Source organism: Chiloscyllium punctatum, chromosome 8 (genome assembly GCF_047496795.1).
Source record: "Chiloscyllium punctatum isolate Juve2018m chromosome 8, sChiPun1.3, whole genome shotgun sequence".
Lineage (NCBI taxonomy): Eukaryota > Metazoa > Chordata > Chondrichthyes > Orectolobiformes > Hemiscylliidae > Chiloscyllium > Chiloscyllium punctatum.
In genome coordinates this window covers 13,987,667-14,059,755 of record NC_092746.1, presented here as the reverse complement: position 1 = coordinate 14,059,755, position 72,089 = coordinate 13,987,667, and the positions used below count along the sequence as shown (strand labels likewise).

General features: G+C 42.0%; 1 protein-coding gene across 1 annotated transcript; it reads left to right on the top strand.

The window, feature by feature from the left end:
• The first annotated feature begins 20,103 nt into the window (after window positions 1–20,103).
• On the top strand, window positions 20,104–57,421 carry ndufs6 (NADH:ubiquinone oxidoreductase subunit S6). The gene is made up of 4 exons (XM_072575167.1): window positions 20,104–20,276; window positions 45,744–45,797; window positions 53,697–53,819; window positions 57,257–57,421. Exons 1-4 carry the CDS (start codon window positions 20,130–20,132, stop codon window positions 57,320–57,322), a joined length of 390 nt encoding a protein of 129 aa, XP_072431268.1. The 5' UTR covers window positions 20,104–20,129; the 3' UTR covers window positions 57,323–57,421.
• The last annotated feature ends 14,668 nt before the right edge of the window (window positions 57,422–72,089 follow it).

The window sequence follows — 72,089 nt, the reverse complement described above, 5'->3', positions numbered from 1 at the left end:
TGATATAAAGGAAGGTGGCACAGTGGTTAGCACTGCTGCCTCACAGTGCCAGAGACCTGGGTTCAATTCCCACCTCAGGCAACTGACTGTGTGGAGTTTGCACATTCTCCCTGTGTTTGCTCCCACAATCCAAAAATGTGCATGTTAGGTGAATTGACCATGTAAATTGCCTGTAGTATTGGGTGCGGGTCGGTGTGGACTTGTTGGGCCAAAGGGCCTGTTTCCACACTTTAAGTAATCTAATCTAGTTAAAAATCACACAACACCAGGTTATAGTTCAACAGGTTTAATTGGAAGCACACTAGCTTTCGGAGCGACGCTTGTTCATCAGGTGACTCCAGTCCAACACCGGCATCTCCAAATCATAATCTAATCTAATTTTTAACATATATTAATTTAAAGATAGTGGATGACAGCAATATGGTCATATATTTGATACTGTCTTTGGAAATCAGAAAAGAATGCATATAGTAGCTTTTATAAGATTGGCCTTTACAGTAGAGAACAGGGATAAAATACCATAATTTCAGTGAGAGCAAATTAAATCAGACAATGGAACTAACAGTTTATAAAAAAAGTAAATAAGAAACTAATGAGATTATAGAAATCCCAAGATTGTAGGTCAGCCATGAGCATTCTGAATTATGGAACAGGTTTGAGTTTAAATGGCTGACTCCTATTCTGATGCTGTAGGACCAAATGGTGCACATGCCAGGAAAAAAAAGGACGAAGAAATTGTTGATGCGTTAGCCATTGCCTTATAAAACATACTGAATTCAGGAATTATCCCCTTGTATAAGAAAACTGCCAATCATGCCAGTAATTAAGGAGGAGAAAACCTAGGAAATGATAGACTTACCAATGTCAATCATGGGAACTTATATAAATCTGCATTATGGACGGAATGACTGAACGTAAGCTATGTCCAATTTGAATGATTGTATTTTTGTAGAAACTGAAATGGTAGATAATTGAGTGGCAGTTAATTATACCCATGAATGTTATGAATATGTACTTCTAAAAGGCACTTAACAAAGGTTTTATGAAAGGGACTTAATAACTTTGGCTCAGCTCTTCCAATTCTCTGCATTTTAGGTGAAAGTGAGGACTGCAGATGCTGGTGAATCAGTCGAAAAGGTTGGCACTGGAAAAGCACAGCAGGTCAGGCAGCATCCGAGGAACAGGACAGTCGACGTTTCAGCGTAAGTCCTTCATCAGGATTCTAGGTGCCCGGGCGTAGACACAATTTAAGCATCAGTACCCCAAGCTGCGGATCTAGGCGGTTCAAACACACAATTGTTCTGCTCTCTGAGACTCTCAGGCCGAGTTGCAGTTGGAGGTATCCCATTGGTTCTGATATATTTATCCAGACAGCACTACCCGGGAAATGCAAGACAGAAAAAATTATATCCTAACGCAGTGGTAACAATACAACTGAAGCCCCAATCATGTACACTGGCACTACTCGCACCCCCTCAACTGATCAGGCTGATCATCCAAGCACTCTGCACCCAAACCCATCTTAACTAGTCCCTGACCTGACCATTCCATCTCATCTACATTATCCAGTTATCCATTTACTTTACCCATCCTACCCATTCACTAATATTGTCATTGGACATTCAAACTAGCTATGTGGCAGCAAGTTCAATGAAAACTCTTCTGCACTGACTTACTTCTCTGCTTTCTTCATGGATTCCTGCAGAGGGAGTATTTCTGCATTACAAATCAGATGTCAGGCCTTTTTAAATTTATTAAGATTCCTATAAGTGAATAGTTTCCTGTCTGATCAGTGGGAGTGCAGCAGTTCTAACGCTCAGTGGAAGATCTGGGTCAGTATTTACCTGGAAACTTTAATGCTGTAAAATATTCCAATATCCTTTATCTCAAAGATGGATTCTAAGGAGCATCTACAAAATACGCTTCAGAAATTCACCAAAGATCTTTAGATAGCACCTTTCAAACCCATAACCACTGCCATCAAGATGTACAAGGGCAGTTGCTGTATGGGAACATCACCAACTGCAAGTTTTCTTCCAAGCTACCTAGCATCCAAACTTGGAAACATATCACATTCCTTCAGTGTCATTGAGTCAAAATTCTGAAATTCCTTCTCTAATGGCATTGTGGGTCTACCTGCAGCTCATCACCATCTTCTCAAGGGCAACTGGAGACAAGCAATAGGTGCTGGCCTAGCCAGAAACACACATATCCCATAGATGAATTTTAAAAAAAACTTAAGTAGGAAATGAGTATATTTCAACAGAGGGTCATGGATGGAATTCCAAAGTTTAGTCACTTGACAGCTGAAAACATAGCCATCAACGGTGTTGCAGTTATAATCCTGGTTGCTCAAGATGACAAATGGAGTAGCACAAATAATGTGGGAGAGTCATGGACTGGAAGAGATTACAGACAGTTTGAGCGTGGGAAAGTCAGCCAGAAAGCATTGTAATCAGCCAAGGAGCGACTGAGGATTAGGGTGCATCGGGTTGAAGACAACCTATTGGCTTAAATAGAGAATTCTTAAGGAAATCAGAGATATAGAGTAGAGGGAATGGAAATTATATTCAAATTAGCACAATGGTTTGAATGGTTTTGCAAGGCATCCAGCTTCTCACTATATTTCTAAAGGGAGAGAGAGTCATTTGTCAACAGCAAGCTTAGATAGCCAGTTAGGTAGCATAGCCCTCGAGATGGAAGTAGAAGTTGCAAAGGAACTTTGAAATAAGGCATAATTGGTAAATAAAACTTGAATACAGTAAACAGATTACCAGTTTGGATCAAATATACATTAAAATAAATAATATTTTCTAAACAGAAGATTACTAAAATGCCACAAGATTAAATGTGCTAAATTATAAGTACAGATTTCATTGGCAAAGTTCAAATCCCCTTGGAATATAGATAGATATGGGGTGAGCTACTTGAAGTGTTTACCATGATAAGAGAGTCAATAGGCAAACCATCTCCTTTCGTGGGGAGGTCAAGAATAAGGCAAAACCATTAGAGCTAAGCCATTCAACAATGAAGAAAAAAAAAAGCATTTTGTCTGCAAGTTGTAATTGAAATCTGGAACACAATTATCCAAAGAGTTGTTGAGGCTAAATTGATTTTTGTTTGCTAGCATACATGTAAAAAACAGAATATTTTTTATAGAGTCTACATTTTCATGTAGACTGGGAAAATCAAATTGACAAATTAAGAATTCATACACTGTATTCAGGGACGTTTCCCTAGGACAATGTTGCGATTTTTTTAGATTAGATTACATTACATTACAGTGTGGAAACAGGCCCTTCGGCCCAACAAGTCCACACCGACCCGCCGAAGCGCAACCCACCCATACCCCGACATTTACCCCTTACCTAACACTACGGGCAATTTAGCATGGGCAATTCACCTAACCTGCACATCTTTGGACTGTGGGAGGAAACCGGAGCACCCGGAGGAAACACACGCAGACACAGGGAGAACATGCAAACTCCACACAGTCAGTCGCCTGAGGTGGGAATTGAACCCGGGTCTCCTGCACTGAGGCAGCAGTGCTAACCACTGTGCCACCGTGCTGCCCACAATTTGGCTATTTTGTATCTGATAATCTGGAATAAGGCCCTAGTTGAATAAATCAGAATAAAAGTTCTCATCGGGAAGTGACCATGATATGGTAAAATTTAGCATTCAGCTGGAGAATGGGAAACTTGGGGTGTAATCTGCTGTGCTATGATCTACAGTGCCATGATGTCATTGAATGGATCAGATCAATAAAGCCAAATAGTCTAGTTCTACTTCTCATTCCTGATGAAGAGCTTTTGCCTGAAACGTCGATTCTCCTGCTCCTCGGATACTGCCTGACCCGCTGTGCTTTTCCAGTGCCACACTCCCGACTCTAATCTCCAGCATCTGGAGTCCTCACTTTCGCCTAGCTCTATTTCTGTCTTATAGTATTAAGCATTACCAATCATGGAAATAACAGGAGACAAAGAAATAGGAGCCAAGGCTATTTGGTTGTCTGTGCATTTGCCGTTTGATAAGATCATGAGCTGATTACAGCCTAATTTCAACTTTCCAATCTAGGTCCTATATAACCTGATTTCCCTTCTCATCAATTATCTTAAACTTTAAAATAATTCAATTTGTGGACCAGAATTCCACAGGCTACTGACCCTCAGAAAAAGACTCCTCTCAATTATAAATGGGAAACCCTTTCTTTCTAAATTGTGTCTCCAGTGCAAATCCATCCTCTTGGCAGTCACCTTTTCACATTCCCTCAGGATCTTTTAGAGATCAATAAGAACACTTCATTCTTTTATACTCTGGCAGTACGAACACAACCGGTCCAATGTTTTCCATAAGTTAACCTTGAAAAGCAACTAAGACACCGCATTTAGTTTCAGAAGCTAATTGATTTCACTCTCTGGCATCCAGAGGAAATTAATCCAACCTTTTTGAATGCTTATTCATTATTAAGCATTTACCGGCCAGAAATAGCACATATTCTCAATATTTCTATAGATGTAAGGTAGAAAAGTGATGATTCCTCCAAACCTAACAACGTCTTGATGTCTTTTGTCTCAACCTATATGCGAAGACTGTATAGTTGGACACTGAACGCATGGTTTTTGAATTGCTGCCTGAGAATTTTTTAAAAATCAATGTCGAGCATAGGGAGACTAGCTGATAGTATTATTGCATCCAGCCAGAAAGTAATAGGTTCAAACAGCCCTGCCATGAATTGAATAAATAAGGAAAGCTAATATTTTCAGAAATGTTGGCTGTGGATGAATCATTAAACTGAAGTCTCACTTACTCCTTCACGTGGAGTAAGTTACAACCTTCCAAATTCGTACATGCTTCATTACTAAGACTGCCTACTTCTACCTTTACACACTGACCCAGACTTGGCTCTTCTGCTGTTGAAGCCCTCTTCCATGCTAATGTTATTTTTTGACTCCTCAATTGCATGGTGTTCAGGGGAGTTACTCTACACAAAACCTTTACATGTAATTCAGCTACTCAAATCTTAACTCGTACCAAGAGTCATTCACACATCATCCCTTCAAGACGTACACTGATTCATTGTCCATCAATATCTCAATTGTAAAATCTGCAAGCTAATTTTTAAATACATCAATCAATGCTCCCTCTAACGTCGCCCCAATGGGAAGCTAACCAATGTGCTGATGAAGGGCTTCCACGTTCAGAAGCCACGGGCACTCAAGGGCCTCGGAGAATCACTTAGAATAAAAAGATTTACAGAAACATTGGGCCTCATCTATTCCTATCTCTCCAGTCTCATCCGCCCACAGAAACCTTACTGGTTTTTGTGCTCCTCTGATCCTGGCCTCATGTCAGACCCAAGTTTTAATCATTCTACCTGTGGCTCCAGGCTTGAGGGTGCCTTGGCTGTAAATACACCCCCTTAGATATCTCCAAATTTCCACGTTGCTTTCTTCAAGATTGTCCTTTTATATAAATGCTATTTCTCGCACTACCTTTTTCCATGACTTAGCGTAATTTTGGTTCATAAAGTTTTTAATCACATCCCTTGGGATGGAAGCAGGCAGTGTTGGTAACGAAACACATGTGAATTTAGAAGGCTGTAAGTTACTCCATGTGAAGGAGGAAATGAGACCTCAGTTTAATGGTTCTTCCACAGACAACACCACTGAAAACATTAGGTTTCCTTATTTGCTCAATTCACGGAGGGGCTACTTGAAACTATGGTTCTCTCGCTGAGGCAATTATACTATCAACTGGCCTCCTTATACTCTACATTTGATTTTTTAAATTCTCAGGCAGACGACTTTTTTTCATTTGCAGCATTTGAAACTCTGCCCCTTTTGCAAAGACATTAATAATAAAGCATTGATAGTTCAGAATTTAACACCCAAAAATGTGAAAATTCTCCATAAAATCAAAATCTGTACATCTAATTGATTCCAAAGAATAATTTTTATTTGTTGATATCATTAATGGCAAGTACTAAATTATACACGTTAGTTTTAATAAATCACAACATGGAAATTAAAGTTCAACTTTTCAGGTTAGCCCTGCCTCTGTTTGTGCCTGGGATGAGACTTGCAGTACACATATAATCGCCCCCGTCTACGCACAAAGAAGCAATCCTTGCATCGCTTCTTTAGAGAAGACTTAGTTTTCATTCCTGCAAGATCCTGTACAGTTTGCAGTTGGCATGGTTGAAGAAATGGCATGACAGCAAATCTCGCTGTGTTGAAGGGATCTGGCCCAATTTTGGGCTTCATGGTGACAACCATACTCAAAGGCTTGTGTGTCACCAAACAGACCGATGGCCTACAGAGGATTGAACACTTGCTCAACTGCCACAGAGGCTTGTTGATCACCTGGAGCAGATTCTTCACAAGAAAGGCCATCCTGTTCACACCTACAATGAAAAAGACATGTTAAGATGATTGAGACATTTTGTTTGATATTAATTTTACTCCAGGAATTACAAATACATTATTAAAGTCAAACAAAATAAGTGAATTGAAAAGCCAAATAATCTAACTAGTCAGTTTGAAAAGAAAGTTTTGGTTTACCTATATATTGATCAATGTGTGGCACAGTAATGCATTATTTGTGCAAAGCGCATTTATATCACTACTTGTTCTGTTATTATTAGCACGCATAAGTTTCTCCCCCCCCCCCCCCCCCCCCCCCACCAAAATGCTACCCAAGCAAGTATAATGCACACTAAATTTGATTTACTTAGCATTAGGTATTGAGTCAAGGGTTAATTACAAATGATATTATTAAAGCATTCACCACTGCAAATGCAGTCAGATGCAAAATACGTCTGCTGTTCTGACAAGGAAGGTACCAGCTTTGATAGTAACAGTCGTCTTAGAATTGGCATCAGCATTTGAGGAGGGTTAAAGATGAAATCTTTTAAGATCTGCAAATGCAAACTACTTTTTTCCCCCTCTTCCCCCAAACACAATGAGGGTTTCTGCCTTTACCAGGCAGTGATTTCCAGCGCCTGCATGGGTGAAAAATTCAACTGCCCTCCAATTCTTCTGTTAATTACTTTAAACTAACTTCCTGGTTATTCACATGTTATAAGTCCCTTAAATTTTATATATCTCCCTCCTCAAATGTGAATAAGCTAGGCTAATTATTTTGTGCTGTTAACATTCTCCACACTTGACAAAATCCTAAGTTTCATCTTTGCATTTTTAATTACAGGTTAAATACATTAAATGACTAGGACTGCATATTGTACTCCAATTGTAGCTCAATTAGTTTTACATAGTTTGAGAAATAACATCCCTGCTCTTCAATCTCACCTCAGCATCATACTGACCAAGTTTCCTCAACTGAACTAAGCCTGCATATGGCCTACATCACACTAAACCTTTCCTTCTCACATACCCATCCAAATGTCTTTTAAAATTGGGAAGTGTACCTGTCTCTACCACTTTCTCTGGCCGTTCGATCCAAACACGCGCCACCTTCTGTATGAAAACATTGCCCTTCAGGTACCAATTAAATCTGTCCCCCCTCACCTTAAACTTATGCCCTCTAGTTTTGGATTCCCCTACCCTGGAACAAAAAACCTTAGCTATTCACCTTATCTATGCCCTTCATGATCTTATAAAGCTGTACGGTCACTCTTCAGGCTCCAAAGTTCCGAGGTAAAAAGTGCCAGCCTCTCCTTATAATTCAAACTCTCCAATTACAGCAGCATCCTTGTAAGTTTTTTTCTGCATCTCTCCAATTTAACAACATCCTTCCTGTAACAGGACAACCAGAATTATCCACAGTATTCCAAGAGTGACATTACCAATGTCTTGGACAGTTGCAACATGATATCCCAAATCCTATGCTCAATATCTAATAAAAGGAAAGTATCCAATGTACCTACTGAACAATGTTATTTACCTGCCTTGATACCTATAGGGACATTGACACCAACTTCAGGATCACTCTATTCCACAGATAGTCGTCAGAGGTTGGAATCAAACCTGGGACCCCGGTGCTGTGAGGCAACAGTGCTAATGATTGAGCCACCGTGCCACCCTTTGTAACTTTATTGTCCTTCAAAACTATTTCCCATAAAGTGACCAACAAAGTTAGGCCAACAGGCTTTTAATTACTCCTCCTTCCTTTTTTAAAGGAAGTAGATTAAAATCTTATTTTACAAAACTATGTTTCTAACTTAGGATTTGAAAAATGAAGGTAAGAGTCTGTTATGTTTTTGCTTATTTCTGTTTGCAGCCTGGAATAGAATTTATTCAGACCTACACTATTCATCCACTTGTAAATACTTATATTCTTAATTGTATTGAAATATACAAGATTCTTAGGGAACTTGACAGGGTCGATGTAAAAATATTGATTCTTCTTGTGAGAAAGTCTAGGGCCACAAGGCATAACCTCAAAATAAGGGCTTAAGGATATAAGAACCAGGAGGAGTAGGCCATTTGGCTCTTTGAGCACACTCTGCCATTCAATGTCATCATGGCTGACCGACCAACCAACCCAACCATCCCGTGGCTGAACACTAACTCCCCCTCCCACTCCGCCAAGGACATGCAGGTCCTTGGCCTCCTCCATCGCCAGACCATGGCAACACAATGCATGGAGGAAGAGCGACTCATCTTCCGCCTAGGAACCCTCCAGCCACACGGGATGAATGCGGATTTCTCCAGCTTCCTCATTTCCCCTCCCCCCAGCTTATCTCAGTCCTAACCCTCGGACTCAGCACCGCTTTCTTGACCTGCAATCTTCTTCCCGACCTCTCCGCCCCCACCACCTCTCCGATCTATCACCCTCACCTTAACCTCCTTCCACCTATCGCATTCCCAACGCCCCACCCCCAAGTCCCTCCTCCCTACCTTTTATCTTAGCCTGCTAGACACACCCTCCTCATTCCTGAAGAAGGGCTTATGCCCAAAACGTCAATTCTCCTGCTCCTTTGACGCTGCCTGACCTGCGCTTTGCATAGAATTCCAGTAGAGTTAGTTAAGGATGACCTGCCTTTCATGAACCCATGTGGTGTCTGTCCTATGGGACGATTTCTATTTAGATGTCTTGCTATTTCTTCCTCCCTAATAAATTCAAACATTTTCTCCACTAGAGAAGTTAAGCTAACCAGCTTATATTTCCCCATGTTTTGTCTACCTAATTTTTTTTTAAAAAAACAGTAGCACCACATTTGCTGTTTTCTGATCTGCTGGAACTGCCAGGGTCCAGCTAATTTTGGAAAATTACTACAAGTGCATTTGCTATTTCTCCTGCTGTCACTTTTAGTATCCTGCAACGCATTCCATCAGGGTCAGCAGACTTGTCTACCTTTAGTTCCATTAGCATGCCCAATGTTACCTCTTTCATGATAATGTCCGTTTCTAGGTCCTCACCTATCTTAGCCTCATCAATTACTCCAAGGAAAAGGCATGTTATTCATGTACTCCACCGTGAATACGGACACAAAATACCTGCACGTTTTAGATCGAGATGAGGAATTTCTTCTCTGAAAGCAGTGAATCTGTGAAATTCTTTACCTCTGAAGGCTGCTGAGGCTGGGTCATTTATTCTATTCAAGGTTGAGATAAACAGATCCTTAATCAGTAAGAAAATCAAGAGAAAGGATAGTAACATGGAGTTATGGACAATGAGATCAGCCATGATTAAATTGAATGGCAGAGCAGACACAATGGGCTGAATGGTCTACTTCTGCTCCTACATCTTATTCCCTCTTTTACATACTTATCCCCTAACACACCTGCCCAGTTACAGTAAGTGTATTCCCCCACTTCTGTAAAAACAGGTGAAATCTATTCATTACAGTACTTTACTTCAGGTATAGCCCCAATGTAGGTAGTTTTGGACTCCTTACCCAAGGAAAAGGTTAATTTGACACGCAATTAAGATGAGAGAAATATCCTACATGTTAAGAATGAGAACAGATAGAATTGAAGCATATAAAACTCAAAATAGCTTTGACAGGCTAGATGCGGAGAAATTGTGCGCCCTGGACATGGAGTCACAGTCTCAAAAATAATGAATTGGATATTTTGACTTTCTTAATTTCCTATTTAAACCTAAACTTTATTTGCCTAGCTTCCTGTAATATTGACCTGTTCCCAAAATAAGCTTTTCCTTTTCTGTATGTCTTTTCAGATCTGGGGTTAGGAATGTGGGTGCAGGTGAGGCGGTTATCATTAGATGATGGTGAGTCTACATTTTAAAAGTAACACACAAATACAGAAATTGCTGGAGAAACTCTTCCCCAAAGGAGAATCCCTGGACTCGAAATGTTAACTGTCTTTGCTCTCCATAGTTGCTAACAGACCTGCTAATTTCTTCAACAATTTCAGTTTTTCTGTTCCAGATTTCCAGCATCTGCAGTCTTTTCTTTTACTTTTATATTTGAAATAAGGTGGACAATTCCGACTGCAACTCCCCAGTTCCATGATCAACAGCATATTTGTGTACTCTGGAAACCGCTGTTTGACAAACTCTATGAAAGCACTGTTACACTCACTATTGTTCCAAACATATTCCAGACCATTACTTTGGATTTTTGTTCCAATATGACAGGATCAATGAATTACTGTAGAGTGAAGGCACCTCGAGATGGATTTGATCAAAATATGTCTAAACTTTACATTGTTTGAAATGGAGAATGGGTGGAAGACTAGTACTTTAAACTTAAGTAAGGGCTGCTCCATGTACATTAAAACTGAGCTAACTGAAGTGAACTGGTGTATTAATCTAAGAGAGAGAGATCAATAGTAAAGCAGGGCTGGTCATTTAAAGTGATATTTAGGAATACTCGCAATAAGTGCATCCCTGCTAAAAAGAAAAATCCCAAAAGGGAGGACTCACTAACTATAGTTAATTGATGAAGTTAAGGAAAGCATCAAACTTAAGGATAAAGATATAATTGTAACAGGAACGACCAGTCAAAACACAGAGTACAGGTCGTTCTTCTATAACATGTGTTTAGTCAACACGATTTGGCTGTAATGCAATTGGTGAATCGGGGAATGAGTTTTTTTTTTAAAAAATGAACTCCAGTTTCCATTCCTTCCCTGGTTACCTTCAGTCCACTCTCCAGTGTTTACTTCTGCAAACTCTTGCGAACCCGTATGTTAACTCATCGCACAATTACCTCCAGTCTCCACAAACGCTCCAGATCAGACCACTGCTCTCTCTGTACTCTCTTCCACTCCCAACCACCTTTCCTATTGGTGTCACTTCCTTCAGAAACCCCTCATCTCCAGCTTCCCGAAACCTCTTCCCACTATTGTAAACCTCCCGATTTCTGCACCATCCTCTTCTGGTTAAATCTTCCTTATCTTGTTAACCTCCTCTAGTCCCTACAACACTCTCAAACTGTGAAACCTCTTCAAGTCCCTCCAATCCTCCCGACCTCCATAACCTCCTCCACCACCATGGACCCTCACAATTACTAAGGCCTTTATTTGGAATTTATTTTTCTCATTACTTTTAAATGCCAGTTTTGAGAGATACAGGAATTGGTTTCCAAGTGGTAAGAATGAAACCTTTATCTTTAACCCTGACCCATGCAAAGGAGTTTCATGGATTCTGTTATTCTCTACAGACCGTCACTCAGACGTTTGCATAACCAAGGATGCGGAGAACAGACAGGCATGACCTGCAACTGTAACTCAGCAAACTCTGAAATCCCCTTAATGATATATTCTAATGAAATAATATAATAAAAATTTATGATTTTAACATTTAGATTAGATTAGATTACTTACAGTGTGGAAACAGGCCCTTCGGCCCAACAAGTCCACACCGACCCGCTGAAGCGCAACCCACCCATTCCCCTACATTTACCCCTTTACTTTAGCATGGCCAATTCACCTGACCTGCACATCTTTGGACTGTGGGAGAATGTGCAAACTCCACACAGTCAGTTGCCTGAGTCGGGAAATGAACCCGGGTCTCTGGCGCTGTGAGGCAGCAGTGCTAACCACTGTGCCACCCACACTTAGCCTAACACAAATGGTAGGACAGTCTAACTACTATTGTCATTTAAATTTTTACTGATAGTTTTGGTGGCTCATCCCAACCCTGTTTTCCACATAGGCTCCATTATTTCTATTGCACGATTTTCTATAACATGCAGTCGCACAAGAACACAAACTACCACATTATAGCAGAACAGACTGTATGACAGAGAACTAAAAGATTATCGGGTCAAAAAGAATGAGCAAGAGAGGAAGCTAGCTAGTAGCGTAAAAATCAATGGCTACAGTTTCTCGAGGTACAAAGGCACCAAAACTGCACCGCTCTGGAGAATAAGAATGAGAGGCTTCAGTTACACAGGGCATTGGTGGCGCTACATCTCAAATATTGTGTGCAGTTTTGGTATCCTTATTGAAGGATGGATGTAAATGCATTAGAGACTGTTCAGAGAAGAAGGTTTATTACATTGACAACTGGAGTGAGCAGGTTGCCTTAGGAAACGTTAGACAGGTTTTTTTTAAAATCACCAGAGTTTACAAGCGAAGGGTATTTGACTGAAGTTTATAAGAACCTGAATAGTCTTGAACAGGTAGATATGCAAAAAAAAAATTTCTCTACAGGGTCAGTCCAGGACTAGGGGAGTCGAAAAGTGTGGTGCTGGAAAAGCACAGCCAGTCAGACAACATGTGAGAAGCAGAAGAGTCGACATTTTAAAATTAGGGGAGTGCCCTTTTAGAAGAGATGAATAGAACAAATTAGGAAGTGTTCCACCTTAGGATAAAACAAAAAATTGCAGGTGCTGGAGATCCAAACAGAAATTGCTGGCAAAACTCAGCATGTCAGGCAGCGTCTATGAGGAAAAAAAGCAGAGTTAAATGTTTTGAGCACAGTGACTCTTCAACAGAAACAGATTCAAAACATTAACTTCCCAAAGATGGTGTCAGACCTGCTGGTTTCACCAGCAGTTTTTGTAGCATTTGAGGATATAATCAGACCTAGTCAAAGCAGGTTCACATGCATCCGGTTTTTGGAGTACAATCTGTTGTTTATACAAATTCAAAATATTAAATCAAACTCCAAACCTGATAACTCAAAATGACTCATTTCTATTTAGCTCTATGTCTGAGAATGAGAATGTATGAGGGTGTGATGATGCAGTGGTTGCGTGGACGAGTAGCCACAGTAGTCCCATGTATATAAAGAATATTCTAAAGAAGTTCAAATCCCATTGTGGAAATTGAAGAATTTGAATGAACTGATTAAGCAGTTGGAAATTAATAAAATTGCAGTATAAGTGATAATGATAAACCAGTTTGATTTCCATGTCTTTTAGTGACAGGTTCCATATGAAAGTGAACTTGATTATAAAGTGGCCTAGCGAGCAAAGGTGACGACCAACTATTTTATGATGGACAGGCAATAAATACTGACTTCAGTCATTCACACAAAGCACTTTTTAAAAATGTAATAAGTAAAATACACTGGGTCCTAGAGATCTGAAACAAAACTGGAAAGTGAAGAAACTCTGTTCTGCCAGCATCAGTGGAGAGATAAAAAAGGTTTAATGTTTGAAATCTCTTCAGTGAATAATTTTCCAAATAGTTATTGCACTCAAAATACTAAATCAGTTTCTCAAAACTTCTCTCTACAGATGCTGCCAGACCTGAATTTGTCCAGCACTGTGTTTCTACTTTGAAATTTTGGTTGCCATATAGGGTCAGGTCTGAAGGCAGAGTACATTTGCAGCTAAACACCACATTCAGATAGCAGCACCAAAGCATACCATAACAAAATTAATTAATATTTGAAATCTTGTGCATACACATTAGCTGCAACAGCTCATATAACAAGCATAATATTCAAAGTAATTTGTTGAAGTGGAGTACTTAACAGACATTGCAGCATTCAACATAATAGTTTCAGATTTACAGCATATGCGGATCAAAGTTAAAAAGTGTGGTGCTGGAAAAGCACAGCAGGTCAGACAACATGCAAGTAGAACAGTCGACATTTCAGGCACTGTTTTAAAATTAGGGGAGCACTCTTTTAGGAAAGATGAATAGAACAAATTAGGAAGTGTTCCACCTGAGGATAAAACAAAAAAATTGCAGATGCTGGAGATCCAAAACAAAAACAGAAATTGCTGGCAAAACTCAGCATGTCTGGCAGCACCTATGAGAGAGAAAAAGAGTTAAATGTTTCAAGCACAGTGACTCTTTAACAGAAACAGACTCAAAACATTAACTTCTCAAAGATGGTGTCAGACCTGCTGATTTCACCAACAGTTTTTGTACCATCTGAGGGTATAATCAGGCCTAGTCAAAGCAGGTTCACATGCATCCAGTTTCGCCCTGATGAAGGGCTTATGCCCGGAACGTCGATTCTCCTGCTCCTCGGATACTGTCTCTGACCTGCTGCGCTTTTCCGGCGCCACACTCTCGATTCCGATCTGCAGTCCTCACTTTTCTCCGAACATGTGTACAACAAAGAGTTTGAAGAGCTTTCCGATACCAACCCTAAAATCATGTTACTGTCCCCTTGGCCCGCTCACAATGTAAGTTTTTTTGATGCCTGTTACAATATTGACATAAATACGAGATTCGGTTTCAGTTGCTTACTTTTAGGGAGTAAAATTCCAATGTTCTCCAACCCTTGGCTCAGGACCAGTTTCGGGTTCTTTGCAGCATGTATTGCACTAAGCTCGGAGGACTCGGAGCATAAACTCAACAAACTACCTCCATTACCCTTACGTTCTTCCGAATATTCTACAACTTCCGGAGTCACGAAGATAACCCAGGAACCATAAGACACGCCCGACTACTCCTGCGTCGCCGCTCGCTTTCACTTCCGGCGCTCCCAGACCGGCGCTTGCGCAGTATGCGCACTTGACCTGAGGGATGCTGGGAGAACCAAAACCCACTTCCGCGCCCCGCCCGCGTGACCCTCCTACGGAATGTCACTGAAGACCAAACGTTTCGGGCCGCACTTCCAGACACTTCGGAGCATGCGCACTATTCCCCTCTTGGGGGAGTGAATCAACGGACGGGGGGGCAGTGATCAGGCGGGGGAGGAGTGATCAGGCGGGGGGGGCAGTGATCAGGTGGTGGGGGGCAGTGATCAGGTGGTGGGGGGCAGTGATCAGGCGGGGGGGGGCAGTGATCAGGCGGGGGGGGGGCAGTGATCAGGCGGGGGGGGGCAGTGATCAGGCGGGGGGGGGGGCAGTGATCAGGCGGGGGGGGGGCAGTGATCAGGCGGGGGGGGGGCAGTGATCAGGCGGGGGGGGGCAGTGATCAGGCGGGGGGGGGCAGTGATCAGGCGGGGGGGGCAGTGATCAGGCGGGGGGGGGGCAGTGATCAGGCGGGGGAGGAGTGATCAGGCGGGGGGGGCAGTGATCAGGCGGGGGGGGGCAGTGATCAGGCGGGGGGGGCAGTGATCAGGCGGGGGGGGCAGTGATCAGGCGGGGGGGGGCAGTGATCAGGCGGGGGGGGCAGTGATCAGGCGGGGGGGGCAGTGATCAGGCGGGGGGAGGAGTGATCAGGCGGGGGAGGAGTGATCAGGCGGGGGGGAGTGATCAGGCGGGGGGGCAGTGATCAGGCGGGTGGGGGGCAGTGATCAGGCGGGGGGGGAGTGATCAGGTGGTGGGGGGCAGTGATCAGGCGGGGGGGGCAGTGATCAGGCGGGGGGGCAGTGATCAGGCGGGGGGGCAGTGATCAGGCGGGGGGGGAAGAGTGATCAGGCGGGGGGGCAGTGATCAGGTGGGGGGAAGAGTGATCAGGCGGGGGGGCAGTGATCAGGTGGTGGGGGGCAGTGATCAGGCGGGGGGGGCAGTGATCAGGTGGGGGGAAGAGTGATCAGGCTGGGGGGGGCAGTGATCAGGCGGGGGGGGCAGTGATCAGGCGGGGGGGGCAGTGATCAGGCGGGGGGAGGAGTGATCAGGCGGGGGGAGGAGTGATCAGGCGGGGGGGCAGTGATCAGGCGGGGGGGGCAGTGATCAGGCGGGGGGGGCAGTGATCAGGTGGTGGGGGGCAGTGATCAGGCGGGGGGGGCAGTGATCAGGTGGGGGGAAGAGTGATCAGGCTGGGGGGGCAGTGATCAGGCGGGGGGGGCAGTGATCAGGCGGGGGGGGAAGAGTGATCAGGCGGGGGGGGCAGTGATCAGGCGGGGGAGGAGTGATCAGGCGGGGAGGAGTGATCAGGCTGGGGGGGAGTGATCAGGCTGGGGAGGAGTGATCAGGCGGGGGAGGAGTGATCAGGCGGGGGGGGCAGTGATCAGGCGGGGGGGAGAGTGATGAGGCGGGGGGGGCAGTGATCAGGCGGGGGGGGAGAGTGATCAGGCGGGGGGGCAGTGATCAGGCGGGGGGGGCAGTGATCAGGCGGGGGGGAAGAGTGATCAGGCGGGGGGAGGAGTGATCAGGCGGGGGAGGAGTGATCAGGTGGGGGGGGCAGTGATCAGGTGGGGAGGAGTGATCAGGCGGGGAGGAGTGATCAGGCGGGGAGGAGTGATCAGGCTGGGGGGGAGTGATCAGGCGGGGGAGGAGTGATCAGGCGGGGGAGGAGTGATCAGGCGGGGGGGAGTGATCAGGCGGGGGGGAGTGATCAGGTGGGGAGGAGTGATCAGGCGCGGGGGGAGTGATCAGGCGGGGGAGGAGTGATCAGGCGGGGAGGAGTGATCAGGCGGGGAGGAGTGATCAGGCTGGGGGGGAGTGATCAGGCGGGGGAGGAGTGATCAGGCGGGGGAGGAGTGATCAGGCGGGGAGGAGTGATCAGGCTGGGGGGGAGTGATCAGGCGGGGGAGGAGTGATCAGGCGGGGGAGGAGTGATCAGGCGGGGGGGAGTGATCAGGCGGGGGGGAGAGTGATCAGGCTGGGGGGGAGTGATCAGGCGGGGGAGGAGTGATCAGGCAGGGGAGGAGTGATCAGGTGGGGGGGGGAGTGATCAGGCGGTGGGGGGAGTGATCAGGCGGGGGGGTGAGTGATCAGGCGGGGGGGAGTGATCAGGCGGGGGAGGGAGTGAATCAGGCTGGGGGAAGTGAATCAGGCTGGGGAGAGGGGGGATTGAATCAGGCTGGGGGAGAGGGGGGATTGAATCAGGCTGGGGGAGGGGAAGTTAATCAGGGAGGGGGAAGTGAATCAGGCTGGGGGGAGTGAATCAAGCTGGGGGGAGGGGGAGTGAATCAGGCTGGGGGGGAGTGAATCGGGGGGTGGTGAATCAGGCTGGGGGTGAGGGAGATCAAGCTGGGGAGGAGGGGAAATCAAATGGGAGAAAGTGAGGACTGCAGATGCTGGAGATCAGAGTCGAGAGTGTGTGGTGCTGGAAAAACACAGCAGGTCAGGCAGCATCCTAGGAGCAGGAGACTCGACGTTTCGGGCAGGAGCTCTTTATCAGGAATGGTGGAATCAGAGAGAGGGGAGATCAGGCTCGGGAGGGGAAATCAGACGGGGAATGGGAGTGGTGAATCAGAATGATGGGTTCAAATTCTGCCATGGTGGAATTTGTAGTCAATTTAGAGAATATCTGGAATTAAGTGTGTAACAATGACTGTGAATCAATTGCTGATTTTTGGGACAAAAATCTGTTCACTAATGACCTTTAGGGAAGGAAATTGCCATCCTTATCTAGTCTGGCTCTTATGTGATTCAGACCCATAGCAACTACCTTCTGGGCAATTAGGGATGGGCAATAAATGCTGGCCTAGCCAATGGCGCCCTCATCCCATGAATGAATAACAAAAAAGTAGACAGTTTCTTTCCCCTGCCTCCCACTTTAGGTATTGGTCTGGGAAACCTCTGAATTACTTCCAATGCATGTACATTCTACTTTGTATAAGGTGACCAATGCTGTGCACTGAACTCCAGATACAGTTTCACTAATGTTCTGCATAACTGAAGCAAAACCTCCTAACTTTAATGTTCAATTCCCCTTGCAATAAATGGTAACATTGTATTTGCTTTCCTAATTACTTGATGTACCTGCATACCAATATTTTGAATTCATGCACAAAGACACCCAGATACCACTGCAATCTTTCACTATTTAGAATAATATACTTTTGTTTCTTTCTGCTCAAATGCATGATGTCATATTTTCCCACTTTACATTCCATTGCTACATCTTTGCTCACTCCTTAAACTATCCATAGAGTTTTGAATCAGCCTAATACCCTTGTCACAATGTACTTTTCCACATTTGGATCATCAGCAAATTTGACAACCATACCTTCTGTCTCTTCATCTTAGTCGTAGAGTCAGACAGCACGGAAACAGATCCTTCAGTCCAACTTGTCCATGCTGACCAGATATCCCAATCTGACCCAGTCCCATTTGGCCCAGAACCCTCTAAATCCTTCCTATTAATATACCCATTCAGTCCCTTCAAGGTTGCAATTGCACCTGCCTCCACCAATTCCTCTGGCAGCTCATTCCATACATGCAATATCCTCCACATGATAAAGTTACTCGAGGTCGTTCTTAAATATTTCCCCTCTCACATTAAACCTGTGCCCTCTAGTTTTCGGCTTGCCCACCTCAGAAAAAGACCTTGACAATGCATCCTATCCATGTTCCCCATGATAATATACACCTTTAAAATGTCACCTTTAAAACGTGACCCCTTAGCCTCTGACACTTAAGGAAAAAAAGCCCCAGCCTATTCAGTCTCTTCCTATAACTCAAGTCCAGTCCTGGCAACATCCTTTGAAATCATTTTTGCACCCTCTCAAGCTTAAAAATGTCCTTCCTATAATTTATATAAATTGTAAACAATTGATGTCCTGGCAGCAATCTCTGTGGCACAACATTTATTACATCTATTCAAATTGAAAAGGATCCATTTTTGTCTATTATTTACTTCCTGTTCACTCAGACAATCTTCTATCCCTGCCAATATGCTACTCTTGTACCCGGGAGCATTTTTATTCTGCAATAATCCATGATGCGGCACTTTAAGGTATCAAATATAGCATGAAATGCCTTTTGGAAATCAAAATACATTCACTGGTTCCCCTTTATCTACAGCACTTGTTACTTTCTTAAATATCTCTAACAGATTGGTAAAACATGATTTCTTTTTCACAAAAGAATGTTGTCTCTGCCTGATTAGATCCCCTACAGTATGGAAACAGGCCCTTCAGCTCAACATGTCCACATCGGCCCTCCGAAGAATAACCCACCCAGACCCATTCCTTTACTCTATATTTACCCCTGAGTAACACACCCAACATCATGGGCAATCTAGCATGGCCAATTCCCCTGACCTGCACATCTTTGGATTGTGGGAGGAAACTGGAGCACCCGGAGGATACCCACACAGACATGGGGAGAATGTGCAAACTCCACACAGTTACCTGAGGCAGGAATTGAACCCGGTCCCTGGCGCTGTGAGGCAGCAGTGATAACCACTGTACTGATTACATTGAAATTATCTAAGTCTCCTACGATAATTTACTTGATAATAGCTTCTAATGTTTTCTGCATGCCAGATGTTACACCTGTAATTTCCTGCATTCTGTCTTTATCTCTTTTAGAATGGATGAAGCTGGCAAAAAATTGTAAATGCAGATGAATAAAATGTATAATTTAAAGCTTGTCTCAGTAACTGTGACCATGACAAAACAATCCAAAGTTAAAAAGAAGTTCATAAATGTCCTTTAAAGAAGGAAATCCACAGTCCACACATGTAGCAGTTCAAGGACAGTTGTGATGGGCAACAGATGCTGGCCTAATGATAGCTACTTTCCATTAAAGAATTAATATACAGAACAACCTCGGTTATCCAACTGTCAATTATCCAAATATTGGACTATCTGAACAAGATGTCAAGGCCCCGCGCAAAAACAGTTTCCGTTATCCGAACAATCAGTTATCCAAACAAAATACTATCCCTGCCCATCTCATTAGGACAATCTGTAATACAAAGAATCACTTAATGCCAACTTGTCACAATAGGGAAATCGATCAACAAATGCAGATTTATCCTTTGGCCAGTTTCATTCACAAAGGCCATACATAAGTTTTTAAAAAAACACATTTGCTTGCATTACTTTCTGTCCTTTACTTTAATTCTGAACTTTAGGAGCCTCTTGCACCTTTCTGCAAACAGGGCAGTGGGAGAGCTCGCGGGCGGGTGCGCATGCGCGGGAAGGCTGCCTGAAGGTGACTGACGGTTATGGCGGCCGCCGCCGGGACTCTGCGCCTCTCGCTCCGGAGCAAGATCCTGCCCGCCCTGCTCAGCCGCCTCAGGCCTCTCCCAGGAACTGCCGCGGTGGGCACGGCCGGCAGGCGGGCTGGGGAGAAAGTAACACACACAGGACAGGTAAAAGTGACCGGGGGCGGGGAGGAAGTGGGGTATAAACACTCACACAGAGATATGGGGGGGTCGGGAGAGGAAGAGGAGGAGATGGGACACATGGGGGAGACATGGGAGAGGAGGAGGAGGAAAGGGGGGGGGGAAGACACGGGAGAGACCAGGGAAAGGGGTGGGGGGGGGGGAAGGGAAGGATGGGGGAGAGGTATAAGTAGAAGTTGGTACCCCAAAGGTATATGTCGCAGGGACTAGATGTACATGCCAAGCAATATCTGTGGTATCCGTGGCACAGTGCAACCCTATTTGATGCTACTGTGAACCTCAAAGGATTCAGATGTTAACCTGACCTAGCTGTCCTTGTCCATCAGATTATGAAAAGAGGATGTTTGCGCTGAACATCTTCAACGCGCAGCCAGCTTTCTTCAATATGAATAGACCCCTTCACTCACATGATCAGATGCCTCAGTGAGATTGATGATGACAATATATAATGCTACTTTGTTCATGACATCTCTCTGCAGATGGTGCCAGAGCAGCTGAGTATTTACCATCTTGCCTGTTTTTATTTCAGAATTCAAGTCCATGGTTTGGTAGTAATTCTAGAATGAGGGATCTCTTCAGTTATGCAAATACAGGTTCAGATGGAGTATACAATTTTCTGCTGATAGTCATAGAGCTGTACAGCATGGAAACAAACCCTTCAGTCCAACTGATCCATGCTGACCAGATAGCCAAAATTTATTTAGTCCCATTTGCCAGCATTTGGGCCATATCCCTCTAAATCCTTCCTATTCATGTATCTAACTGGATGCTGTTTAAATGTTGTAATTGCACCAGTCTCCACTACTTCCTCTGGCAGCTCATTTTATCTGTGCATCACCCTCTGCATGAAAACGTTGTCCCTTAGGTCCCTTTTCAATCTTTCCCCTCTCTCCTTAAACCTATGCTGTCTAGGTTTGGACTCCCCTATACTGGGAAAAACGATCTTGGCTATTCACCCTATCTATGCCCTTCATGATTTTAAAAACTTCTCTAAGGTCACTTCAATCTCTCAGGCTTTAGGGAAAATAGCTCCAACCAATTCAGCCTCTCCCTATATCTCAAACCTCCCCCCCAACCCTGGCAAGATCCTTAAGTCCTTTCTGAACCCTTTCTAGTTTCACAACATTCTTTCTATAGCAGGGAGACCAGAATTGAACATAATATTCCAAAAGTGGCCTAACTAATGTGCTGTGACATCCCAGAACACCTCATCATTTTAAGCTATTAGATTTGTTTTAAATCTTGTCCTATTTAGTGCAGTGGTAATACCACACGATGCTCTAGGTTCTAGACATTACTCTGGTTTGAATGCATATATGGTGCTAGCAAGTCAGTTATTTGGCTAAGCCAGCAAAGGTCATGCCTGTTTAAAACTTGTGATTTTATTTACTTTTGCGTTATCTGTTCCAATCAGCCATGGTTGTAAATGCTTTGGTTACTGATTATTTTAAAAGATTAAATGTAAAAATTTATATTGCAGGTGAAATCATTATTTTTGTTATCTTGGGGACAAGTCAAGCTCAGACCTAACCAGTGATTTAGAAAGATACAGCATAGCATACTTTGGTTTCAACTGCATCTCACCAAAGTTAAGCACTGCTCTCCTCAACTAAATTCCTAGATGCATTTCATAAAATTGTGACTTGCAGTAAAATAACTACTGAATCGCAAGTTCCAAGGGAGTCAAAGTTAAAAACGCAGCTTGCTTTGCTTTGGGCAAGTTGAAATACTGTGCAGTACGTGCATTGCTAGCTGAAATAGCAAATAAATATAAAAGAAACACATACATCAAGTCAAATTAAATAACAATCATCAGCCCTCCTTTCTTCTTAGACAATCCTTTGAATGCGGGGATAGAGTGCTTCCACTCTGATTTGATGGGTTCTGAGGCCCAAAGTGTGCTTCACAGTCTCTGTTACATCGGTCAACTGTTGCTTGGATGGTCAGTAAGTTAAATTATTTGGAGGTTTTGCATGCTTTCAACTAGTTTGAGTCAACATCTTCCCAACGAAAACTCTCCCTTATTGAATGAATCTACTCTTTTTGTTTCGTCACCTGGAGTTGACCGGGATATTTGACTTGTTTACAGGATATTTCAGGATGTCCTTAAAGTTGTCCAAGTCTCAAATATGGGTGGGAGTGTAGAAATCGCTGTTCTCTGGTGCCTAGGTTTGAGATCCTGGTCCTCTTATCCTTTGTCTGCTGACTGTTGAGTTGGCATACTGATGTCAGTGATGAATTTCAACATCTGTGACTGCTCATCTACCTATCACATTCCCAGCTAACCTTCCAGCCCCACCCCTCTCCCATTTATCTCTTAGCCCCCTTGGCTCCCCACCCCATTCCTGATGAAGAGCTTATGCTCAAAACGTCAACTCTTCTGCTCATCGGATGCTGCCTGACCAGCTGTACTTTTCTAGCATCCCATTCTTCAACTCTGATCTCCAGCATCTGCAGTCCTCACTTAGTCTGAGGTGGAGATGTTGTGCTATGGGATGTGTTTAGAAGAGGACTTTTATTTTCCAGGTTTTTGTAGTGAAAGACCTGTTTTTTGAAGTCTGCTTTTACCCAGAGGAAATAGTGTCTTTTAGGTACAAAAACTCAGTGCAGAATATAAAGTTATTTTAGTTTTGAATTGAGGATGGTGTTGTTTGAATAGTCATATCCTGGTGGAGTTAATGGAATAAAAGGCTAGGATCATAATTGATCTTAAAATATACATCTAAGGATATCAGAGACTGAGGCGCTTCAAGAAAGTAACTAATCACCAGCACCTCCTTTATGACTTTTCAAAACATCTACGGATATAGGCACACCCATATTTTTTAAAAAGGTAAAAACAATGACTGCAGATGCTGGAAACCAGATTCTGGATTAGAGTGGTGCTGGAAAAGCAGTTCAGGCAGCATCCAAGGAACAGGAAAATTTATTTTTTTTTTATTTCAAAAATATACTTTATTCATAAATGATTTGATGGTCTGTACATTGGATCATGCCATACATATGTCCATATTTACAAACACAGATTCGACTTTATTCTTGTCCTTTACAATCCTGTCCATTTTTTCAATCTTGTATATATACATATATTTGGCTGAGGCATCAGCAGAGCCCAAAAAAACGTCTGTATGGGCCCCCTGTTCTTCTTTCGGCAGGCCGATCTTACACGGTGGTTTTTCCCCACCGCGCCTTGGCGGCAGCTGTCCCAAGCTTCAGCGTGTCCCTCAACACGTAGTCTTGGACCTTGGAATGTGCCAGTCTGCAACACTCGGTCGGGGTCAACTCCTTCAGCTGGAAGATCAACAGGTTTCGGACCGCCCAGAGAGCGTCCTTCACCGAGTTGATGATCCTCCAGGCGCAGTTAATGTTCGTCTCGGTGTGAGTCCCGGGGAACAGGCCGTAGAGCACGGAGTCCCGCGTCACGGCGCTGCTCGGGACGAACCTCGACAAGCACCACTGCATTCCTCTCCAGACTTCCTCTGCATAGGCACATTCCAGAAGGAGGTGTGTGACAGTCTCGTCCCCCCCGCAGCCACTTCGAGGGCAGCGTGCGGTGCGGCAGAGAGTCCGGGCGTGCATAAAGGATCTCACAGGCAGAGCCGGCAGAGCCCTTCTCACCACCAGCCAAGCCACGTCTTGGTGCTTGTTGGAAAGTTCTGGCGATGAGGCATTCTGCCAAATGGCTTTGACAGTCTGCTCAGGGAACCGCTCGACAGGATCCGCCCTCTCCTTTTCCCGAAGGGTCTCAAGGACGCTACGTGCTGACCACTTCCTGATGGACTTGTGGTCAAAGGTGTTTTTCCTTATAAATTTCTCCACGAAGGACAGGTGATACGGAACGGTCCAACTACTCGGAGCGTTCCGCGGCAGCGAGGCCAGGCCCATCCTTCGCAACACCGGGGACAGGTAGAACCTCAGTACGTAGTGACACTTGGTGTTTGCGTACCGGGGATCCACGCACAGCTTGATGCAGCCACACACAAAGGTGGCCATCAGGGTGAGGGTGGCATTGGGCGTGTTTTTTCCCCCATTGCACCGGTCTTTGTACATAGAGTCTCTTCGGACCCGGTCCATCTTTGATCTCCAAATGAATTGGAAGATGGCCCGGGTGACTGCGGCGGCACAGGTCCTGGGGATAGGCCAGACCTGTGCCACATATAGCAATACTGAGAGGACCTCACACCTGATGACCAGGTTTTTTCCCGCGATGGAGAGCGACCGTTGCCCCCATCTGCCTAGTTTCTGTCTCATCTTCCTGATCCGCTCCTCCCAGGTCTTGGCGCACGCCCCAGCCCCCCCGAACCAAATACCCAGCACCTTCAGGTGGTCAGTCCTGACGGTGAAGGGGATAGAGGATTGGTCGGCCCAGTTCCCAAAGAGCATGGCCTCGCTCTTGCCTCGGTTTACCTTGGCCCCCGAGGCCCGTTCGAACTGGTCGCAGATGCACACGAGTCTGTGCACGGACAGCGGATCCGAGCAGAAAACAGCGACGTCATCCATGTACAGGGAGGCCTTAACCTGCAGGCCCCCGCTGCCAGGAATAGTCACCCCTCTCAGGCTCGCATCCTTCCTGATGGATTCGGCAAATGGCTCTATGCAACACACAAACAAGGCGGGTGGAAATTGATGTTTCGGGCAAAAGCCCTTCGTCAGGAATACAGGCAGAGTGCCTGAAGGGTGGAGAGATAAATGAGAGGAGGGTGGGGGTGGGGAGAAAGTAACATAGAGTACAATAGGTGAATGGGATTGGAGATGAAGGTGATAGCTCGGGGAGGAGGGAGGGGGAAGGTAGCAAAGAATACAATGGGTGGATGGGGGTGGGGATGAAGGTGATAGGTCAGAGAGGAGGGTGGAGTGGACAGGTGGAAAGGAAGATAGGCAGGTAGGACAAGTCATGGGGACAGTGCTGAGCTGGAAGTTTGGAGCTGGAGGGAGGGGAAATGAGGAAACTGGTGAAGTCCACATTGATGCCCTGGTGTTGAAGTGTTCCGAGGCAGAAGATGAGGCGTTCGTCCTCCAGGCGTTGGGTGGTGAGGGAGTGGCGGTGAAAGAGGCCCAGGACCTCCATGTCCTCGGCTGAGTGGGAGGGGGAGCTGAAATGTTGGGCCACGGGGCAGTGTGGTTGATTGTTGCCGGTGTCCTAGAGATGTTCCCTAAAGCGCTCTGCTAGGAGGCGTCCAGTCTCCCCAATGTAGAGGAGACCGCATCAGGAGCAATGGATACAATAAATAACATTGGTGGATGTGGAAGGCTTCTTTAGGGCCTTGGATGGAGGTGAGGGAGGAGGTGTGGGCGCACGTTTTGCAATTCCTGCAGTGGCAGGGGAAGGTGCCAGGATGGGAGGCCATGGACCTGACCAGGTAGTCACGGAGGGAATGGTCTTTGCGGAAGCAGAAAGGGGTGGGGAGGGAAATATATCCCTGGTGGTGGGGTCCGTTTGGAGGTGGCAGAAATGTCGGCAGATAATTTGGTTTATGTGAAGGTTGGTAGGGTGGCAGGTGAGCACCAGGGAGGTTCTGTCCTTGTTATGGTTGGAGAGATGGGGTCTGAGGGCGGAGGTGTGGGATGTGGAAGAGATGCGTTGGAGGGCATCTTTAACCACGTGGGAAGGGAAATTGCAGTCTCTAAAGAAGGAGGCCACCTGGTGTGTTCTGTGGTGGAACTGGTCCTCCTGGGAGCAGATACGGTGGAGGCGGAGGAATTGGGAATACTGGATGACATTTTTGCAGGTGGTAGGGTAGGCAGAGGTGTAATCCAGGTAGCTGTGGGAGTCAGTGGGTTTGTAAAAAATGTCGGTGTCAAGTCGGTAGTCATTAATAGAGATGAAGAGGTCCAGGAAGGGGAGGGAGGTGTCAGAGATGGTCCAGGTAAATTTAAGGTCAGGATGGAATGTGTTGGTGAAGTTGATGAATTGCTCAACCTCCTCGCGGAAGCACGAGGTAGCGCCAATGTAGCGATCAATATTGCGGAGGAAGAGGTGGGGAGTGGTGCTGGTGTAACTACAGAAGATGGACTGTTCTATGTAGCCAATAAAGAGACAGGCATAGCTGGGGCCCCAACGGGTGCCCATGGCTACCCCTTTGGTCTGGAGGAAGTGGGAGGATTTGAAGGAGAAATTGTTAAGGGTGAGGACCAGTTCAGCCAAATAAATGAGAGTTGATGGAAGGGTACGTCGGGAGAAGAAGAAACGGAGGGCTTGGAGGCCCTGGTCATGGTGTAGAGGGATTGGATATCCATGGTGAAGATGAGACATTGGTGTCCAGGGAATCTAATGTCTTGGGGGAGGTGGAGGGCATGGATGGTGTCTCGAACGTATGTGGGGAGTTCCTGGACTGGGGGGGGTAGAACAGTGTCGAGGTAGGTATCATTTATCTCTCCACCCTTCAGGCACTCTGCCTGTACTTCTGATGAAGGGCTTTTGCATGAAACGTCGCTTTTCCTGCTCCACACCCATATTAGCGTTACAAAGGAGATTTGAGATGGCCCAGGAATCCCTTGTGCTTTTAAGCACTCAATCATTCTGTACCTGAGGCTGAGATGTTACAGGGAGGTTGCATTTAAACTGATTCTTTAGTCTTCGAATTAAACGTGCTTTCTTTTCAGGGTTGTGATTCAAATTCAAATAAGACATAAGATCTGATTAGTTAAAATTGACAGTGGGACAGTCTGTAAGGTCTGTGGAATGGTCTGCAAGAACAGCAAATAAGTTAAAGCTTCATCAATATTACCTTTTACAGAGTTTATATTTAATAACCAGTAATGGCTACTCAATATCATCATAATGCAATTAAATTCAATCCATAGCAGATAAGCACTTAGAGTTAATTTTCTACTGGCTTCAACAGCCGCAGCACTAAAATGCTCGCGCTCTGTCGCTCCGCCCCCTCTCTTCTCCCCCTCTCTTCCCCCTGCCCCTCTCTTCCCCCCGCCCCTCTCTTCCCCCCGCCCCTCTCTCTCTTCTCCACCCCCTCTCTCTCTTCTCCCCCCCTCTCTCTCTCTCTCTCTTCTCCCCCCCCTCTCTCTCTCTCTCTCTTCTCCCCCCCCTCTCTCTCTCTTCTCTCCCACCTCTCTCTCTCTTCTCTTCCACCTCTCTCTCTCTCTCTCTCTCTCTCTCTTTCTTCCCCCCCTCTCTCTTTCTTCCCCCCCTCTCTCTTTCTTCCCCCCCTCTCTCTTTCTTCCCCCCCCTCTCTCTTTCTTCCCCCCCTCTCTCTTTCTTCCCCCCCCTCTCTCTTTCTTCCCCCCCCTCTCTCTTTCTTCCCCCCCCTCTCTCTTTCTTCCCCCCCCTCTCTCTTTCTTCCCCCCCCTCTCTCTTTCTTCCCCCCACTCTCTCTTTCTTCCCCCCCCTCTCTCTTTCTTCCCCCCCCTCTCTCTTTCTTCCCCCCCCTCTCTCTTTCTTCCCCCCCTCTCTCTTTCTTCCCCCCCCCTCTCTCTTTCTTCCCCCCCCTCTCTCTTTCTTCCCCCCCCTCTCTCTTTCTTCCCCCCCCTCTCTCTTTCTTCCCCCCCTCTCTCTTTCTTCCCCCCCCTCTCTCTTCTTCCCCCCCCTCTCTCTTTCTTCCCCCCCCTCTCTCTTCTTCCCCCCCCTCTCTCTTTCTTCCCCCCCCTCTCTCTTTCTTCCCCCCCCTCTCTCTTTCTTCCCCCCCCTCTCTTTCTTCCCCCCCCTCTCTTTCTTCCCCCCCTCTCTTTCTCCCCCCCTCTCTTTCTTCCCCCCCCTCTCTCTTTCTTCCCCCCCTCTCTCTCTCTCTCTTTCTTCCCCCCTCTCTCTCTCTCTCTCTCTCTCTCTCTCTTCCCCCCCCCTCTCTCTTTTCCCTTTCTCCCCCCTCCTCTTCCTCCTCCCCCCCCCCCCCCCTCTCTCTCTCTCTCTCTCTCTCTCTCTCTCTCTCTCTCTCTCTCTCTCTCGTGTCCTTTTGAACTCTCAAGTCAGGGCTTTGTAACAGCAAAGATTTCTTTCTCTCTGTCTGCTCCGCTTGCAAGCAGTAATAGGAATCCATTGTAATTAACAGCATCTGATGGGGAAAACTACAAAGCTTTTGATAGTATTGAGTTTCATTTCCAGGTCAGAATCAAACACTCTCATTAATTTCACAAGGGAATGGCTGTGAATGTTATCACTTGGTGTCCTCTTCACGCAGATTCACCGATGCTAAGGCATTCTTAATTGCCTTACAGCATCCTATTCTCACTTGGTGAGCCCAGATGTCCCTATCTTCTGCATTCCTTGAGTTCCCCCTGCCTTTTTCTGAGCTTTCCTGCCTGTCTATTTTCTAGTGCAGTAAATGTGTTCTTTAATTGAGCATTACATTTTAGTCTAAATGTTTAAAGACGAGTTTTAAGGCTGTAGACTTTATCATTTGGAATTCATTTGCTGGTTGATCTCTTTGTAACAATTAATATGATCACAGAACACTGTTCACTTTGGCACCATGCAGTCTGTTGGCCATGCTTCTTCAGAGCTTCAATTTCTCTTTCACGAGTTGGAGAGCTCCTAAAGTCATTTAATTGACAAAATCAAATATTTTGCAGGGACAGGAAGCTAGACCAAATCATTCTCACTATGATTGGATTCACAAGTAGGTAAAATGATAACATTCAATGACATTAAAATTGGCCAATTCTTCCTAAGTAGACTTTTCGAATAATAGATCTAGGATAGCATGATTGTAACTTAAACAGTTATGTAACTAAAGGAGAACACTCATAAACAACAAGATAATCTAATTAGTATCCGTAATCTAAAACCCAATCTTCTTTGATCATAACTCTCTCTCTCTCTCTCTGGTAATCAGACAGACACAGTTAAAGGATAAATTTGAAATAAATAAAAGAATTGTAATATTCCAGTTCAATAAACAATTTCAAATGCTGAATGCCAATCCTGGGGAAATCCTTGTACAGTGGTTTGTTTACAGGCAAGTAAACTGTGTATTTGAGTTTTGAAACCATCAGTTAATGTTAATAGTTTCAGCAGATTTTTAGAAATATTTACTTCTTACAGACTGGGACTTTTTTTTCCCCCCCAAGCACTCAACTATTCAATAATGAAAGAAACTGGAGAGAGACAAAATAAAGTAGCTCAGTCTCCAGATACTTTCAAGCATCACATTCTTCTACCAAACCCAGTCAGAACTGGTTCTGTTTTTTACTGTTTTCCATCAACATTCTCTATTTTTGGCTGATTAGCACTGTTTTCCTCCATGGTTGACCAATTTAGTGTCCAGCCCTGAGCATTGCAACCATTCAGTACCTGTTCATCTACAGTGTCCTTGGATCAATGATTAAGTTGCATTTCTTCCAGACCAGTTCTCAATAGAGTGTTGTCTTTGTTCTCTTTTTTTCCTTAAAACGACCTGGGGTTCAAAGTTCAGTTCTTAATTTCAACTCTCTGTTCCAAGCCAAAACAAAATCAGAAAAGTAAAAGTAAAACAGTGGTGGTCTCTGTGTGGTTTTTCAGTGCAACCTTGCTCTTTAGCTCAGTGTCTCTCCAGCTGCATTAAGTCTTCAATAGATAGTTAATCTTTGAGACTTGATCAGTTCCATCGCATCAATCTCATCCACTTTATTAAAGCCAGCCTACTTCACCAAGGTGATGATTTCACATTGAACCTCGGAATAGCATTGTGCGATTCTGTGTGGTTGCAGGCACATCAGGGTCACACGTTCCACCAAACACTATTCAGGTGCAACTGTGTGAATCAATACCATGAATCAAACAAATTGTTAATGTCCATGATGATGTTAGCATGCCAAAATATCCTGACCGACATGCTCTCACCACAAAGAACAAAGAAAATTTACAGCCCAGGAGCAGGCTGGGCTCCAAGCCGGGGCTGATCCAAATCCACTGTCTAAACTACTCATCCAATTCCTAAGTATCTGTATCCCTCTGCTCCCCACCTTAAATCTTAAATGAATCTACCGTGTCTGCCTCTACTACCTCTGCTGGCAATGCGTTCCAGGTACTTGCCACTCTCTGCGTAAAGTACGAGCTGCATGTATCCCCCTTAAACTTTTGAACTCTCACCTTGAAAGTGTGACCTCTTATTATTGAATCCTTCACCCTGGGGAAAAGCATATCTCTATCTGCCTTGTCTATACCTTTCATGATTTTGTAGACCTCAATCAGGTCCTTTTTTCTAATGAAAACGATCCTAACCTATTCAACCTCTCTTCATACCAGGCAACATCCTCGTAAACCTCTGCACCCTTTCCAAAGCATCCACATCCTTTTGGTGATGTGGTGACCAGAACTGTACACAGTACTCTTAAGTGTGGCTGAACCAATGTCTTGTACAATTTTAAGATGACCTGCCAGCTCTTCTACTCAATACCTGTCCAATGAAGGCAAACATACTATATGCCTTCTTGACTGCTATCCACTTTTGCAGTAATCTTCAGGGTACAATGTACCTGAATTCCCAGATCTCTCTCTGCTCATCAACTTTTCCCAAGGCTCTGCCATTTACTGTATAATTCACTATAGAATTAGACTTCCCAAAATACATCACCTCACATTTGTCTGGATTGAACTCCATCTGCCACTTCTCTGCCTAACTCTCCAGTCTATCTATATTCTTCTGTATTCTTTAACAGTCTCCTGTGCTTTCTGGTACTCCACCAATCTTCACGTCATCTGCAAACTTGCTGATCATACCAACAGTGCCCTCTTCCAGAGGACTTATGTATATCACAAACAATGGTGGCCGCAGCACTCATCCCTGTGGAACACCACTGGTCACCTTTCTCCATTTCGAGAAACTCCCTTCAACTACTACTGTCTCCTGTTGTACCAGTTCTTTATCCACCTAGCTAGAACACCCTGCACACCATGTGGCTTCACTTTCTCCATTAGTTTACCATGGGAAATTTTATCAAAGCCTTAAAGTCCATGTATATGACATCTACAGCCCTTCATCTACCAGCTTGGTCACTAGAGTCGTAGAGATGTACAAGCATGGAAACAGACCCTTCGGTCCAACCTGTCCATGCCGCCCAGATATCCCAACCCAATCTAGTCCCATCTGCAGCACCCAGCCCATATCCCTTCAAATCCTTCCTATTCATATACCCATCCAAGTGTCTTTTAAATATTGCAATTGTACTAGTCTCCACCACTTCCTCTGGCAGCTCATTCCATACACGTGCCACCCTCTGCATGAAAACGTTGCCCTTTTGGTCTTTTTTATATCTTTCCCCTCTCACCTTAAACCTATGCCCTCTAGTTCTGGACGCCCCACCCCAGGGAAAAGACTGTCTATTTATCCTATCCATGCCCCTCATGATTTTATAAACTTCTATAAGGTCACCCCTCAGCCTCCAATACTCCAGGGAAAACAGCCCCAGCCTGTTCAGCCTCTCCCTATAGCTCAAATCCTCCAACCCTGGCAACATCCTTGTAAATCTTTTCTGAACCCTTTCAAGTTTCACAACATCTTTCCAATAGGAAGGAGACCAGAATTGCACACAATATTCTAACAGTGGCTTAACCAATGTCTTGTACAGTTGCAACATGACCTCCCAACTCCTGTACTCAATACTCTGACCAATAAAGGAAAGCATACAAACATCGCCTTCAGTATCTTATCTACCTGTGACTCCAATTTCAAGGAGCTATGAGCCTGCACTTCAAGGTCTCTTTGTTCAAGAACTCTATTAAGTTGATAAGGCACAATCTCCCCCACACAAAACCATGTTGCCTATCACTGATGAGCCCATTCTTTTCCAAATATAAATAAGTTATAACCCTCAGCTTCTACAGCAACTTTCCCACTACCGGTCAGTAGTTACCCGGAATATCCCTACTACCCTTGTACAGGGGGGACAACATGAGCAACCCTCCTGTCCTCTGGTACCCACCTGTGTTTAAGGATACTACAAAGATATGTCAGGGCTCTAGCTATTTCCTCTCTCACCTCCCTCAGCAACCCAGGATAGATCACATCCAGTCCTGGGGATTTGTCCACCTTAATAACCTCTCGCCTACCCATCACATCTTTCCTACTATGTCAACGTGATCTAAAGTAATCAAACTTCTATCTCTAATCTCAACATGCATCATAGCCCTCTTCTCCGTGAACACTGATGCAAAGTAATCATTCAGAATCTCACCCATTTCTCACGATCGACGCACAGTCTTCCTTCCTTAACCTTTTAGTGGACCAATCCTTCTCGAGTTGCCCGCTTGCGTCTTATATGAATAAAAGGCTTTGGAATTCTCCTTAATTTGGCTCTCTAAAGCTATTTCATGACCTCTTTTAGCCAACTTGATTCCTCTTTTAAGACTGGTCCTACTCTCCCGATATTCCTCCAGGGCCTGTTCCCTTTTCCTCTTGGCTAGTCGTACTGTTTCTACTGTTATCCACGGTTCACGAATTTTGCCTTTCCTATCCTTTGCTTTCAATGGGACGTGCCTATCCTGCACTATCTTTGAAAGCCTCCCACATATCATATGTGGACTTCCCTTCAAATAGCTGTGTCCAATCCACATTTCCCAGCTCCTGCCTAATTTTGATATAATTGGCCTTGGCCCAGTTTAGTACTCTTCCCTTAGGACCACTCTCATCTTTGTCTATGAATATTCTAAAACTTACAGAATTGTGGTCACTGTTCCCAAAGAAATCCCCCACCGCAACTTCTACCACCTAGCCTGGCTCATTCCCCAACACCAGATCTAGTATGGCCCTTCCTTTGTCGGACTATTGACCTACTGCTGGAGAAAACTCTCCTGGACGCTTCTTACGAATTCTACCCCATCCAGACCTCTGATACGAAGTGTATCCCAGTCAGTGTTGGGAAAATTATAAAGTCCCATCACCACCCTGTTGACTCTACGTCTTTCCATAATCTGTTTACCTATGTGTTCTTCTACCTCATACTCACTGTTGGGAGGCCTGTAATACAGCCCCAACAATGTAACTGCACCCTTCCTATTTCTCAGCTTCACCCATAATGCCTCACTACTCACGCCCTCCATAGTGTCCTCCTTTAGCACAGTTGTGATATCATCCTTTACCAGCAATGCAACTCCTACCCCCCCTTCACTTTCCTCCCTGTCCTATCTGAAGCATCTATATCCTGGAACATTTAGGTTCCAATCGCTCCCATCTGTGATCGCAATAATGTCATACTCCTAGGCACCAATCCACTCCCTAAGTTCATCTGTCTTACCCACTATACTCCTTGCATTAACGTGGATGCACTTCAGGCTGCCAGTTCTTTTGCGTTCATCTGCCTGCTCTTCCTCTTATTAATGCTAACTTCATGATTCTTACAGTCTCCAGTTTCCACATTGCTGTCCATTTGTCTTCTCTTCTGGTTTCCAGCCCCCTGCCATATTAGTTTAAAACCTCCCCAACAGCAGTAGCAAAAACTCCCCCAAGGACATTAGTTCCAGTCTGGTTCAGGTGTAGTCCCACCTTCCCCAGAACGGGTCCAAATGTCCAACAAATCTGAATCCCTCCCTCCTACACCATCCCTCAAACCATCCTTTCATTTCTACACTAGCTAGCATGTGGCATGGTAGTAATCTAAGATCACTACCTTTTGAAGTCTGCCTTTTTAACTTCTCTCCTAGCTCCCTGAATTCTGCTTTCAGGACCTCATCTCGTTTTTTACTTGTATCGTTGGTGCCTATATGCACCAAGACAACTGGCTGTTCACCTTCCCTTTTTTAGAATGCTCTGCAGCCGATAGGTGAAATCCCTGATCCGAGCACTTGGGATGCAATATACCATCTGGGAGTCCCATTTTTGTCCACAGAACTGCTGATCTACTCCCCTTACAATAGAATCCCCTATGACTATGGCCCTATGAGTCTTTTTGCTGCTCCTCAGAACAGCAATGTCCACCACGGTGCCATGATCATGGCAACTGCTGCCCTCCCCTGGTGAGCCATTGCCCCCAACAGTATCCAAAACAGTATACCTGTTTTGAAGTGAGATGACCGCAGAGGACACCTGCGCTGCCTTCCTGCTCTTTTTCTGCCTTTTGTTCACCCATTCACTCTCTCCCTCAGCGATTCTAACCTGTGGTGCGGATGCTCCACAGTGAATCCGTCCGCAGCTCCAGAGCCCCGTCATACAGTCAAACAGGAGCTGCAGCTGGACACACGTCTTGCAAGTGTAAGAGTCAGGAATGTCAGCCACATCCTTGTGCTCCCACATCAAGCAAGATACACATGCCATGGGTCTGAAGCCCCCTGCCATTGTAAGCCTTACCTTTAAATCAACTAACTAAAACCAAAAAATGCACTTAAATATTTGAAGTATATAATATGATTTATTCTGCTTCACACTTAAGTTGCAACACTACATGATTTGATTTTGTCTGTTATCTCAGATTGTTTTCAGCATCGTAGTGGAAGTCTCAAGCAATCTACTGAGGTGGATGACCTGTTCCCCAACCTCCATGTTTTAAACTATCAATTTCACTGCTGAAGGTTTTGCTTCTCTAACAGCAGCGATCCCATTACTATTACTTGTTGGGGTTTATCCCTACTGTTTGATAGTGATTGCAGTGCTTAATTGCAAGCCTGAAACAATCTCAAATGACTCTAAAATGACTTCGCTGTCTCACATATTGTAAAGTTGAACAACTACTCTACTCCAAAATTAATCAAAAGACCATGAATTCAGATTCTTGAAAGTATTTCACCTGTGTTTTCCACCTAAGCAAGCTCTGGACAGAAATCAAATTTACCTGTGGACCATAGCAAATGCCCCTTTCCCACAATTTTTAAATGGTCTCTGCCTTACCCAATCTCAAGCTGCACATGAGACAAACTAGGGCTCCGATATTAAAATTGGCGTGCTCAGTCATTGAACAGTTCTGTTCCATGTGATATCCCTGTAGTTACATTTACATTTTTGTGAGGAAAGGCGATCTGAGATTGTGACCCAACAAGAATGAAGGAACAGTGCTATAGTTTCAGGTCAGGATAATGTGTATCTTGAAGGACAGCTTGATTGGACAGGGGAATCATGAGGATGGGCATGTTCCTGTGCATCTACTAGCCTCATCCTTCTAGATGGTAGAAGTTGCAGATTTGGAAAGTGCTGTTCAAGGAAACTTGGTGAGTTGCTGTAGTGTATCTTGTAGGTGATGCACACTGCTGCCACTGTCTGTCAGTGGTGGAGGGAGAAAACGTTGAAAAGAGTGCCAGTCAAGCAGACTGCCTTGTTCTGGAACGGCACTCACCTAGACAAGTTGAGAATATTCTTTACACTCTTGATTTGTGTATCATAGATTGAGGGCAGAATTTGGGACTGAGGACGTACATTACTCACCACAGAATTCCCAGCTTCTGACCTGCTGTGTAGTCACAGTATTTATATGATTGTTCCAGTTCATTTTTGGTCAATGGCTACCCACAGGATATTGATATTTGCAGTGGTAATGCCATCCAGTATAAAGAAGATATTCAGACACTCTCTCATTGGAGATAGTCATTGCCTGACACATCTGTGCTATGAATGCTATTTGCCACTGATTAGTCCAAACCTAATATTGTCCAAGCGTTGCTGCATTTGGACGTGGATTGCTTGATTATCTAAGGAATTGCAAATGATGCTGAAATTTTTGCAATCATCCACAAATGTCCCTAATTCTGATGATTTGATGGAAGTTCCTGGTAGCTCATTTGAAGAGAAGTGAAGTTTCTGTTCCAGTACCCCTCCCCCAACTAAAAATAAGTTAATTGTTAGGGAACTTGGAGTGTAAAAGTTTATGTTTATCTATAATGGCAGTACTTCAAAATTAATCAAGCTGAAACTACAACATTTTATTAGTCATAAGTAGCAGATTTCAATTAGACTGTAAATCTTCACATGTTTCAAAATAATGAAATCTCCATAGTTTTCCAGTTCACTTCTGTAAGTTTGCACAGGTAATTTCTTGATGAAAAGCATTAGTTGGAACTGAACCATCAACAATGCTGTAACATATAAAATACATGGAAGGGCCTAGATTACCAGCCTGATCATATTCTTCTCTTCCTTTTGTAAGAGAACATTAAATAGATTTGTTTAAAATAAGCATCTGAATAACTTAAGACAGTCAATCAAATTATATTTCAAAGCCATAGAACAATGAAGCTACAACTTGGGATTATGTTCAAGCTAAATAGTGGGGAAGCTGCTTAGAGACAGAGCTATGTGATCTCTCAGTTGCAGATCAGATATAAGCTGTACAGCCCTACTACTACTTTACACGAATATTCGTGGACAATTTAAATGACTAACTATTGATGGAGGCTATACTAATATTCCTATTCTCAATGATGGGGTGAAGCCCAACATGTCAGGGCAAAAGAAAAGGCTGGCACATTTGCATTCATTCTCAACCAAAAGTGCTAGTAGGTGATCCATCTTGGCCTCTTCTCAATGTCCCAATTATCAATAACACTTCTGTGTTTCAAAAAACTGAAAAAAACTGCAAATGCTTAGAAGGTCTGGCAGCACTTTTATATAGAGTAATAAATACAACTCTTCAGATGCTGGACCTGCTGAGTATATTTAACACTATCTTTAAGATTTCAGTCTTCACCCATTTTGATGTGGTCTACCTAAGATCACAAAATGACTAAAAGATACTTAATACAATTTAAGTGTGGGTTATGATAGTGTCTGATGGTAATGCTGAAATATGCTCAAATTCAAGCTGCACCCCTTGTCATGTACTACCTCTGCTACTATTTTCCATACAATGTGGTAAATAACTTGCAAGAATAAGTTACTGTTGCCCAATATGGTAACTACTAACCTCTTGTGTCTCATTGGAAATCTAGATAATTATTTCCCTCAATAGTTAGAAAGCAGTACGATCACCAGTATACTTTTCCATAATAATTCGGAATGTAGATGTCATTAACAAAGCAAACATTTATTTCAGTTCTCAAAATTTTGTTAGCTGTGTGACTTGCAAGGTTTTTATAGATCACGTTTGCAAGCTGGAAAGTCGTAGGTCATACTGGGTAAGCATGGCAAATTTCCTTCCCTACACTTTTGATGACAATCTGGCAGTTACATGTTCACTATTACTGACACTAGTTTTTTTTAATTCCAGGTTGTTTAATTTTAATTAATGGAATTTAAGTTTCATAGCTGCCCTGGTGGGGTTTGAACTTGCCTCCAGATCATTATCCAGGTTTCTGAATTATGAGACAAACATAATTGCTACGCTCGTGTTTCCTCACTGTGCTAGAAAATAGAACACTTCTATTTCTGGTACCTTATGTGAGGACTGGACACTTTCAAGCCTGATATGCTGTATGTTTGACTTGGACCAAAAGCCTCTGTGATTTTTATTTCAAAAAATGTAGATGTTGCTTTATAAAATTTGTGCAGTTTTGAGATTTCAGCATGATCATAATTTTTTACACTAGTCTTCCAAATAGTTGCTGTAAGTAAGGTTGTCAGTTCACATGTGTGGATTGTTGATCCACACAGACTGTGACCTTTCAGCAGCTTGGCTCAGTTCGTTGTTGTACCCTCACTGATTCATTCTTGTTCAAAAATCTGGATTATGTTCAAATCCACTTCCTAAGGTTGAAAAGGCAGTGTTGTAGCTCATTGCACAATCCATTCCCTGAGCCCCCAAACCTAATTAAATTCTAAAATTCCAAATCTGTTACTGCAATGCGTCTCATACCCAAAGGCAATGTTTAGTAGAAAAGCCAAGTTTACACAAACAGTGTCCCATTGGAGTTTTAGTGGAATTCTATTGCATTGAGAAATTACTTTTGGGGAATTGCAACATCTGGACATATTTCCAGATAGTATTCTTAATAAGGTATACTTTCTACACATGTATAATCTGCTCATTAAAGGTTTCCAGCTTTCAGTAATTTAATGTTTACCAATGCACTAAAGTGTGTAATCATCTAAAGACTCTGAGGGCACTGTCCTTCTGCTCCAATGTTATTTCACTGTAAGAAATATCTTGTCAAAACGTTAAAAATTACAACACCAGTTTTCACTTTTTTGTAGACCTGGTGTGGTATTTCTGATATGCTGAACATTCTTAATGTGAAATGCTGTGCACATCCCCTTTATATTACAATGAAGTGTGCTAATACACAGCCTCTGCATGTTTTAAAAGTCCCAGACTGTTTCAGGATGAAATTAACTTAGAGTTGATATCATTCATAGCCACCAGTTTACACTGTGCATTCTCTTGAAAACATAATTTCAAAATCTAATCATCTAGGGAAGTTATTTGGGCGGAACTGAGAAATAAGAACGGGATGATCACCTTATTGGGATTGTATATAGACCCCCTAATAGTCAGAGGGAAATTGAGAAACAAATTTTTGGGCAAATAAGTTGGAAATTTCAGTGGTGGTGATGCCAGGAATGTAGGCTGTATCACTCATTTTGTGCAAGATAAATGCTGATTTTCCCCTTAAACTGGTATTCTTTACTGTCTTGAGCGCACGACAGAAAGCTTTGACAAAATGTGTATTCTTAAGCAATGCTAAGTTATCATGTTGTGTTTAAGGATGTGACTGATGCTCATAAATCTTTGTTTATTGCTTATCCTCCATTATCTGTCCTAAAATAATCATCACCTGTGGTTGTTATGGTTATGGTGACCCCGCATGGTGTTAGATTCATCGATGACAGGATAAGTGATAAAGGCCATCAGAGTAGTGTATATCAAAAGTGAAACTTGGAGGTGATGCTTATCCTTCGTAGTGATAGAAATTGTAAGGTGTGGAAGTGTTGTCAAATTAAGCTTTGAGTTAGCAATATAGGGTTTATAAGCAGGTGTAAGCTGTTTGACCTTTGAGCCTGCTCCACCATTCAATATGATTATGGCTGTTCTGGTTGTGGTTTCACTTCACTTTCCTGTCTGCACCCATTAGCCCTTCTCTCCCTTGTCTATCTAAAACTGAACTCTGCCTTGAATAAATTTTGAGGAAGAGAAATTCACACTTTTTTATGATCCTTTGAAGGCAAATAAAATTCTCATCCTAATCTTAAAAGGGAAACAGTGCATTAAACAGTGTCTTCTAATTTTAGTTTCACCGTGAGGAAACACCTTCCAGGTGTCCATCCTACCCATTTACCTCCGATCTTATTAATTTCAGAAAGATCATCTCTCATTCTTCTAAGCTGTGTTGGGTATAAAGGTAACCTGTTTATCCTTTACTCATGAGATAAACCCTTCATCCCAGTGGACAACTTACTTTTTTACATTTCAGAAAATGTCATCAGAAAACTTAGCTATCATAATATCTGATTCCTTCTTTCATATTATAAGCATTGATTCTAAATAATTGAGGAACCAGCACTGACCATTGTGGCACATAGAACATGGAACATTACAGCACAGTAGAAGCCCTTTGGCCCTCGATGTTGACCTGTGAAACCAATCTGAAGCCCATCTAACCTACACTATTCCAGTCTTGTCCATATGCCTATCCAATGACAGGTAATACCTTACCAAGCTGGAAAAGATCTTTTTATCACCACCATCTGCTTCCTATTAGCTAATCAATCCTATGTTCATGCTAACATACTATAATACAGTCTACAGGTCGTGCACACTTCAAACTACCATGTGCTGGTAATGCAAGTAGTGGGTATTGAGTCAAAGTACACAGTTAAAGTAAATGTTTTGGCTTGGATGGTGAAGAGGTTCTTAAGTACGGTATAGCTACATGCATTGTGGAAAGTGATAAGTATTACATCAGTTTTGTGACTTGAGCTTTGTAGGTAGTGGAGGGACATTGGGAGGTGAGGAGATAAGATATTCAATGAATATTCACCATCATCTCTTGCCAAAGTGTTCTAACCACAGTTCTAGTCTAGTTAACCTTCTGGTTGATGGAGATTCATGGATATTAACGACGGAGATTCTGTGATTTTTAAGGGGTGCTGGTTGGATCTTGTTTAAATGATCATTGTTTAGCATTTGCATGGCATATATAGTTATTTGAATACAGCAGTAGGCTGCCATGATCTTGACTGTCATTGGAGTTGTGAGGGTATGCTGGAATCATCAATATTCAATGTCAATTCTGAATTTCTAACCAAGGTTGTGTCATTGATGAAGGTCTTTCAGCTGCATGCAACTGGTTGTTTTATGAAATTTTTGTTGTCTGTTTGTTTGTAATGGCACTGCCTGTGTAAAAAACTTATTCTGTTATACCTTTCTGCTAATATCTCAGATTTATTATGCAGTGTGCAAGCAAAAGAACTGGGAAGTGCAAGTCATTTGCTTTAAATAATTTTTGCTTCTCAAGTTGATTATCTAACTATCCATCTATGAGATAAAGGTGAATAAAGTGGTTGTTTTTTAAATGCCATGCTAGACTGCTGGCTGTTATGAAAAATAGTTTATGATGTCCACACTTGTCATAAAACAATCTCATGGAACCTTCTTGAAGAGGAGCAGGGAATTGTCTTGTCTGGTGTTCTTATAACTCTGAGGACATCTCTCTGAATCCTCCCTCTGTGAATACAAAGCAGTAGCTGTGTGTACCATGTGCTATACAAGGTGCACTGCAATAACTCCCCAAGGCTTCTCTGGCAGTACCTTCCAACCCATTGAACATGAATACTTAGAAGAACAAGGCAGCAGATCTATGAGAATGGCATCACCCGTAAGCTTCCTTTCAAGCCTCTCACCATCCTGACATGGAAGTATATCACCGTTCCTTCACTGAGACCAGCACAAACTTCTGAACTCTCTTCTTGATAGCACTGTCGGTGTCACAGTATCCCAAGACTTGTATTATTTAGGAAGGCAGCTTATCACTGTCACCTTTCTGGAGCAATTATGGATGGGAAATAAATGGTGGCCTAGCCAGCCTGGCCTAGAACACCAGACAAGACAATTCCCTGCTCCTCTTCAAGAAGGTTCCATGAGATTGTTTTATGACATCTTATGAACGAATTTTTACAAAAGCATCATAACTCAGCGTGGAAACAAACACTTCGGTCTAACTTTTCCAAGCTGACAAGACATTCCAATTTGACCAAGTCCCATTTGCCAGCATTTGGCCCATTTTTCTCTTAAACCCTTCCCATTCATATACTCATTTGGATGCTTTTTAAGTACTGTAGTTCTACCCGCCTGTACCACTTCCTCTGGAAGCTTGTTTCAATCACGTACTACCCTCTGTGTGAGAAGGTTACCCCTCAGGTCCTTTTTAAATCTTTTCCCCTCTCACCTTTAACGAAAATAAACTCCCTTAAATCAATGCCCTCTAGTTTTGGAGTCCTTCACCCTAGGAAAAAGGTACTTGTTGCCCTTTCTCCTAACAGCATGAAAATCTGCTTCATTTGTCCCAGTGACTTTTTTGAACCCAAGCCCAATGTTAATCAAAGTTTATTGACTTCCAACAGCCTAAACGTGAAATCAAGTGAAACTTCAATCCACCTTAAACTTTCAACACCAATGCAGTGACAGCAGTATGCACCAAGTCCAAGATGCATGGTAGCAACTTCCCAAGACTCCTCTGCCAGTGCCTTCCAAACTGGAGAGCTCTATCACTTAGATGCAAAAGGACAGCAGATGTATGGGAATACCACCACCACTAAGATCCCCTCCAAGTCATAAGCCAACCTATCCTGAAACTTTGTCCCTATTTCTTCATTGTCACTGGATCAAAATCCTAGAAATTCCTCCTTTACTGCAGTTGGTGTGGATTTGGGGAATAATTGTGTTATGTCAGTACGGGCCACAGGTAGTGGGTAGTCGGGGACTAATCAGATCTGATCAGGTACGTATCAGGTGATTTGAAGGGGTGTGGACAGAGCATTGTGTGTAATTGGGAAAGGTGGTTGAGTAGTTACCCAGGGATTATACTTGGTTTTTACTTTTCCTGCATAGCTATCCAAATTAGTATACCAGAAGTGTCTGATATCTCTGACGTTTGGAGACTGGAGAGCCCTGAGGGGTGGGGAATTTCTTTTATTGTGACTTCTCAGGAGTCCCATAGCACATCTTCAAGGTATGTCCGGTGTCTGACTTTCTGGAGACTGTGGGGTCTGGGTCATTCTCGTTCCACATGCTACTGGTCCTGCGTTTTTGATTTTTATTTCAAATTTGAAACATCTGCAATATTTGCTTTTGTATAGTATGTTGCCTGATTTCAACCAGGACAGCTGTAGAGATCTAGGTATTGGATTCAGTATCCTGGGCTGGGAGGAGTAAATTTAACTGATACACTATTGTGTAAAGTGATCAGTGACTCCTGTTTTGAAAATGTCCATATTTTGTTGACAGAAATGTGGACAGATCTTGACTGAGATTTGTTTCCTAATATTAAATGACCCAGAAACCTTTAAACATGAAGTCATCCTGTCTTGGTGAGGTATCAGAGAAACTGTTGTCCACAGAACAGTCCGTTACATTTTAGGAGCAGTAATTTATTTTGACTCCCGCCGAAGACTTTGTGGTCTTTTTTAATTCACTCATGGGATGTGAGGGTCACTGGCTGGCCAACATTTACTGTCCATCCCCAGATGCTAAAAGTTTAAACCATATATAGTATTAAATGTATTATTGTCAATAAAAAGAATAATGACAGGGTCAAAGTTTGGCAATGTTTTCTTCATAAAATATGTTTATCATGAGCTGACCGATTTTTGGGATTGTCAGTTGATGGGTTTGAAATTTCACAATTCTAATTGGGGTAGATTCCTTCACAGATGCTGTCATAATTACTTAGTGTTTCCAGCATTTTCCGTTTTTATTTCACCTTACTAAAGATAAGCTCAGCAATTATTCCACACTATTTACCCAAATTTAGCACAAAATTTAACAAACTGAAAATACACCTTTTTAATTTTTTTTATCAGTGAATATTTAATTTAGGTAGGATCATGTCATTTTGTACTGCTCAATCACTTTCAAAACTGTGTACAAATAAATTTGCAAGCCTAATGCAAATATTGGTCAAGATCATTTTATATTCACATAAGAGAAATTTTTAAATTTTACTGTCTGTTAATGCTGAATATTATGTGTAATATTTCTTGAGGACTTTGAAGGAATTATATACAGAACTTTTAAAGTCCTTTCGTGTTTTTCTTTCCAAATGATCTCATGTTTGCAAAGAGATTAATAGTTAGAAGCCTCTTTCCTAGAATTCAGAAGACATCCATCTCTTTGACTGTACAAACTTACCTAGTAGATTATTCCAAATATTTATCGCCTTTTGTGTTGACACATTTTTCTAACATCTGCTTTAAATTTATGTCCTTGTGTTCAACTGCCCTGACTAACCTTAAAGCAATGTTTTTGAATCATCTTATCTACATCATCATTGTATAAATCTCAGTGAAATTCCCCCAACCATATCCTTTCTGATTCCACTCATACACACATTTACATCAAATTACAATGATTTAAGACCTGTAATTACTAATTCTTTCAAGATAATAAATGTGGCAAAGGGTGGGGGTGGGGGGGGGGGGGGTGTGGGGGGTGGGGTGTGTGGGGTGTTGCGGGAAGGGGGGGGGGGTTTGTGTGTGTGTGTGTGAAGAGAGAGAGAGCGAGAGAAAGGAATGACACTTAATGCTTATCATGTTTTCCAGAACTCTGTTCAAGGCTTTCACATGAAATAGGTTCCTTTTGAAGCCTAGTAACCTGCTATTAGTTTTGAAGTATAGCAGCTATTTTTCATGTTGCAAGGTTTTACAAATAACAATTGGATACATAACCAATTACTGTTATTGTGTGGAGATACTTGAGGTGGAGGAAAAAAATTGACTTTAATGTGGAAATATTTGCTACTGATTAAAAAGATGTTTCATCTTACGCAGAAAATTTGTTCGCTTTTTTAAAATATAAAAACAAATGTTGTGAAAGACTTAAATCTTTGTCACAGTTTTCTGATTAGCTGTTTAGTATGTATTGACCCTGAACTATTTGTTAACAGTCTATGTACTAAATGTTGCAGGTGGGCACTCTACTTTGAGAAGGAGGTACAGTTCAAAACAGGAGTAGAAGTAGGTCATTTGGCATTGAATCCACTCTACCATTCAGTGCAATCGTGGCTGATTTGATAAACTTAACTCCACTGTCCTGCTTTAGAAATCTGTCCAACTCAGCCTTGAATATACCTAATTATCCAGCCTCAAAAGCCTTCTGTGGTAAAGAATCCCACAGATTCTCCACACTCTGAGAAAAGAAAATCCCTTCCATCTCTCTTTTATGAGCGACACCTTACTGTGAGATTATGCACTTTGGTCCTCAATTCTCCTACAAGGGATAACAGCCTTTCGGCATCTACCCTGTTATATTTGTTAAGAATCGTATACTTCAATAAGATCTCCTCTCATTCTTCTAAACTCCAGTTAATACAAGCTCATTTATGTTAATCTCATTTATGTTAATCTCATTTATACAGTTTTCATAAGCCTTCTGTCTTTGTTGGGCAATTCTTTGGTTCAGGCTAATGCCCTGAGGCATGTTTCAAATCTCACCGTTTTGGAATTTAAATTCAATTAATGAAAAATAAATCTGGAATATAAAGCTAATCTCAGTAATTGTGCAATAGAATGACCACCAATTATGGAAAATACCATTTGATTTACTCCTGTCCAAGGTATCGGCCAGTCTTATCTGGTGTGACCCACACACAAGTCCAGATCTACAGAACTCTGGTTTACCCTTGACTGTCCTCTGAAATGGCTTAGCAACCTATGAAGAGGGCCATTAAGGATAGGCAGAAAATTGTAGCCGTGCCAGGGATACCTGCGTCTGATGAAAATACTTTTTTAAAAAAACATGGAGATGAACATCCAAACAAAGATTCATGCTGCTGCATCGCTTTTTTTTTAAACGTATGTTTTGAAAGTTTTTCATGCATAGGGCCACACAACTTGACAGATTTTTTTAATACATGCTTGCTATTGTATAATATAATCAGTGCAAAAGCATGCTATTTCATGCCACAGGTGCACTGTAGTTATTCAGTTCTGCATGAACGTCCTCATGTTGTTCCTCATTCATATAATGCCGTTCACTATTCCATTTACCCTCGTGTCATCAAGCTTCTCTTTAAATGCATTTATGCTCATTGTTTCAAAATCTCGTAAAAATTCAAAAACAGAAAGTATATATATTGTGAATTAAAACTCTGGTACTTTGCTTTTTTTTAAACTAATGACTAAAAATGCTATCATTTTATTACCCATTCATTTTTTGATCCGATATTATTTCTCAGCAGTTGGTGTGTTTGGTTTCCTCACATGATGAATGTTTATAGCATTTTCTGTGTTAAAGATTTGAAACCTTACCTCCAATCGTAATAGTAGACAGTACAAATCATAATGTTGCAATTTATTTGAATGATAGTTATTATACTCACAGACGAGCATTATTACAGTCCCTCAGAATAGTATGTATTATATATTGAAATTCACAAAGATCGATATAATGAAATTTCTGCTGCTGATGGTTAAAAAACACTTTATTTTGTTTCAGGTTTACGAAGAGGGTGATTATAGGAAAGTCAGATTTGTCGGTCGACAGAAAGAAGTAAGTTTTTCAAGGTTGTAGAGATATTTGGAATGCTCTGGATATTTGTCTTCCTAGTTGTGCATGATTTCAGCTCTTAAGTTACAATATTAAAATTGGCAGTAAGGGTACTTAAATAGTCAAACTAAAAAAGTCGCCATCATCTGATGGCTGTTGTCTCATTAGAGAGAGATAACTGGTGGTGGGTTTAACCTGAGGGTGACCACATCTCAAGTGAGGTTGAGCAACCTCAACCAGTGTGGAAATGGACCCATGCTCTTGGTATTGCTTTGTAAACCAGCTATCCAACCAACTGAGCTAACTGACCATCAGTATTCAGACTCACTTTAGTACTAAAGTACAAGGTGGCAAGGGTGAAGAATGTACTCTGGGTGGGGGATTTCAAATCTGCCAGACCATACCAAAGTGGCTCAACAGCAGAACTATTGACTGAGCTGGTCAGGTTCTAAAGGCGATGGCTGCCACGCTGAGTCTGCGGCAGATAGTGAGGAACAAACATACTTGACGTTATCAACCTGCTGACCTCAAATACGTCTTTCCAAGTCAGTTTTGGTAAGAGTAACCAGCTTATAGGTAAAAACAATGACTGCAGATGCTGAAAATCAAATACTGGATTAGTGGTGCTGGAAGAGCACAGCAGTTCAGGCAGCATCCAACGAGCAGCGAAATCAACGTTTCGGGCAAAAGCCCTTCATCAGGAATAAAGGCAGTGAGCTTGAAGCATGGAGAGATAAGCTGGAGGAGGGTGGGGGTGGGGAGAGAGTAGCATAGAGTACAATGGGTGAGGGGGGGAGGAGATGAAGGTGATAGGTCAAGGAGGAGAGGGTGGAGTGGATAGATGGAAAAGAAGATAGGCAGGTCGGACAAGTCAAGGAGACAGTAACTGAGCTAGAAGTTTGAAACTAGGATGAGGTGGGGGAAGGGGAAATGAGGAAGCTGTTGAAGTCCACATTGATGCCCTGGGGTTGAAGTGTTCCGAGGCGGAAGATGAGGCGTTCTTCCTCCAGGCGTCTGGTGGTGAGGGAGCGGCGGTGAAGGAGGCCCAGGACCTCCATGTCCTCGGCAGAGTGGGAGGGGGAGTTGAAATGTTGGGCCACGGGGCGGTTTGGTTGATTGGTGCGGGTGTCTCGGAGATGTTCCCAAAGCGCTCTGCTAGGAGGCGCCCAGTCTCCCCAATGTAGAGGAGACCACATCGGGAGCAACGGATACAATAAATGATATTGGTGGATGTGCAGGTGAAACTTTGATGGATGTGGAAGGCTCCTTTGGGGCCTTGGATAGAGGTGAGGGAGGAGGTGTGGGCACAGGTTTTACAGTTCCTGCGGTGGCAGGGGAAAGTGCCAGAATGGGAGGGTGGGTCACTTCTGTGGTTGTCAGAAGTCAGCCATCCCCGATTTTAGCAGCAGTTCCTCTGGGTAGTGTCTTTGACCCAATTATGTTCACCAATGACCATCCCTTCTTTAAAACATTTTATTTAGTTAATTCACAGAATTGGATGATGATTCTATGGGTCTGGAGTCAGAAAAGTAGTTTCCTTCCCTAAATGGCATTAGTGAACCAGCTGAGCTTTTCCTGGCAATCATCAATAGTTTCATGATCATCATTAGATTCTTAATTCCAGATTTTTATTGAATTCGAATTTCACCATCAGCCATGGCAGAGTTTGAGCATGAATCCCCAGAATAATAATTAGGTCTTTAGATTAATAGGCTGGTGATCAATGCCACTAGACCATTACCTTCCTGGAAAGGTCATAAGTGTGCAATCACAAGGGAACCTCGCCAATGTTCAGGATACTGATGCAGTTAATGTTCAAATGTAACAAGATCTGGACAGTATCATGGTTGGGTCTGACAAGTGACAAGTAATAATCACACCACCCAAATGGCAGGCAATGACCGTTTACAGTAAGAGACAATTTAACCACTGACTCTTGACATTCAATAGTATTAATATCACTGAATCTAACCCATGACCAATATCCTGGGGTTACCATTGACCAAAAGGTCAACTGGACTTCCACATACACACTGAGCAGGTCAGAGGCAGAAATACTGCAGCAAATAACTCACCTTCTGACTGTCTAAAGCCTGACCACCATCTGCAAGGCACAAGTCAGTGTGATGGTGTCCTTCCTACTCGCCTGATGGGTACAGCTCCAACACTTAAGCTTGACATCTTCCAGGACAAGCAGCCCACTCAATTGGCACAATATGCACAAATATCCACTCCGCCACCACTAATGTTCAATGACAGCAGTGCGTACTATCTCCAAGATTCACTCTGAAAATTCAGCAAAACTCTTTAGACAGCACCTTCCAAACCGATGACCACTTGCATCTGGAAAGGCCAGGGCAAAAGATACATGGGAACACCACCACCTGGCAGTTCCCTTGCAAGCTACTCACCATTCTGACTTGGAAATATATCGCCCTTCCTTTAATACCGCTGAGTCAAAATTGTGGAATTCCCTTCCTAAGGGCATTAAGTTCAACGCACAGCACGTGGACTGCAGTGGTTCAAGAAAGCAGCTCACACCACCTTCTCGAGCAGCTAGGGATGGGCAATAAATGCTGGCCAGTCAGCAACACCAATGTTCAGTGAGTGAATTTTAAAAACATTCAAACATTTTGATCTCCTTACCCTGTCCTTATTTTAGTTCTGTTTGCCTCCTTTCTCTTTTTTTTCATGTGCTGCTTTAATTTTTTAACTTTGATTTCATTTTCACAATTTGGCTGGGCAAGTTTACATTACTGTAACATCAGTTACAGTAATGTAAACCTTCTTTAAAAGTCAGTCTTTTAGTTGATTAATATGGTCTGACGATGATGATGCAGATGCTCAGCGGTTAACACTGCTGCCCCTCAGCACAAGGGACCCAAGTTTGATTCCATTCTCAGGCGACTGTCTGTGTGGAGTTTGCAAATTCTCTGTGTGTGTGGGTACATTTCCTCCAGATGCTCCAGTTTCGTCCCATAATGCAAATATGTGTAGGTTGATGGATTGGCCATGCTAAATTGCCCATAGTGTCCAGGGATGTGCAAATTAGATGGATTAGCCATGATAAATGTGGGGTAATGAGGATTGACTAGTGGTTGTGGGTCGGGATGGAATGCTGTTTGGAGGGTCAGCATGGACTTGGTGGACCGATTGGCCTGTTTTCACACTAGAGGGATTCTATGTAACCAGGGGGAATGAGTCTTTGAAATGGGCATCTTTGTCTGCAAACCCTGCAACCTGGCAATGATGAATTCCTGTGTAATACTTGAAGAATTAAGATCAATGTTAGAACACAACCAAACAGAAGGTTCATTCTGTGACATTTAAGCATTTCTATATGTTGCATTGTAACATGCTTTAACTTTTTACGTGTTTCTAGTATTCATCATTTAATTCTTCTATATAATTTTAAAACAGCAATTCCAATAAGAATTTTTTTGTTATGCAAAAGATTTTGCTGTTGATTCAGTTACTTCCAAACCATTCCTGATATCCAGAAGCTGAAATGCTTCTGGTCAAGTGCTAACAATATTATACAGCTTCCTTTCAAATGTACAAGTTCATGGCTGTGTTATCTTGAATGTAAATTTCTGAAGGGTATCCTTGCAGTTTTCCTTGTTGGAGCTCTTATAAAAACTTCCATCAGTTCCTGCAGTCTGCTTCACAAGTTGTGTCCTGTTCAATTTTGAACTTTTATCATTCCTGCTCTTGGACAGAGTGATTCCCTATACCCAAAGTGGCAATACTATGGCTTTAAGAGGTGTATTTTGTCCTGGTTTATTTATTGAAGAAAGATTGAAAGAGAGGTGGTGCGGAGTCTATTCAGAGCCCATAAAATAAACAGTTGTGTAATTTTTTTTTAAAGTTGCAACAATAGAAGCAGCCTGAATGGGTGAGGTGGTCAAGCTCTCTCAGATCCAGGATTTATAGCCCTGGTTTTTCAGTGGCAGTTGCTGCTAGGGTCTTGAAGTTGGATTTGGTAGCTACAATACGACCCACCTGCCTCCTCTGGGTTTTCTCCTGATGTTTGTCCTTTGGACTAGAAAACTGCATGTGAGAAATCTATTTTACTGAATTTACCTTTGCCACTGGTGTGTTTATGGGATGCTACAAAATGGAATAGTTAGTTTAGTAATTAATCTATTATTCTGTTAAGTTTCCCAGTCGAGTTGAATTCTTTCCAATTTCTTCTTTCTTTTGCTGTGCTTTGTCTATAGTAAATGAACACAGACTGTTGAGGGTGTTTGGTCTGGTCCATAACGCCAATGCATCAATTCTAAGATTCTGTTGCTCATTTCAAATTCTTGCAAGAGTTTTTACCTCTTGTTTGATGTTCTGTAGCTACATCTTCTAAGCCACACTGCCTTTTCTTATCGCTTGTATGATTTTAATGGTTTCCTGTTTCCCTTACTGCAAATTGCTTTGTTTTTGTTCTTTTATTGCTTTTAAAAATCTGGGCCCAATAATTTTCTCCTTCCCCTGCTTAGTTTCCACTTATTGTAATGTGTGGGATATATTATTTGTAGGTTAAAACACTAATTGCATAATTTTTGGTTCTGATACTTTGTTTCTTATCTTTGATTCTCTAACATAATGGACCTTAATAACATTCAAACACTTTTTCAATGCCAAGGTTTGGGTGTTTTCCATGATGGTGATGCAAGTTGAAAGGGTTAAGCCTCTTTCAATATAAAAAAAGTCTATTGAATTTTTGTGATCTTTAGCCTATTATTTGTCAATATATTTGGTGAGATTACTCACCAATTTTTGTTTAATTCAACATTGTCTGTGTTGGTAACAATAATAAATATTACTAATTGCTGTTGATGATTCTTGGTTAGATTGAATCAGAAATGGAAAAAAGTGACATGCTGAATATTATTTTGGTGACCAGCTTCTTTGCTTCAACAAAACTTTGTGCTAATTAAGTGAATGGTATAGATTTTAAGGATATTGGATACTGCACATCAGAATAGTAGTGATCCAAACCTTTTACATTGGTTCCAGTTTTCAAAAGCAGATTGAAATGTCCCTAGTTGACCAGTGTAGACTGGCAGCACATGCCGTATCCAATGACAGCAATAGCTAGTGGGTGTCAGGTGTGTTACTTAGAAGAAGCCATGTTCGCCAATGTATATCCTTATAGTCTAGAAAATGTCTAGAAAATTTTTCTTTCCCTCTTTTGATTATTTGTGCCTGAAGTTGAATGTCAAAATAAATTTCTACACTTGCAAATCTGCATTTTAACCATTGATCCCATAATTGTGAAAGAAAGTGACATTTGTAATATATCCTGATAATCAAGTTAAGTTGCTTCAAAATTATGAAGACAATTAAGATAGTTGATAGATATATGAATAGAAATGGTTTAGAGGGATAAGGGCTAGTTTAGTTTGGCATGGACTGGTTGGACTGAAGGATCTGTTACTATGCTGTGTGACAATATCATTTTAAGTAAGGTGGCTATTAATTTGTCATACTTGAAGTGTTATTATCTATGGGCAGAATTTTCAAAGCTTTTGAAAAACATTATAAATAAAAAAGCTTGCTAAAATTGAAATGGTAGAGACAATGGCCAGGATTTTGTAAGTAAAATAGCAGTAAGGCTAATAACGTTCATCATTACCAAAGTTTAAATCAGATAGCAACTTCATTGCACGTGTTTAGTTAAATATTTTAATATTTTCTTATTCTCTTAATTCATTTGTCTTCCCCTTGTTTTGTTTTCAGTACTGTAACTGATTTTCATTGAATTAATTAAATTTCCTCATTCAGTCTCTGCCTGCCACTGTTCAATTCTTCAATCTGATTAAGAAGAGGGATGAGTAGTTTTTGCTTCTCACAGATCCAGTAAAGGGTACTGCATCTAACTAAATTTTTACACTGCATGTTTCAGTGCAATACCCCATTAAGACATTTTCAGGCAAGTGTTCTGCGTATCATTCACTGTTGATCTTAAATTCTGTCTCAACGATGGTCATTTATGTAGCATTTTCAGTTTTGACTAAATTCCAATTCTTTGACCGAAACTTGTAAGTTGCATTGTCAGGAAGTTCCAGGGATTTGAGATCTACCTCTAGTGACCAAAGTAACATTTTCTGAGCCATTGTGCATGGAATGCAGGAATATTACAGAAAAGTTGTTCTGAAATTTAACTGTAGATCTTAAAATGTTTTGCATAGTTTATAATATTCTGATGTTCAAATTTATAGCCATTTTCTCTTCTTTCAAACATATGAAATTCAGTTTGTTCAAGGAACTGTTTAGAATTAGATTTGTCACTATATCTAATGTTCTGACAATATTTGTTAGTGTCAAAGCTTAGAAGTCAAATTGTTGGAGTTTGATCATTTTATCATTTGAGTTATTCTATCAGATTCTACCCCTCCCTCTCAATATTTCCTAAAGAGTGGAAGTATTTCTATCAATATTCTTCACAATTTTAAAACAATCATATCATATTTTTATGTCTTTCTAAGCTCCAATGAAACTAATACTGTTACTTTAAGTATCTCCTCATAATGAATGTTCTATTCCTGGCTTCATGGTGAATGCCTTTTCACTTATACGATCGCAGAATTGACCAGATCATTAAATGTGGAATAACCTCCTGCTGTGCATAACTTTATTATTCTTCATTCCTGAAGAAGGGCTTTTGCCCAAAACATCGATTCTACTGCTCCTCAGATGTTGCTTGGCCTGCTGTGTTTTTCCAGCATCACATTTTTCAACTCTGGTCTCCAGCATCTGCAGTCCTCACTCTCTCCTAGTTGATCATAACTTTATTATAACAATTTTCTATTGTTATCTTTATCCATATTTCTAAAGCATAAAATGTTTGCTCTTCTTGACTTCATGCATCCACATTGAGACTTTAAGATAGAATGATATACTTCAATTGTTAACTAATTTTAATTCTGTTGTTTCACATCCTGCAGTGATTTTGCACTAAATGCATACTCGCAGTTCTTGATTTTTCCTCCCAAAGTGTGTTGTTTCATTCTTCTCTATTGAATTGTATTTACTATCTGACTGGCCACTCTGCAACGGTGTCCACATCCTCCTGAAGTCTTATATGTTCTACCTTACTGCTTGCTAAATTGACTTTTCAAAATCAACAAATTTGTGTTGTGCTGTTTCAGTTGTACTCCCATTTACCACCTTAGTTGTCTGCTCCTGGCCTTTTTAGTAGAGAATTTTTTTATTATATAACATGCAGAAATCCAAAATTTAATGTGCAATAATATTGTAAATCCAAAGACTGAGATCAGCATGCATTATTTTATGTCAAGTAAAACCAGTACTTCTGTCTCTCCAAATTTGCATCAAGAATGAAAAACCATAAACACTCAATCTATGTATTTTGATATAACTTGAAGTGCTGGTTTTAAGGTAGATGCTTGATAATGGTCTCTACCACTGAGTACTATTTTAAATATCAAATACCTGAACATATTAGTTATACAGGTGCACAATCCTTTATACGAAATCCAAAGTTTTTTTTTTGTGAAGTTGTTTTCTCCATGACAAGATTGTTTGGCGTGCAAACAGTTAACCCAACTCCACACCCACTTGACCCACGTCACTCAGATATGATGTTGCAGCATGGCCCAGCACTGGCAGGCATCAATTCTGTCTCAGCGCTCGAAGTACTCACAAGTGTGTCTGCTGTTCGGTAAGATTATTTTTATTTCGCTGTGAAACTGTCACTTAATCTGAAATCCAAAAAATTCTGAAAACCAGCTTGCCCATGATGGTTTCGGATAGCAGATTGTGTACCTGTAAAACAAAAGTGAAAAATAACTGGAGCATTTGCAGCTTCTGAGAGGGAATTTTGATGTTTGTTTTGGTCAAAGCTGAAATATTAAACTTTGTGTTCTTCCAACTGTATTTTGATAGGTAAATGAAAACTTTGCCATTGAGTTAGTAGCTGAGGAGCCTGTAACTGAGGTATCAGACAGAGTGGTTTCATGTGATGGTGGTGGTGGAGCTCTTGGGCATCCTAAGGTGTATATAAATTTGGTAAGTATTTGATTGCAATGTGTGTTCTTTAAATGTTGATGGTAGAAAGTTGGGATCTGTCATAAATTCTCCTGAATCTTGAATCACAGCTATTAAGTATCTGCACATGACTCTTGCAAGGAAAAATGATTTACTTCGTATGAAGATAAAACTATTGTGCATGTGCAGGGTATATGTGGGAAGAATGTGTTTGGCTTGTATTCATTCAGATAATCTAATTACATGAACAAAGCGGTTTTTACCAACTTTCATATGTATAATTCCTTGTTGAAATGCTAAGAATATGCTGCATTTATGGGTAGGTTTTTCTTGATTGTGTATAGCCTGTGAGGGTGAGCGTGTTGGATAGTGCCAAACACGCTATCTAAACCGCTGAGAAAATATGCAGTATCTCTTCCAGTTAGCCATTTAAGAGCATTCCAGTTCACCAGAGACTACCAGCCAATCAGAGGTTGGATTCCAAAGCTCATTGGTTGAGGCCTAATGCTTGGGGTATCCATCGACAGAAAGTTGAGTGTTTCTTAATGCACTGTTTGAGAGGTTGAGGTCACGAGGGGAGGGAAGGCTATCGATGACAAGGCAGTGGTATAGTTTTCAGAGACCACCTCTTGACCTCGGCTGGGATTGCCCCCAAAGTGGAGCAGTTGAAGGCCCCTACCTGCTCTCCCAACCAAACTTCCCAACCCATCATGCAAGTCGCCCTGGTTTTCCAATTGGGGAAACTAGCCACTTTTCTCTACCTTCTATAAAACAGATGATTGGGACGTGGTAGTGGTGGGTTAAGAAGATTGTCCATGGAAGCTATCAAATTACCTGATAGCAAGGTTGCTTTCTCAGAGAGGTCAGTTTTGTATATACATTTCTGTGACCTCTGTTTTTCTTGAGACTACATCAGAAAATAAAGCATTCAAGACAATTATTGGAAACTACCTCTTTGCTAAGCACAGTGTAAGTTTGGGAAACTTACAATAAAAAAAAGCGAATAATGTAAATTTGGTTTTAGATGTTGTAGCTTGACATTGTTCAAATAAAAATATTTCATAGAATATTGGCATCACTGCCAGGGAGCATCCCTAATTGCCTTTGAACTGGATGAGTTGCTCGGTCATTTCAGAGTCATTGCTGTGGATCTTGAGTCACCTGTACGCCAGACCAGGCAGATATCCTTCCCAAATGGACGTTTGTGAACCAGATTGCAGATTTACACCGATTGACAACAGTTTCATGATCAGCTATACTTAGCCAATTTCTTAATTTTGGGTTTTATGAATTGAGTTTAAATTCCACTAGCTGCCATGATATCACTGTCTGGATTACCACATTGCCACCATTTCCCCATCTCTGCATAATGCATCTAATAGGAGAAAGTGAGGACTGCAGATGCTTGAGATCAGAGCTGAAAAATGTGTTGCTGGAAAAGCGCAGCAGGTCAGGCAGCATCCAAGGAGCAAGAGAATCGACATTTCGATTCTCTTGCTCCTTGGATGCTGCCTGACCTGCTGAGCTTTTCCAGCAACACTTTTCAGCCATAATGCATCTAATGTTTGTTAGAAATTAATTTCAGACATCTTGATTTTAATAAATGGAACTGAATGTTATTAGAATTAGCAATCATTTTAGTTGTTCTCTAAAGCCATAGATTTATGAAGTTATAGAATGATTAAAATATTTGCTAATCTTATAATCACTACAGGCCAATTGACAATCTGAAGGAATCACAAAACACTTTTTGACACAAGTTAGTAGAAATCTGTAATTCTCTACTGTAGATACTGGATTGTTGGGATTTTGTTAGGCAAGGGTGATGAGGGAGACAGAGCTGAGGCAGGTAAATAGATTTAAAGTAGTGATCAATCATGAACTAATTGAATTGGGAGGCAAACTTGAAGAGTTGCATGCCCTACTCTGTATGTTCACTTGTTGCAAAACAGTGCAGCTTAATTTGTTACTGCTGCCATGTCTCATACTCACTTTCCAGTCCTTTGAAAGCCATATTCAGTTCAAATCCCAAGGGAAACCATTGTTTTAGACAATCGTATAGAGTCGTAGAGATGTACAGCATGGAAACAGACATTTCGGTCTAACCTGTCCATGCTGACCAGATATCCCAACCCAATCTAGTCCCACCTGCCAGCATCCGGCCCATATCCCTCCAAACCCTTCCTATTCAAATACCCATCCAAATGCCTCTTAAATGTTGCAATTGTACCAGCCTCCTCCACATCCTCTGGCAGCTCATTCCATGCACGTACCACTCTCCGCGTGAAAAAGTTGCCCCGTAGGTCTCTTTTATATCTTTCCCCTCTCACCCTAAACCTATGCCCTCTAGCTCTGGACTCCCCAACCCCAGGGAAAATACTTTGTCTATTTATCCTATCCATGTCCCTCATAATTTTGTAAACTTCTCTAAAGTCACCCCTCCGCCTCCAATGCTCAGGGAAAACAGCCCCAGCCTGTTCAGCCTCTCCCTATAGCTCAGATTCTCCAATCCTGGCAACATCCTTGTAAATCTTTTCTGAACCCTTTCAAGTTTCACAACATCTTTCAGATAGGATTGAGACCAGAATTGCAGGCAATATTCCAACAGTGGCCTAACCAATGTCCTGTACAGCTGCAACATGACCTCCCAACTCCTGTACTCAATACTCTGACCAATAAAGGAAAGCATACCAAACACCACCTTCACTATCCTATCTACCTACGACTCCACTTTCAAGGAGCTATGAACCTGCACTCCAAGGTGTCTTTGTTCAGCAACACTCCCTAGGACCTTACTATTAAGTGTATAAGTCCTGCTAAGATTTGCTTTCCCAAAATGCAGCACCTCTCATTTATCTGAATTAAACTCCATCTGCCACTTCTTAGCCCATTGACCCATCTGGTCCAGATCCTGTTGTAATCTGAGGTAACCCTCTTCGCTGTCACTGTATCTCCAATTTTGGTGTCATCTGCAAACTTACTAACTGTACCTCTTATGCTTGCATCCAAATCATTTATGTAAATGACAAAAAGTAGAGGACCCAGCACCGATCCTTGTGGCACTCCACTGGTCACAGGCCTTCAGTCTGAACAGCAACCCTCCACAACCACCCTCTGTTTTCTACCTTTTTGAGCCAGTTCTGTATCCAAATGGCTAGTTCTCCTTGTATTCCATGAGATCTAACCTTGCTAATCAGTCTCCCATGGGGAACCTTGTCGAGCGCCTTACTGAAATCCATATAGATCGTATCTAACTGCTCTGCCCTCATATTAACTTGTGTATTGAGTACCATGAGTGCATTCCTAAGCATCGAATAACAAATTGAAATATAAAAATTACAATTATATGTAATGTGTATATATACACCATTATATTTAGTAATTTAATTCTCAGGTAAAATATTTTGAGTATTGTTCATATTTTGAATGATGTCTTGATTTATCTTTTTCTTTCTCAGGACAAAGAGACAAAAGTTGGAACATGTGGTTATTGTGGACTTCGGTTTAAGCAGATACATCACTGAAAGGAACCATTTGGAATTTACTCGCATTGTTTCTCTTTATGACAGTGTTGTACAGGCTTCAGTTATGAAAGTTACAAACAATAAATTAATTGAGCTCTGCATGTGTGTTGCTCTGTTTATAGTGAAGTTTGAATGTAAAGACCACATGAAATAGGAACAGAAGTATGCTGTTCAGTCCCTTAAGCCAGCTCTGACACTCCTCATGTCCACTTTCCTGCTTTTTCACCGTAACACTTGATTCCCTTCTGATCAAAAGTCTACCTCAGAGTTAAATATACATCTGATCTGCCCTCACAGCTCCCTGTGGTAAGGCGTTCCAAAGACTCTTAACAATCTGAGGGAAGAACTTCCTTCTCACCAAAGTCTTAAATTGGTATACCTTAATTTTGAGACTATGCTATCTGGCCCTAGCCTCTCCCATGAGGCGAACCATCCTTTTGGCATTTACCCTGTCAAGCCCCTTCAGAATCCAATATGTTTCAACAAGATCACCTCTCATCTTCTAAATTCCAATGAGTAGAGTCCTAACCTGCTTAATCTTTGCTCATAAGGCAATTCCTTCTTACCAGGGATCATAGTGGACATTCTCTTAACTGCATCCAATTAAATAATATCTTTCCTTAAGTAAGGGTGTCAAAACTGCTCACAGTACTCCAGATGTAGTCTCATCAACACCTTGCAGTGCACAATAACGCCAAGTCCCTCTGTGTAGCAGCTTTCTGCAGTTGTTCTATATTTCAATAATGCTGCTGTTTTGTTCTCTCTTCCAAAATGAACAGTTTCACATTTTCAATGTTATACTCCATTTGCCAACAATTTGCTGGCTTATGTTTCTTTCTATCCCTCTCACAACGTGCCTTTCCACTTATTTTTGTCAGCTTCAAATTTGACTAAACATATTTACTTTGCCCAATTCATTAATATATATTGTAGACAGATGCAGTCCACCACTTATTCCTGTGGAACCTCACTGGTCACAAGTACTAATCTGTAAAAGAACCTATTATTCTCACTTGTTACCTCCCCTTTAGCCAATTCTCTATCCATGCCAATATACAACCTCTGACACCATGTGCTCTTATGACTTAAGCTTTTGTGAGGTATGTTGTCAAATGCTTCATGGAAGCCCAAATTCAACACATCCACTGGTTCCCCTTTATCCACCTTGCTTGAGTCTTCCTCGAAAATCTCTAATAAAATAGACATGATTTCCTTTTCGTGAAGCCATACTTTGCTTGATTATCATTTTCTCAATGGTCAGTGATTACATCCTGAATAAATGATTCCAATATGTTTCTACCAATAGCTGTTAGGTGAATCTGCCTATTGTTACCTGCTTTTTGGTTCCCTCTGTTTAGAATAGAGATGTCACATTGCCGGTCCTTCAATCCTCTGTATTTCTCCAGAATCGACGGTTTTTTAAAAAATTACAATATCTTTCTTTTTACATATTCCTCACTAGTTTGCCCTCATAGTTTACTTTCTTTTTCTTTATTATCCTTTTAGTCCTTTTATAAATGCTAAATTTATCCCAGTCTTTAGGGCTCACTAACTTTTCACTATCCCCGCTCTACCTCTTTTAGGATCCTAAATTGCATGCCACCAGGGCCTTTAGCTCCTTTAGTTTGTTTAATACTATTTCTTTAGTGATGGTGATTGTATTTAGTTCCTCCCCTGTATTCTTTTTCACTTCCTCCTTCCCCATAACAGTCTCCCCAGCTTCATTTTCTAAATAGGTGATGTTCACTTTGACCTCTGTCTTTCTTTTTACATATTCCTCGCTAGTTTTCCCTCATAGTTTACTTTCTCTTTCTTTCTTATTCTTTTCGTCCTTTTATAAATTCTAAATTTATTCCAGTCTTTAGGGCTCACTAACTTTTGCCCCCTTAGATGCTTTTTCTTTCAATGTAGTACTTTCCTTGATTTCCTTGGTTGGCGTTGATTGATTTATCCCCCTCTCAGGATCCTTGCCCCCATAGCAGAATGTATTTTGCTGAGAGCCATGAATTACCACCTCAAGGTTTTATACTGTTTTACTATTATTCCTGTTAATCTATCTGTCCAGTTCTCTTCAGCTAACTTTATCCTCATTTAATTGTGATTCCCTTCATTTAGCCAATTATTTCTGAATGAAGTTACTCACTCTTGAACTAAATATTACATTCATCATGTTAAGATCACTGCTTCCTAGGGGATCTCTTACTCTGAGGTTATTTATTAAACCTGCCTCATTACCCATTACGAGATCCAAGAAAGTCTGAACCCTGGTTGACTCCATGAGACATTACTCCAGGAAACTATCTCCGTGAATTTGTTGTTGTAGCTACCCTTTCCAATTTGATTAACACAGTCATGATGAAAATTAACATTTCCTTCAAGAAAACATTTCTTGTGAAGCCAGTATGCCTTTAAGTACAAAAAGTGTGATTTCAGTTTCAACTAGCTGTCTGCTAAACTGGGCTATCTCCCCAGAATGAATATACAATCAATCATAAATTCTCTAACTGTGTTTATCAGAGAACCCTCATTTCCAGTTGTTCCATTTAGTGTTGCTCCAGTTTTTGCACAAAAGTGTGACTGACGGGCCTAGTAAATAGCTTTTATTTTGGCCATGGTATGTGATAAAGCTAATTCAATTTGATTTGAAATCTACAAATGATATGTTTATTTATTAATGTTGAAGAAACATTTGGAATGCTTACTTATGGCCTGGAATTTGCTGGACTTGGAATTCTTATGGTGTGTTTGCTAATTATATTTTCCCTCCTCCTTTAGCTCAGATGTTTTGCCTTGTATGTTGTTCGAATTTTAAGCTGGAAATGGCATAGCAAGGGAACTTTCAGGGAAATGATGGGATCAACAGTCTATTTCCTTAGTCACTTTGATTTAAGAGAATGTACAGGAAATAGATGAATGATGGAGAAGGATGAATTAGAGACAGATTAGATTTATGTGAAAAATAAAGTGAAAGAAAGGTTATGTTAAAACACAGGCAGAGTAAGAAAAATAATTCCATAGAAAGCAGGAGTTGGCCCTCACTTTGAGCCTGCTTAACCATTTATTATGATCATGGCTGATCATCCAACTCTATATCCTGTTCCTGTTTTCTCCCCCCTTTCCTTTTCATCTCTTTAGATTGTTTAGCCCAAGTGATATTTCCAACTACCTCTTGAAATTATTTTTCAATGTAAAAATTTCTAACAGAATATCCATGATTTTAAATTCTTTTCTGTACTGAAGAGATGGAATGGTATGAGAGAAGCATGAAACTCCTCATTCCTAAGATATTTATAACACACACTGTTTACAACCAGCCCTAACAATTTATGAATACCTGTCGTTTAATTACCAATTAATATGTAGATTCACATTTCATTTTCACAAGACTAAAGGGAAATGTAAATCGTAATGCAGCTTATAGTGTGCAATTGGTGGGGTATATCTTCCTTATCAAAAGTTGCTGGCAATTTACAAATGAATAACACAGTATTGTTTTTGCCATGATTGTAGCAACAGATTCTGGGCCACTATGCGTGAATATGACACATGAATAAGTTTGCTAATTTTGTTCGATTATATTCATGTTCACAGCATAAAACATGATGTTTTAAATGGCCACTTTGTTTTTACAGCTAGGCGCACCTTATAGTTCATTTTTCATTAAAGCAGTCTTTATTCTGATACAGCAAATATGTCTTGCATTTTTCACAATTTAACTATTTTTTCCTTCCTTTTTTTTAATGCTTTTGAGAATTTTAATTGGCTTTCACATTTTGCTTTTATTGAGATAGAATTGTCACTAATAGTGCCAAATTTGTATTTTTTAAACTTAAAAAAAAAGTAAAATTTGCTGGGGCACTTTTGGGTCAGAGACACTGTCTTGGCATTGAAATAAATCAGGTGAATGTGGCTGCATGTTTCTTCCTTATTGTGGTCCAAGAATATTTTGTAGGTTGTAATTAGTTCGGAGACAAGTTACCTTCCTATTATGTTTGTCATTGACAATTTTCTTCTATGCAGTTAAAGGAAAAAAAAATGAATACTCTTTTTGAGAAAATGATGTAAGATTATTCTTAAAAATGTTTCATCTCAATAACGGCCTCTTTATTTTTTCAGTTGGATACTGAAACTGGACGAAAGTTTGTATATCTAGTGTGAAAATTCAAATTAATATCAATGATTTTTTTCCTTTGATGTAACATCAATCTGTGGTAGTCTGCAGTGTTCCAGATGCTTCATGCTGTTTGTATATTATTGGAAAAGTGATTTCAGTGATCTTTACCTGGTATTTTATCATATCTTAGAGAGTTATGAATCTTTTGTACTCACGCTAAATGTTTTGTAACTCATTGTCACTGGTGAAGTATCCAAGCTGTTTTACTAGTGTGTAACTAAATATTAGGCATTCCATCTTGCTATAATTACTATGAGATTAAATCCCACTTAAATCAGAGTTTAAAATATCCAGATTTAAGATAGTTTGTTCCAGTTGCCAGAATAGCTTCCAAATCACCTGGAGCACATTTGATCTGTTGTTTGTGTCTGTGGAACTGGGGAGAATAAGTGATGATAGATGCAGGCCCAGAATTTGTTAGGAACTTCTACATCCAATTTGTCGGGATCCTCAACTGACACAAAGTAAAGGAAATTTAGGAATGATGACATTTGCCATTACTTATGCCACTACAAATCTTTATAGAACTTCTCTGCGAGCGTTCTATTGTTGACCTTTCTCAAATGGTAAGAGAATAAAGCTTCCCTCTTCCACCCCCAGAGTAAAATCCCTTGTCAGTTGTGTATTTGTTTGCTCTGGCATATTGTACGGATTGTGACATATTCTTGCAACTATTATTTGCATAATGGTTTCAATGTAGTCGTTAAAACCATAATTATCAAAGATATTGTGATGAACATCAAGGACATGCTAGAGAACCTACAACAAGAAATGGGAAAGGAGAAATTAAGCATTTTATCATTCAACAGTATTTCAGCTGAAGGATATCCATGCTGGAATAAGCAGTAATCAGTAAACCTAGGAAGGCTGAAAGAAGTAAGTGAATTTGTAAATGAGATAAAGATAATGATCCCGAGAAAAGACAAGGAAACCACAAGCACAAACGAAGAATCGAAACAGATTAAGGAATCTGTTAATGAAAAAGGGCAAGACTTCAAGGTTTTTAAGAGGAAAATGAATTAAGATATCAGAGCGGCACGGTGGCTCAGTGGTTAGCACTGCTGCCTCACAGCGCCAGAGACCTGGGTTCAATTCCCGCCTCGGGCAACTGTCTGTGTGGGGTTTGCACATTCTCCCCATGTATGCGTGGGTTTCTTCCAGGTGCTCCAGTTTCCTCCCACAGTCCCAAAATGTGCAGGCCAGGTGAATTGGCCATGCTAAATTGCCCATAGTGTTAGGTGAAGGGGTAAATGTAGGGGAATGGGTCTGGGTGAGTTGCTCTTCGGAGGGTCAGTGTGGACTAGTTGGGCCCTAAGGGCCTGTTTCTACACTGTAAGTAATCTAATCTAATCAGAGGCTATAAAAACAGTGTTGCAAAAACTGAAGAATGGAGAAAATACAAGAACATCAATACAGCAATTTGAACTGCAGACAAGAAGATAAACACAAATTAGAATTTTTAATTCAGATGCATAATATCTGCAAATAGAAAGTGCATTAACAATAGCAATGAGAAAGGCTGTATTTTGTTAGAGACTGTTACTAACCATAAAGCTGAATAAACCACTTGTAAAAAGCTTAATATGGTATGTTGCCTTGTATGGATGTGATGGAAGAAGGTGACCAAATACGCTCTGTTATGGACAGATTGAGAGTTTTAAAACTAAACATGCTGTCTCTTATTTTCGCCAGTTCATGAGCAGATTATGATTGTTTTTCTGTTATATGTGCTGTTGTCTTTCCCTACTCCCTCTGTTTGTGGAGCCTGTCTTTGAAAAGACTACACCAAAGCTCTTGTAGGCTTGAACCAATGGAGGTTTAATATCACACACCCTTAAATGTGGGAGAATATTTCGCAAATGTTTGCAGGCAAGCAAGGAGAGCTCAATTCACCAAGGATAGAGTTTATACAATCAACAATAACTTAAATTTATTTCCCTCAGTTGTTTTGTATTTATCAATGTTCCTTGCATTTAACACAGAGACAAAAGCTGGAATTAGCAGTCCTGATTCCTTTTTGGAGTTGGGTGATTGCCTAGCCAGCAATCGAGTTGTAGATCTCTTTGTAAGTCCTCAGGAACACTGCTGGAATGTAAATGTTATTAAGTTGATTAGTTGATTAAATGAAAACGCACAAATACAAATTGGTTGGTTGCTTTATAGTCTTTTTTTTCTTTGTAGTCTAGAGTTAAAGGATTTAATATCATTTGTAGATACTGTTTAGAGTATTGCTAACTCCTTAACTGACTGCTGTTTCAAAGCAGTAAGTTAAAAGGCAGTTGGATTCAGTATTGTGAGATTTGTGTCAAGCTCCCTTAAAAAGGGCTTGGGGAAACCAAATTTCGTACTGCAGGTAACAAATTGTATATGGCATGTTTCAGAGGTTAAGTGAAAAGTCATTAATGTATCAGACAAGATTGTTGTAACTTGCAATTCTACTGTGTAGATTTATTTTTCTTGATGACGTCTTTGTTTCTGGGATTGAACAACACAATATTTGCCATGCAAGTCCCATCGGGTGTGTAGATTATCAAGCAGATTTTGGCTCTTGATTAAAGCAGATATTTTTGTGTGCTAGTTAGTGTGTTCTTAAGAAAGTCACTGAATATACACATAACTGTACATTAAAGATTGTTTAGTCCATTTTTACACTTTGAAATATGGTTTGAAAGATCAGCAGGACAGGAAAAAATATGAATTGCTGAAGAATGTGATGGAACAAATAAATGTATTAAACATAGAATTGCTGCCGTGCAGAAAGAGCCTGTTCCATCCCTTAAGTCTGCACCTACTTTTTGAATAGCATCCCATCCTCCGAAGAGCTCTCTCCCAAACCTGGCCCCTGACCCTATCCCCATAAGCCCACATTTACCATTGTTAATCCACCTAGCCTGCATATCGCTTGACACTACTGACAATTTAGCATCGCCAATCCACCTAACTTGCATATCTTTTGACTATAGCAGGAAACCAAAACATTCAGCAGAAACCCACACAGACTTGGGGAGAATGTGTAAGCTCCACACAGACAGTCGCCCAAGGTTGAAATCAAACCAAGGTCCCTGGTACTGTAATAGCTCAGCACACAATTCCTATTCCTTGTGATAAATTAGGTAGGGCATGTTTTTTGCGAGGATCACTTCTCGGCCTTTTGGCTAAGATCAAGTGTCTGTTCTTATCAGGACGGGGGTCGAGTTGCGAGTCATCAGAGCTAGTGGAGATCATCGCTGGATCGTGTTCGGACGTTGGAGGATCGTTTGGTTGTGCTGACCTGCTATTGGTGGATCTTCATGCTGGCTTCGGCCTAATGCCAATTCAGGGACCAGCCAATCTCAAAGCTATGGCCTCAGCAGCTGCCCGCACCCCGGGCCAGGGCGTTCACAACACAGTCAGGGTGACTGTGAAGAAGGTGGAGGATCGTACACCGGTCGAACGAACCCTGTTCATCAAGAAGGTACTGTTGGGATGCTGTGGGTTCGCCGCAGTGGATGTGTATTGCCTGCAGGATTTCCCTGGGGCAGGCTACTTCGACGTGACCTTCAGGAGCGTGAAGCAGTGCGAGCAGCTCCTGAAGGTCTTCAAGGAGAAGGAAGGGGAGCCGCTGTTCTCCGTCTTGTCGGTGATCCCGCTGTGTGTGCTTCCTTCACAGAGGAGTCAGGTTGTTACAATCCATATGTACAACCCCTATGTTTCAGCGGCTGATGTCCTGACCTTCCTGGGAAGGTACGTCCAAGTTGAGGGAGAAACCACCGATGTGGTCGACCCCTTTGGGATCTGGACCAGTAAGCGGCAGGTCAGGGTAACTCTGAGGGTCAATGACAACAGGAACATTCTCCACTCACCTCCTAGCTTCGCAATTGGAGGGAGCAGAGGCTACCTGACATATGCAGGGCAGCCGAAAGTGTGCCGAACCTGCGGGAAGTCTGGACACGTGGCAGCGGATTGCAAGGTGACCATCTGCAGGAACTGCAAACAGGAGGGTCACCTGACCAAGGACTGTCAGGAAGCAAAGAGCTGCAACCGGTGCGGAGAGGTGGGGCACATGTACAAGACCTGCCCAAGAGGGGGGTGGGGGGGCCCACTTACGCACAGATGGCTGGAGGTGGCAATGTGAGCCTTGGACCCCCAAAGACCAGTAAGGTCCACCCAGACAGCAGGGAAACGGAGTCTGGTGGCACCCAGAAAGAAGAACAGACTGGAGCGGAGGAGGCGGCAGCCAGTGGAGAGACACAGCAGCTGATCCTAGCTCTAACTGGGCAGATGGAAGCAATGGAGGAGGAGGTAATCGAGAAGGCAGAGGAGTGGATACCTGTTTAAAAATAGGAAGAGATAATCCTGCCAGGCCCCCAAAGCCTCCCAGGAAAAGGGGAAAAGACAGCTGCACGAGGGAGGGATGGCCAGCTCTTCAGATGGTGAAGACGGACGCAAGGAAGGTCATCACTACCAGAAGATACAGAGCACCGTAGGTGAAGAGGAGGGCATTTCCTCCCAACCAGGAAACAACGGATCCCCCCCGAAGTCTACCCTCCACCCAGTGAGAACCAGGGGGTACCGACTGCTCCACAGCTACAGGTAACTGAGAGCTGTGATCCACTGACAGTCCCACTGTCAGACACAAAACTAGACAGTGCGGACCCTTGCCTTGGCTCAATGACACCAGAGCGGGTAAATGACCCCAGTGAGGAGCTGGATAGTACCTCAGCCCAGTGAGGGCCCAGCAGTTCGTGCTCACCATGGGGATGCAGACAGCTACCCCAGAGACAGGACAGTCAAATGGACAATGGTAACTCCATAAACTGGGGGTTAAAGAAGGTTCCTTTGCTATCGTATAACAGGGGGCCCACTTAGTACGTGGGTTCCGCTGAAGCCACAGCTAAATACTAAAAGATTAGATGGTTAATAAATATGATAACTGTAAATTCGATTAATTCAATCTGTTCTGTCATGTTAAGACATGCAATGTGTGTATATATATGAATGACATGACCAATTGTACAGGTACCAAAGATTTATTTCTATGAATAAAGTATATTTTCAAATTTTAAAAAATTGTTTTTTGTCGAGGTTCGTGAGACTCCATGCTCTATGATCTGTTCCCCTGGATGCACACCGAGACGAACATCAACTGTGCCTGGAGGATTATCAACTCGGTGAAGGACGCTCTCTGGGCGGTCCGAAACCTGTTGCTCTTCCAGCTGAAGGAGTTGACCCTGACTGAGTGTTGCAGACTGGCACATTCCAAGGTCCAGGACTACGTGTTGAGGGACATGCTGAAGCTTGGGGCAGCTGCTGCCAATGCGCGGTTGGGAAAGACCACCGTGTAACATCTGCCTGTCTGAGAAGAACAGCGGGCCTACCCAGTCATTTGGGCTCCGCTGACACCTCAGCAGAAGAGCTGGATAGTAAATGTACCGACTTGTATATAAGAAAGATAAATTTTGATGTTTGTATGTAAAGAAATGTAATGTGTGCACAAAAATAGCATGACCAATTGTAAAGAGATCCAAATAATTTTATGATTAAAGTATATTTTGAAATAAAAAAATGTTTTAAGAGGAAACCGCTTTGTAAGATGTTGTGGGAAGAACATTTCAAGGAAATAAAAGAGAATATTAGTGGTGGATGTCTCAACATTTTCAGGAAACTATTGGCAAATAAAAAGAAATGACAGAAGATAGAAATACAAAGACAATGAGTCCCAGATCAGGTTCAGGCAGAGCATACCCAATGATTGGGATTGGCCCAACGATTAGAAAATCTTTGTCAAATTAAAAGTTTAAAAACAGCTTCTAGTGCAAATGATTATGAAGCCATTTTATTTTCAAAACTGAACTTTGATATTTATGTGAAACCAATTTCTGAGTCTAGCAATCCTATTAAATGCTGATCCATCATTGGAATATTAGTTGTTTCTATTAAGCTGGAATTGATTGCACACTATTTTGCCAAGTATGATGCATATATTCTCATCTTAATTTCAATATTATCCAAACAAATCCAATAAAAATGTTTGGAAAGCGAATTCTGCTTATGAATTATGTATGTTTTCAGAGTTTGGACAGTTAGGCAGGATAACCATGTAGAATTATAATTAGGAAATAATATTATTAATGATGTAGTGGTGCTTTTGATTTTGATTTCCTAATGTGGAAGAAAAGAGTGAAATGAGTTTCTCTTTGTTCATAAACTAAAACTAGGTAGGTGCATTACTTTTCTTGCAGGCTTTTACTTTGAGAGTAATTGACATTCCTACCCTGGGGAAAAGACTTTGACTATACATTTTATCAATATCTGTCATAATTTTGTAAACTTCTATCAAGTTGCTCCTCAGCCTCAGTGTGGTTTCATTTGAACATCAGAGTTTGTCCAATCTCTCCTTTTTGCTAATACCCTCTAAACCAGGCAACAGTCTGGTAAACCTTTTCTGTATCCCCTCCAAAGCCACCATATCCTTACTTTATTATGGCAACCAAAACTGTAGCATATATTTCCAAGTCGGGATGGTGAGTAGCCTGAAGGGGAACTTGCAGGTGATGGTGTTCCCATGTACCTACTGCCCTTGGTCCTTCGAGGTGGTAATTGTGAGTTTGAAAGTTATTGTATGAGGAGCCTTAGTGAATTTTTGCGATGCATCTTGTAAATTGTATACACTGCTGCTACTGAGTGTCAGGGATAAGCAGACTGAATAGCACCACATTCAAAAACAATCAAATAGGCTGCTTTGGTCTGGATGATGTCAAGCTTATTGAGTGTTATTGGAGCTACACGCATGCAAGCAAGTAGGGAGTGTTCCATCACACTCCTGACTGCATTGTAGGTGGTAAATGGGAATCAGGAGCTGAGTTACTCACTGAAAGACTCCTAGCTTCTGACCTGCTCTTGTAGCCACAGTATATGTATGAGTGGTTGAGTTGCTGGTCAATGGAAACAGCTGGGATGTTGATGGTGATTCAATGGTAGTGATGCCATTAAATGACAAAGGGTAATGGTTAGATTCCCTGTTATTGAGATGATCATTACTTCATAGTTGTGCAAGCCCAAGCCTGAATATTGACCTGGTCATGTGACATTGGGCATGGATTGTTTCAGAATCTGAGGAGACTCGAATGGTGCTGAACATTCTGTCACCATCACCGAACATCCTCACTTCTGACCTTATGATGGAGGGAAGGCCATTGATGAAGCAGCTGAAGATGGTTGGACCAAAGATACTACCCTGAAGATTTTGAACAGAGACGACTGAATTGTAACCACAATAGCCATCTTCCTATGTACCAGGAATGACTCTGACTGATAGTGTTTCCCTTGATTACCATTCTTGCTAGAACTCCTTAATGTCACACAGTAAAATGATTTTTTTGATGTCACGGGTTGTCGCTCTAACCTGATCTCTTGAATTCAGCTATTTTTTCTGTGTTTGGACCAATCACATCATAAGGTCAGGAGCACAGTGGTTCTGGTCATAACAAACTGAGCCCCAGTGATAAGGTTATTACTATGCAAATGCTGTTTGATAGAATTGTCGGTGACACCTTCCATCATTTTAATGATTATTGAGAATAGACTGATGGATTGTTAGTTGTCTAAGTTGGATTTGACCTGCTTTTCATGTTCAGGACATACCTAGGCATTTTTTCATATGATTAGGTCGATGCTAGTGTTGTAGCTGTACTGGATCAGCTTGACTAAGGGTACAGCATATTATGGAGCATAGGTCTTCAGTGCTATTACCAGATATTGTCAGGGCCCATTGCCTTTGCAGTATCCAGTATCTTCAACCATTTCTTGACATCATGCAGAGTGAATCAAATTGGCTGTGGACTGACAATCTATGATGCTGGGGACCTTTGAGGAAGTCCAGGGTGGGTCATCCACTCAGCATCTCTAGCTAGAGATCATTGTAAATTCATCAGCCTTAGATATTCTACTGGATGTATCAGAGATAAAGCATACTCAGTCATAATGCAACATCTAATGTACTGCTTTTTAAAATTCATTCACGGGATCAGTGTGTGTCTCTGACTAGGCAGCGTTTATTGTCCATCCCTAATTGCCCAGAGGGCAGTTAAGAATCAGTCACATTGCTGTGGGTCTGGTGTCACATGTAGGCCAGACCAGCTGAGGATGATAGTTTCCTTCCCTCAATGGCACTAGTGAACTAGATGGGTTTTTTTCCCTAACAGTTGGCAATGGATTGTGGTCATTATGAAACTCTTAATTGAAAATTTTCATTGAATTCAAACTCCACCATCTACTATGGTGGGATTTGAGCCCACATCCCCAGAACATTCCACGAGTCTCCAGATTAGCAGTTTAGCGATAATACTACTGGACCACTGCCTCCGTCCACCAATGCACTACCTTACACTTCACTGGATGAAACTTCATTTATCACTTGCCTCCACCTGATCTGTCCTATTCTGCAGTCTTTGACTTTCTTCCTCACTTGCAATCACATGAGCAATTTCTGTAAATTCTAAACTTCTTAATCATGCTCCCTGTGGTAAGATCAGGTCTACACTCAGCTGAGTGAACATTAACAGGCTTTATTGAGTATAACTATCTACAAAGAATGGTGAGAGAGACATATTTCTGGATTCTTACATATCCATTTTTTAGTTCCATTTGATCTGATGTCACTGTGACACAGATCCTGAAGCACATGCTCAGTACCTGGTTTCAGAGTTAAATATGGTTTACTCTTTACCATATATCTGCCCTCAAGTTATAGAGTCATACAGCACAGAAACATACCCTTTGGTCCAACTCGTCCATGTTGACCAAGTTTCCAAAACTGAACTTGTCCCACATCCACCACTTCCTCTGGCAGTTTTTTCCACATATGAACCACCCTTTGAGTGAAAACATTGCCCCTCAGGTCCCTTTTAAATATTTATCTTCTCAACTATGCCCCCTAGTTTTGAACTCACCCACCCTAGGGAAAAGACCTTTGCTATTCACCTTATCTATGCCCTTCATGATTTTATAAAGCTCATACGCTTCAGTGTAAAAAGTCCCAATCTCACCAGCTTATCCATATAGCTCAAACCTTCCAGTCCTGGCAACATCCTGGTAAATCTTATCTAAACCCTCTCTGATTTAATAATATCACTCCTATAGCAGGATGACCAGAACTGTACTGAAAATGTGTTGCTGGAAAAGTGCAGCAGGTCAGGCAGCATCCAGAGCGGGAGAATCGACGTTTCGGGCATGAGCCCGTCTTCGGGAAATCTGACCAGAACTGTACACAGAACTCTAAAAGTTGCCTCACCAATGTCCTGTATAACCTCTACATGACACAATAACTCCTATACTCAATGGTCTGAGCCATGAAGGCAAGTATGCTAAATGCCTTCTTAACCACCCTGTCTCCCCGAGATGCAACTTTCAAAGAATGCCTTTTCACCACTAATATTTGACTGTTCACTCCTACTTCCCCTCCTGAAGTCTCTGTCACCTTAGGCATTCATCTTCAACAGTTTTCTTGGCTATTTTGGAAGAATTTTGAACAAGTTTTCTCTTTTATTATCACCTTGAAGAGCAATTGCTTTGATGGAATAGAATGGCAGTCACTCATGCTACCTGGTTCCTGGGCTGGACAATAGCGAAGAAAAATTATGAAAGAACTGATAGTGAAAGCAACCCTCTGATGCTCCAACTATACAACACCTTGATAAAGAGAAATGCTAAACTGGAATTCTCACCCTCCTATACATTTGTGGTACCCTCTGAGACAAGGGTAAATCTGGTGGATGAAAGAAAGAAGGAAGAGTAGTCTGAAAGCAGTTCTGCAGATGAGAAAATCAGAACTTGCCTCGCTGCTACCCCAAGGCATCTCACCTCCTGTTATTAGTATCAGTTGCACTGTTCAGTTTGAGACTGCTCTCTGCAAATAAGCACATAAATAGAACATCATCAGTAAGTAGAAGTATTTCATCAACAACAAGAAATAAATTGGACTGTGATCCATAAGAGGTTCCTGCATAACACTGGATGGAAAATTTGGACAATAGCAAGATGTTCAAAATGCACTACCTGCCTTAATCTCAGCCAAACGTTTGGACTGGCCAGATGATGAGGGCTTCAGTTCTACATTTTACTTTCCAAGTTACTTCTAGTTCTTGTTTCTAAGAATCAGCATCCCGCAGGCGATCTTTGTCACTAGCAAGGACTTGCTATCCTTGACAGGCTTTTGCAAACTTAAATGAAGGCTTGTGTTCACTCTCTTACTTTGCATTTGACAAAAAAAGCTTTCATTTTGCATTGATTAGAACAGAGTAGTTTCCTCAGCTATTAATTAACAGGAATCTTCAAGCTCTAAATATTGCTGTTAAAGAGACTATTAAGATATCTGTTATTTTAAATTCACTGGTAGGAAAACGGGTGACACTAGCTGGCCAGCATTTTTACCCATCCCTAGTTGTACTTCAGAAGGTGGTGGTGAGCTGCCTTCTTGAATTGGTGCAGTCCACATGTTAGCTCACAATGCCCAGAGGAAGGGGATTCCAGGATTTTGACCAATGACAGTGAACGACCGGCAATTATATTTCCAAGTCAGGATAGTGAGTGACTTGGAGGGAAACTTGCAGGTGA

Excerpts from the sequence above, each read along its gene's own strand:
- ndufs6 (XM_072575167.1), top strand. The coding sequence starts at position 20,130 with ATGGCGGCCGCCGCCGGGACTCTGCGCCTCTCGCTCCGGAGCAAGATC. Across the intron at positions 20,277-45,743 it reads AAGTAACACACACAGGACAG|GTTTACGAAGAGGGTGATTA; the intron begins GTAAAAGTGACC and ends ATTTTGTTTCAG. Across the intron at positions 45,798-53,696 it reads TTGTCGGTCGACAGAAAGAA|GTAAATGAAAACTTTGCCAT; the intron begins GTAAGTTTTTCA and ends GTATTTTGATAG.